Below are 72,089 nucleotides of genomic sequence, written 5' to 3'. Positions count from 1 at the left end.
CAGAAGGTTGCATCATACGCCGCAAAATAATGAAGTTAAGGATAATATTGAATTGAAAGAAACACGACAAATCTGCAAAGATTGTTGGTGGGTGAGAAGATTGGACAGATTTTAAGAACCAGCAATCAATGATAAAAAAGAGGGAAAGGTAGAGTGTGGGAGAAAGCCAACTAGTAATCTAAAAATAGAGGATAAGAGTTTATACAAGTATTTAAATAGGAAAATAGAAACTAAAATTAGTGTTAATCCTCTAGAAAGTGAGTTTGCAGAATTAATAATGAGAAACAAGGACATGGTGGAGGTGTTGAACAGCTATTTTCTGTCTGTTTTCATTGTAGAAGACATAGCAAACCTTCCAAATATACCTAAATCAAGAGGCAAAAGGAAGTGAGGAACTTAAAACAATCACTATGACCAGAGAAAAGAGGATACTGGGAAAACTATCACACCTAAAGGCTGATAGGACCCACCATCCGTGGATAACGAAAACAGCTAAAGATAGTATCAAACTTAAAGATAAAGCATTTAGCGGTGCAAAGATGGGTGGCAGGGCAGAAGATTAGACAGAATATAAAAATCAGCAAAGAACAACTAAAGATTAATAAGGAAGGAAACATTAGACTACGAGGGAAAGCTGGCTAGAAATATAAAGACAGATAGGAAGAGTCTCTATAGATATTTAAAGAAGAAAAGAGTTAACAAAGTGAGCATTAGTCGGACAGAAAGTGAGTCGGCGAAATTAATAATGGAAAATAAGGAGATAGCAGATGAATTGAGCAGATATTTTGCATTAATCGTCACTATTGAGGATGCAAGTAACATCCCAGTATTAGCTGTAATTCAGGAAATGGAAGGGAGGGAGGGAGAAACCCAAGAAAATTACAATCACCAGGGAAGTGATACTGAACAAATTGTTGGAGCTGTGGAATGACAGTCCCCTGATCCTGAAGAGTGACTAGTGAGATAGTCGATGCGCTGGTTTTGATTTTTCAAAAATCCCTAGATTCAGAGAAGGTTTAATTCGATTGGTAAATAACGAACTCCTTTATTCAAAAAGGGAGAGAGACAGAAAGCAGGAAACTACAGGCCAGTTAGCTTAACATCTCTCTTAGGAACAATGTTAGAAGCTATTATTAAATATGTAATAGAGCATTTAGAAAAAGTCAAGGTAATCAGGCAGAATCAACATGGTTTTCTGAAAGGGGAAATCATGTTTAACCAATTTATTGGAGTTCTTTGAAGAAGTAACATGTGCTGTGGATAATGGGGAACTGGTGGATGTACTGTACTTAGATTTCCAGAAGGAATTTGATAGAGTGCCACATCAAAGGTTATTGTGAAAAAGAAAATATCATGGTGTAGGGAGTAGTATATTGTCATAGATAGAAGATTGGCTAGCTAACAGGAAATAGAGAGTAGGCATAAATGGGTCATTTTCTGGTTGGTAAGATGTAATGAGTGGTGTGCCACAGGGATCAATGCTGGTGACACAACGTTTTATAATTTATATAAATGACTTGGATGAAGGGACTGAAGGTATGGTTGCTAAATTTGCTGATGAAACAAAGAGAGGTCGGAAGGTAAGTTGTGAAGAGGATATAAGGAGGCTACAAAGGGATATAGATAGGTTATGTGAGTGGGCAAAGATCTGGAAAACGGAGTATCATGTGGGAATCGTGAAATTTCCCATTTTGGCAGGAAGAATAAAAAGGAAGTGTATTATATAAATGGTGAGATTGCAGAGCTCTGAGATGCACAGGGATCTGGGTGTCCTAGTGCATAAATCAAAAAAGGTTAGTATGCAGGTACAGCACGTAATTAGGAAAGCTAATAGAATGTTACCATTTATTGCAAGGGGAATTGAATACAAAAGTAAGGAGGTCTTGCTACAGTTATACAGGTAATTGGTGAGACCACATCTGGAGGACCGACTATTGTATTGATCTCCTTAGTTAGGGAAGGATGTAAATGCGTTGGAAGCAGTTCAGGGAAGGTTTGCGAGACTAATACCTGGCATGGGCGAGTTGTCATATGAAGAAATGGTGGGCAGGCCAGGGTTGTACCTGCTGGAGTTTAGAAGAGTAAGAGGCGACTTGATTGACACAGAAAAGATCCTGAGGGGTCTTGACAGGGTGGATGTGGAAATGATGTTTCTTCTTGTTGGAGAATCTGGAACTCGGGGTCACTGTTTAAAAATAAGGGTTGCCCATTTAAGACAGAGATGAGGAGATTTTTTTTCTGAGGGTCATGAATCTTTGGAACACTTTTCCTCAAAAGGCGGTGGAAGCAGAGTCTTTGAATATTTTTAAATCAGAGGTAGATAGATTGTTGATAAGCAAGGAGATGGAAGGTTAGTGGGAGAAGCTGGGATTGTGCAGCCGAGGTTACAATCAGATCAACCATGATCTTATTTAATGGCGTAGCAGGCTCGAGGGCCCGTGTGACCTACTCCAGCTCCTACCTTGCATATTTGTCTGTCCAGTCCAGTCCCCAGGACCAGAAGGCCTGCGTCCAAGGGTCCTAAGGTAAGTATGGTAGATAAATGTGCTGACGACATCAAGATGGGACGGAAAGTACGTGGTCAAGATGAGGTAAAGTGTTTGCAAAGGGATACAAATAGGTTAAGTGAGGTCGCAAAACTTTGGCGGATGGAGTACAATGTGGTAAGATGTGAACTTGTTCACTTTGGCCGGAAGAATAGAAAAGCAGTATACTATTTAAATGTAGAGAGATTGAAGAACTCGGTGGTACAGAGGGATCTGGGTGTCTGGGTACATGAATCTGAAAGAGTTAGTGTACAGGGACAGCAAGTGATTCGGAAGGCAAACGGAATGTTAACGTTTATTGCAAAGGGAATCGAGTATCAAAGTGGGGAAGTTTTACTGCAGCTGTGCAGGGTCTTGGTGAGACCACATCTGGAATATTGTGTACAGTTTTGGTCTCCTTATTTGATCAAAATGAAATTATTGCATAAGAAGCAGGTCAGCAAAAGTTAACTTGACTCATTCCCTGAATGAAGGGGTTATATTATGAAGACATTTTTTAACGGTTTGGAGTTTAGAAGAATGAGATGTGTCTTATTGAAGCTTATCAGATCCTGAGGGGACTTGATAGAGTGGATACCGGGAGGATGTTTCCATTGTGGGGGAGACTGGAACAAGGGGATAAAGTTTAAAAATAACAGATCAGTCATGTCCTTATTCGAATGGTGGAGCAGGCTCAACGGGTCTAATGGACTCCTCCTGCTCCTCAGTTCTATCTTCATATGTCCAAAAACACCTCAATTTTAATATTCTCACTCTTGTGATCAAATCCCTCCATGTCCTCACCCCTCTGATTATCCCAATCCCCTGTCCATTTCCAATATTCCTGAAACTTGTTCATCTTAAAGTCTTTTTATAATTCCCTTTTTAAACAGAGTTTCTTTCCCTCTGTCTCTCTCCCTGACCACACATTTCATCTCTCCAGCTCTACTGGTGCTGTGGAAGTTTGGATCCATAAAATAGTGTGGGCTGCAGTGCCGGTCACATCCAGTACATTGCACAGGACACCCATGCTGTCCGGGGTGATAGCGTGGGTGTAACGTGTGTGTGTCTGTAGTATGAGGAGGGTATGAATATGGTGTTCATCAGCCATTCCCACAACTGTGACGTACGTCTTTGAAACTTGACCTGGACATGTCCACTGACCGCCTGTGTTAGTCACTCTCAGCTGAACATGCATTCAGCAGCACGAGGAAATCCCTATAATGTTATTTCAAAGGACCAGGCATCCAACTTACAGGTGAGGGGCTTTTGACTTACTTCTGCTAGTATAAAGTTGGTGGAGGTGCTGTGGATGATTTTCTGGAGGTTGTGTTGTGAGCTGCTGCAGGCATTCAGGGAGGACAGAGGATTTGGTGACCCAACACTGGACCAGGTATGGGGACTGTAGTTACTGTGTCTCTGGGTCTACTGTAGCTACTGTGTCTCTGCAACAAATGGAGCAGAGGCTGCAGAGAGGGGAAGCTCTGTAAAGAGGGAGGAGGAGGGGTCTCTTCCCTACCCAGCCCGGGTTCTCCAAGCACTAAAGAGCAGTGGTCCTAATACCGAGCCCTGGGGAACACCACTGCATACTCCCATCGAGTCTGAACAACAACCTTTCACCACTTCTCTCTGTTTACTGTGCATTAGACAATGTTATATCCAAACTGTCACTGTCCCTTTAATCCATAGGGTTCAATTTTCCTAACATGTCTATTGAATGTGACTTCATGAAACACCTTTTGAAAGTCCATATCTATAACTTCAATGACAGGCAGATTGGTGAGGACGAGGTCAAATACATTTTTCACTCTGGTTGGTTACCTCACCGCCTGCTCCAGACTCAGTCTGGCAGCCACGTCCTTTCGGACTCTGCCAGCTCAGTCAGTACTGATGCTACCGAGTCACTCTTGGTGATGGATATTAAATTCCCTTACCCAGGGTACATTCAGTGTCCCTGCTACCCTTAGTACTTCCTCCAAATGGTGTTCAACATGGAGGAGTACTGACACATCAGCTGAGGGAGGGCGGTAGTTGGAAATCAGCAGGAGGTTTCCTTCCCCATGTTTGACCTGATGCCATGAGACTTCATGGGGTCCTGAATCAAGGGTCTGTCCTGTTTCTGGGGTGTAGACATACCTTGGAATGGGAATGCTTGTGTCTGGGACATTATAAGATATAATTCGGTGAGGATGAATTTGTTTTCTGCAACTTGACTAGTCTATGCGACAGTTCTGCCAATTTTTGCACAAGCCTCCAGTTGTTACCAAGGAAGACTTTGCAGGGTCGACAGGGCTGAGTTTGCCTTTGTCGTTTTTGGTGCCCAGGTCGATACCAGGTGGTCCATCCAGTTTCATTGCTTTATTTGGCTTTTCTACAACCGAGAAGCTTACTCCTCCATTTCATAAACAACCACATTGCTGTGGGTCTTGAGTCACATGTAGGCCAGACCAGATTAGGATGGCAGATTTTCTTCCATAAGGGACATGAGTGAACCAGATGAATTTTTACAACAATTGACAATGGTTTCATGGTCACCATTAGAATAGATATTTTAATTTCAGAATTTTACTAATTGAATTCAAATTTCACCATCTGCCGTGGTGGGACTTGAACCCATGTCCCCAGAGCATTAGCCTGGGCGTCTGGGCCACTAGTCCAGTGGCATTGCTACTCCACCGTCACCTCCCTGTGGTTCAGTTTCGGGGGTGGGGCAGAGCTTTAACACTGGTATAATTCCCTCAAAGCCCCTCTTCACAGCTTCTAACCCTTCACTAATTCTGGTATTTCCTGACGGTAACTCGTTTTGGTCCAGGATTTGTTCTAATTTTCTCTACATCTAATGTACAGTGTCAATGCCTCCTGTTCCCAGAGTAACTGATTGTACAGGATGCAACTATTCTCCTGACAAACTTCAATTTCCTTCTGTAACCTATCTATCTGTTCCTTCAATTGGTTGTGTTTGTTTTATTTAACTGTGATGTGCACAGATGATCCCCATTGTCCAACTTATCCCAGCACTTTATTTTATTTCAGCATTTCTGGATGTTCTCATAAATTCTCCTGAGGATGAAATCGTAAACCACACTGGACTTCTCCAAAATTCTTAGGAAGTCAGTTATTCCAGGTGCGACTGTTTTTCTCTGTCATGAAACTGATCAACTATTCCCTGTGATATACCAACAACATTATGCATCTGACTTTATTTCTTCCAAGTTCTCTCAAGGTTCCATCCTCGCTGTTCGCAATGATCACACACATTTCACCGAGTATAAACTCTCTCCCTCTCTCTCTGTCTCAAAGTTTCCTACTCGGTCCCAGTGATGATCACTCATGCCCAACTGAGATTATAATTTCTCACAAACCCAAGTAAACCAGGCCTCTGAACCCAATCTCTGTGATCCCTCTCCTAGACCTCTGTAAGATCAGATCAAGTGTCACAGATTATCCAAAAGTAGGTCGAGGAGACACAAGCAGTTTATTGCGGATTGACAGTTCAAATACAAAACAAAATCAGAACAGATAGTGTAGGCATCTGACCTGTGACAGGTGAGAATGGTTTGTTATCCTCGATTGGATAGATGGAATGGCATGATCTCTGCTGTCTGACCTGTGACAGGTGAGAATGATTTTTTATCCTGGATTGGATGGGTGGAACGTATATTATCATATTATTGTATTCTATTCAGGGGATGTGAGTATCACTGAGAAGGCCAGCATTCGGTCCCCATCCCAAATTGCCCTTGAGTTGCCCTTTGCTTTTTTACAGGTGTACCGAAAACTGACTGGACCTGACCAGCATGCATTGTGCAGGCCAAAAGGGTGTATCTGAGATAAAGTAACCTGTTAACAGCTACAAGCTGCTTTACAGATTAACAGAGTTACTCGTGGAAGAAAACACTTTTAGTCTGAGGGATGTTTGAACAATAAACAGAACGGTCATACATATCACATCAAAACTAATTAAGAGACCTACTTCAAAGTTCTATTTCACTTTGATGCCAATTTAGAACTTCACAGAGGTTTTGCATGCACAAAACACTGCAAACATGTGTTTTATTTTTTTATTTTATTGTTATGTAGAGATACAGCACTGAAACAGGCCCTTCGGCCCAACGCGTCTGTGCCAACCAACAACCAACCATTTATAATAACCCTACAGTAATCCCATATTCCCTATCACCTCCCTACACTAGGGGCAATTTACAATGCCCAATTTACCTATCACCTGCAAGTCTTTGGATGTGGGAGGAAACCAGAGCACCCAGCGAAAGTCCACGCAGACACAGGGAGAACTTGTAAACTCCGCACAGGCAGTACCCAGAATCTAACCCGAGCCCCAGGAGCTGTGAGGCTGCGGTGCTAACCACTGCGCCACCCCATGTTGGACATGTTGTCTGGAAACACAAAGAAAAGAGATTGGCGTGACTGAATATGTTTTAAAATGCTAATTCAGCTGGTCTAAGTTTTACAAACTGTCTTGAAAGACTACGAGAGTGACACAAACTGTCATTGATTGATGATGCCAGTGTCTGTCTTCTTAGAAATGAGAATAAACTAGAAATCCTCTAGGAAACAGTTTGTAAGACATCAGGAATGCAAGGGATTTGGATTCTTTCATTGTCCTGTAGTTTAAAATATGTATGTAACCAGGAAGGAAAGCTGCTATTGGTTTTACTGATATCAGTCCCGGGGCATCTGTAACATCCACAAGTGGTAATGAAATTACTGAAGGAAATGTAAACACGTGCTCACCATCAAGGCAGTCTCTTGTATCACAGTTTGAACAAAGAATTAGACATCTCATTGGACAACTGTAGCTTACGGTGGATTTTAATAGGGCAGTGTGATCTTATCAATTTAACATCCAGCCCACCTTGGTATGAAAGGTGTAAAGATTATTGTAAATGGTGATTCAGTGATAAGGTCGAGGAGCTTGGTCAGTTACTGAACGAATAGCACAAATCCTTGTAACATGTTTGTGACTAATGAGTGTATTGCTAACAGTTGCATTGCGAATGGATATTTTGTATAATTGTTAACTAGTAGTATTCCTACTCAATCTCGTAGAGTCATTGGTGCTCAATTTGAGCTTTGAGTGCTGTACCGTTACTTCCTGTCATTATCATGTTCGAACCACAGAGTAACCAATCAAAAAAATCACAATTTATAAACAACAATTGTTTAGATATGTGGATATGAGGCTTCACATTTTCATTCCCAGGAATATCGACACAAAGACCTGTGTCCAGAGTTATGTCCTTGACTAGTTAACGACCCCTATGAAAAACTCTGGAATACAATTCCTGCCTCTTTGTTGTCCATTCATAATTATCCTTAACAACTGAGTGACTTGCTAGGCTATAGCAGAGGACAGTTAGCAGTGAATCACATTGAGTTACATGTAGACCAGATTAGGTAAGGATGGCAGATCTCCTTCCCTAAAAGACATTAGTGAATCAGATAGATTGTTATAAAAATCAATTATAGTTTCATGCAACATTACTGAGTTCAGCTTTCAATTCCAGATTTTATTTTATTTATTAATTGAATGTATTAATTAAATTCCACCAGCTGTCACTGCCTCTCCACCTCACGTTCCTCCCAGAAGACACTACTGAAAACCTTCCTCTATGACCAATCTGTTCGTCATCTGACCTCATAATCTCCTGTTGTTTCACGTGTCATACTTTCCTTTATAATGCTCCTGCAAAGCACCTTGTGATGTTCTATTACATTAAAGGCATTATGTAAATATAGGTTGTTGTTGACATTTACGAGACATGGCTTGTCTTACTATATCCTTGCTGCTTGTCGTTTTTTGTCCATTCGAATCCTATATCCACTTGAGATAATTCAATATATTTACGTCTACAACCTCGCTATTGTTGGTGCCCTGGTAAGTCACTCTATAAAGATTTAATTCTCTAATCCATTTTTACCTATACTACTGTTCTTGCCATTGACTCTTCCCTCCTTGCTGCTGTTGTTATTCCTGGTGAATCTCTATCTCCAGCTATTAACTGTCAAACCATTGCTAATGTTATTACAGTTCTTGTAATTAACTCTCTCATCTTTGCTGTTGCTGCTGTCTCTATTTTCCACTCGGAGATCTGTAAACACTGATTCACTGAAATACTGTGATAGAGTCAGACAGTCGTACAGCATAGAAACAGGCCCTTCGGCCCACCGCGTCCATGCCGACCATAATGCCTATGCATACTAATCCCACCTGCCTGAGTTAATGCCATATCCCTCTATGCCTTGCTCGTTCAAGTACCTGTCCAAATGCCTCTTAAATGTTGCTACTGGTCCTGCCTCCACCACGTCCTCAGGCAGCTCATTCGAGATATTCTTTGTGTGAAAAATTTACCCCTTTGCGCCCCTTTAAACCTCCTCCCTCTCACCTTAAATATATGTAATTTTAGTCACCCCTACCATGGGAAACAGACTATGGCTATCTACCCTATCTATGCCTCTCATAATTTTATATACCTCGACCATTTCCCCTCTCAGCCTTCTTCGTTCCAGGGAAAACAGACCCAGCCTATCCAATCTCTATCATTAACTCAAGCCCTCCAAACAAGGCAACATCCTTGTGAATCATTTCTGAACCCTCTCTAGCTTAATCACATCTTTCCAGTAGTGCGGCGACCAGAACTGCGCACAGTACTCCAAGTGCGGCCTAACCAACGTAATGGACAACTGTAACGTGACGTCCCAACTCTTGTACTCAATGCCTCGGCCGATGAAGGCAAGCATGCCATACACCTTCTTCACCACCCTGTCTACCTGTGTTGCCACTTTCAGGGAACTATGTCCTTGCACCCCAAGGTCTCTCTGCTCAGTAACACTCCCCAGGGCCCTGCCATTCACTGTATATATCCTGCCCTTGTTTGACCTCCCAAAATGCATCACTTCACACTTGTCTGCATTATATTCCATTTTCAAATCCCTTGACCACCTCCCCAGTTGACCTTTCTCCTGTTGTAACCTTAGACAACCTTCTTCACTGTCCACTATACCACCAATTTTGGTGTCATCTGCAAACTTACTAATCATGCCCCTTACTATCACATCCAAGTCATTAATATATATGACAAACAACGGAGTGCTCAGCACCGATCCCTGCGGCACACCACTGGTCACCGGCCTCCAATCTGAAAAACAACACTCCACTACCAGTCTCTTCCTTCTGTCACTAAGTCAATTTTGTATCCAGTTGGCCAGCTCACTCTGGATCCCATGTGTTCTAACCTTATGGACCAACCAACCATGCGGGACCTTGTCAAAGGTGGTGCTAAAGTTCATGTCGACAACATCCATCGGCCTGCCCTCGTCAATCATCTTTGTCACCTCCTCAAAAAACTCAATCAAATTCGAGACATGATTTCCCACACACGAAGCCATGCTGACTATCCCTAATCATACCTTGCCTTTCCAAATGAATATAAATCCTGTCTCTCAGAATCCCTTCCAATAACTTTCCCACCACTGATGTAAGGCTTGTAGTTCCCTGGTTTATCCCTGCTGCCCTTCTTAAATAAAGGCACAACATTAGCTATCCTTCAGTCTTCTGGTACGTCACCCGCGGCTAACGATGAATCAAAATGTTCTGTAAATTAATTTTTTGGAAGACTGAAGCCAGTGCCATTGGTATCCATCACAAACTCCATCTCCTATCTGTGAAACACATACCCCTCCCTGGACAATTTAGGAGGCTGAAACAGACTGTTTACAGCCTCTGTGTTCTATTTAAACCTAAGCTGAGTTCATCTCCATATTCTCTCCATCAACAACCCTGCCTACTACCACCTCTGAAATATCACCAGTCTCCACCTCTGCCTCACTCTATCTGCTGCATAAATCCTCATCTGTGCCTTTGTTAAATCCGCACTTGACTATTGCAATTCTATCCTGGTCACGTTCCCAGGTAAAACCTCCATAAACCACAACCCATCCAGAACCCTGCTGCCTGTGTTTTAACGCACACCAAATCCCGATCACCCATCACCTCTGTGCTCACTGATCTACATTGTCTCCCGGTCTGGCAGCACCTTAATTTTAATCTTCTCATTCTTTTGTTTGAATCCCTCCATGGTCTCACCCTTCCAATTAGTCCCAATTCCCCTCTCAGAGAACAGTACAGCGCAGTACAGGCCCTTCGGCCCTCGATGTTGCGCCGATCTGTAAAACCATCTGACCTACACTATTCCATTTTCATCCATATGTCTATCCAATGACCACTTAAATGCCCTTAATGTTGGCGAGTCTACTACTGTTGCAGGCAGGGCGTTCCACGCCCCTACTACTCTCTGAGTAAAGAAACTACCTCTGACATCTGTCCTATATCTATCACCCCTCAACTTAAAGTTACGTCCCCTCGTGTTTGCCATCACCATCCGAGGAAAAAGACTCTCACTATCCACCCTATCTAACCCTCTGATTATCTTATATGTCTCTATTAAGTCATCTCTCCTCCTCCTTCTCTCCAACGAAAACAACCTCAAGTCCCTCAGCCTTTCCTCGTAAGACCTTCCCTCCATACCAGGCAACATCCTAGTAAATCTCCTCTGCACCCTTTCCAAAGCTTCCACATCCTTCCTATAACGCGGTGACCAGAACTGCACGCAATACTCCAGGGGCGGCCGCACCAGAGTTTTGTACAGCTGCAGCATGACCTCTTGGCTCCGAAACTCGATCCCCCTACTAATAAAAGCTAACACACCATATGCCTTCTTAACAGCCCTATTAACCTGGGTGGCAACTTTCAGGGATTTATGTACCTGGACACCAAGATCTCTCTGCTCATCTACACTACCAAGAATCTTCCCATTAGCCCAGTACTCTTCATTCCTGTTACTCCTTGCAAAGTGAATCACCTCACAAGTTTCCGCATTAAACTCCATTTGCCATCTCTCAGCCCAGCTCTGCAGCCTATCTATGTCCCTCTGTAACCTACAACATCCTTCGGCACTATCCACAACTCCACCGACCTTCGTGTCATCCGCAAATTTACTAACCCACCCTTCTACACCCTCATCCAGGTCATTTATAAAAATGACAAACAGCAGTGGCCCCAAAACAGATCCTTGCGGTACACCACTAGAAACTAAGCTCCAGGATGAATATTTGCCATCAACCACCACCCTCTGTCTTCTTTCAGCTAGCCAATTTCTGATCCAAAGTACTAAATCACCTTCAATCCCATACTTCCATATTTCTGCAATAGCCTACCGTGGGGAACCTTATCAAACGCCTTACTGAAATCCATATACACCACATCCACGGCTTTACCTTCATCCACCTGTTTGGTCACCTTCTCAAAAAACTCAATAAGGTTTGTGAGGCACGACCTACCCTTCACAAAACCGTGCTGACTATCGCGAATGAACTTATTCTTTTCAAGATGATTATAAATCCTATCTCTTATAACCTTTTCCAACATTTTACCCACAACCGAAGTAAGGCTCGCAGGTCTATTATTACCAGGGCTGTCTCTACTCCCCTTCTTGAACAAGGGGACACCATTTGCTATCCTCCAGTCTTCCGGCACTATTCCTGTCTACAATGACGACATAAAGATCAAGGGCAAAGGCTCTGCAATCTCCTCCCTGGCTTCCCAGAGAATCCTAAAATAAATCCCATCTGTCCCAGGGGACTTATCTATTTTCACACTTTCTAAAATTGCTAACACCTCCTCCTTGTGAACCTCAATCCCATCTAGCATAGTAGTCTGTATCTCAGTATTCTCCTCGACAACATTTTCTTTCTCTACTGTAAATACTGATGAAAACTATTCATTTAACACTTCCCCTATCTCCTCTGATTCCACACACAACTTCCCACTACTATCCTTGATTGGCCCTAATCTAACTCGAGTCATTCTTTTATTCCTGATATACCTATAGAATGCCTTAGGGTTTTCCTTGATCCTATCGCCAATGACTTCTCGTGTCCTCTCCTCGCTCTTCTGAGCCATCCCTTTAGATCATTCCTGGCTAGCCTTCACGTCTCATCCTAACATAAGCCTTCTTCTTCCTCTTGACAAGCGCTTCAACTTCTTTAGTAAACCACGGCTCCCTCGCTCGACAACTTCCTCCCTGCCTGACAGGTGCATACTTATCAAGGACACGCAGTAGCTGCTCCTTGAATAAGCTCCACATTTCGATTGTTCCCATCCCCTGCAGTTTTCTTCCCCATCCTACGCAGACTAAATCTTGCCTAATCGCATCATAATTTCCTTTCCCCCAGCTATAATTCTTGCCCTGCTGTATATCCCTGTCCCTGCCCATTGCTAAGGTAAACCTAACCGAATTGTGATCACTATCACCAAAGTGCTCACCTACATCTAAATCTAACACCTGGCCGGGTTCATTACCCAGTACCAAATGCAATGTGGCATCGCCCCTGGTTGGCCTGTCTACATACTGTGTCAGAAAACCCTCCTGCACACACTGGACAAAAACTGACCCATCTAAAGTACTCGAACTATAGTATTTCCAGTCAATATTTGGAAAGTTAAAGTCCCCCATAACAACTACCCTGTTACTCTCGCTCGTGTCGAGAATCATCTTCGCTATCCTTTCCTCTACATCTCTGAAACTATTCGGAGGTCTATAGAAAACTCCCAACAGGTTGACCTCTCCTCTCCTGTTTCTAAACTCGGCCCATACTACCTCAGTAGACGAGTCCTCAAACGTCCTTTCTGCCGCCGTAATACTCTCCTTGATTAAAAATGCCACCCCCCCCCCCACTTTTACCATCTTCTCTGTTCTTTCTGAAACATCGAAATCCCGGAACCTGCAACATTCACTTCCTGTCCCTGCTCTACCCATGTCTCCGAAATGGCCACTACATCGAGATCCCATATTCCCATATTCCTGCAAATCTTTTACAATCAAGTCTAATTCCATGTCTCCTTTCAAAGTGAATTTCCTTCCCTCTCTATCACTCCGTGGTGTTGATTTTCAGCTCTTACAACACCACTGTTGCCCACACTAAGAAAGTTTAGATCCATAAAATGTATGAGCTGAGCTATCAGCCACTTCCGGCATGGCCAGCACACTGCCTCATGCTGTGCAGAGCTCTAGCCCGAGTGTACATTGCATGCATTAATACCAGGAGGAGTTGTCGAATGTCACGCCAAACTGCTAAAGATTGTTGCAGCAAGGTTAATATCTTGCTTGTCTCCAAGGGGGCGGAGCAAAGCATTCTCCGCTGCGCCGCTTAACGTAACCCTTTTGTTTTAATGGAAAGGAACTAAACTCCCTTTTCAATGTTTTTTGGTATCCTTAGGATTTTCAAACAACAAAATCTTTAGTAACATTATCAACTTCGAAGGAAACCATCTCCATCAGGAAAGACAGCATTTTAGATCAAACTCGAATTGTTTCCAAACTTTTAGCATCTTTTGTAAGAGGTTTCTAATCCAAGGATTTTTTAAATAAAACAAAGATGATTCCAAATTCCAATTGACTGCAATAAATATTTAAAAATCAAAACTGCCCATGTTATATGAGTGAGTCCTATGTCCGGAAATTAAGACTCCCCCAAAACTCTACATGCTAAACTTGAAAGTTCATTGTGGTTGCAAATGACATTTCCAGTTTTTTGTTTTCAATTTAACAGGTTAATTACCCTTAACAGTATTAATTTAATTCAGACTTATTAACTTATAATACTTATTAACTACACACAGAACAGAATAGCACGTGCTTTTTAAAAAAATTACGTCCTTTTTCTTGTTCTTCAGGCGCCTTTTCAAATGTCTGTAATAAAACCAAAAACTAAAGAAAAAGCTATTTAACATTCTTACAACAAAAGATTTAACACCAGCTCCTTACACAAACTTTAATCTTTCCCAATCTCTCCTTTGCTTATCCTTCTCTCCCTTAAAACCAATATCCAATTCCTGACATTTGCTACTTAAAACAGTCAGTAAAACGTGTCTTTAATTTAAACTCCAAAAAAAAAACTGGAACAGATTTTAAACTGGAACTCCAATTCAAGCAGGAGTTGTAAACTTCATATCGGATTTCTGCCAAACATCTTCAGACCTTCAAGGCTGAAGCTTATCTTTTAGAAAATTGTTCATTGCATTTTCACAGTTGCAAAACTAACTTTTAAAATCAAAATAAAATAATTTTAACCTAAAATATAATTCAAGTTTATATCCCATTCCTGGGTGCACAATCTTAAATCGGAATGAACACCCTCAACAATCACTTTTCACACTCGTTCAATTCCAAACAACTTAATAGACTCATGCTTTCAACATTAAAGTCAGACAACAAAGAGTTAACGACAGTCAGTTCTACAGAATACAGGTTTCACAGAACACAAGCTGCACATCCCAGATATTCAATTCATTCATGGACGCTTCCAACAATCACACATTCGAATCAAAGATACAGTAACTTGTTTTAACTCTAAAACATAGTCCTCTGCCATAAACTTAGTGAATACCTTTTTTCCTTTTTTTTTCACTGCCAGCTGGCAGCTAATGGACCCGTCCGGTCCCCACTCGAGCGTCATCTTTTTTCACTGGCCATCCTTATGTAGAACCGTTAGAATCTACTCTCAGAGGTCCGCTTTTAACCTAGCACAACTTGTAGTAAACCGTCTCCTGGCTATCTGTCGGGTCACAAGTCATACAACAAGCTTATGATATATATACGCATACATATATTCCAAACCCTCCTTGACAGTGCCTACGTCTCTTAACGAACTACCTACCACCGTTTGACCATTGTTCAGATCCTGTTCACAAACTTGGCATTCGTTGGTCACGAAACACCACCCGGCCCCGGGATACTCACCCGGTATTCCTGATGGCATCAAGCGACCGCCGAATCCTGTTCTCAAGTTCGGGATCAGGTTTCTGCCAACCCCCCCTTGGGCCCTTCGGGGTTATAGAAGAGCTGACTTACACCTGATCCTGCCGACTACGCCAATTGCTAGTGGGAATGAATCTAGAAGAATCACTCGGCACTCAGGTCTGCACCAATGTCAAACAGTTTATTACACCGGCAGGGAGAAGGTCACTGGGCTGTCCAGATGCCTCTCCACTGGAAAAAGGAAAATCCACAACAGATATACAGTTACTCAGCCCATCCCGGCTGGACATGGTCCAATCATAACGGTTATTGATTCCATACATTACACATATTACCAATTAGATTACTCATTAGGCATCATGTGGCTACATGATCAGCTCGTGCAAGCCCCCTGATCACCATTGATGATCTCAGGCCCCATCAATTATCCTTGAGACTTCCAATTGTCACTTGTAATTGGGCCTGCATTCCTGAGGGTGCTGTGCAGTCTGCAGTTACATTGATAAGAGGGGCTCCCTCGGTGTCTGTGCTGTGCTGTACCAGGCTCAAACTGCAAGCTAAGTAACTTGTCCCACAATGCCTCGGGTCAATACTCCATATTGTTACACAATATGTAGCTATACTTTCAACTTATATATGAGAGTATATATATATATATATATATATATTCTCCAGGATTATATTAATCTACTTACTCAAATAACATTTGAACAGTATGATATTTACTGCAGATGCCTCTGTGCTTGGGAATACCCTACAACAGTAGAATGAAGGGTAGGTAGTTAGTTTGATCTTAGAGTAGGTTAAAACTTCGGCACAGCATCGTGGGCTGAAGGGCCTGTACTGTGCTGTACTGTTCTATGTTCTATGTTCTCTAAAATCTGCATAGACATAGTAGACATACGACCCGTGACAGGTGAGAAAGGCTTTCTGGCTATGGATCGGATGTTAGAAGTTATTATTAAATATGTTATAGGCGGGCACGTGGAAAAAATCAAAGTGATCAGACAGAGTCAACATGGTTTTGTGAAAGGGAAATCATGTTCAACCAATTTACTGAAGTTCTCTGAAGAAGTAACATATGAGGTGGATAACGGGGAACCGGTGGATGCACTGTACATAGATTACCAGAATACATTCGATATGGTGCCACATCAAGAGTTATTGCGGAAAATAAAAGCTCATGTTATACAGGGTAACATGTTGACATGGATAGAAAATTGGCTAGCTAAAAGGAAAATAGAGAGTAGGCGTCAATGGGTCATTTTCTGGTTGACAGGTTGTAACGAGTGGTGTGCCACAGGAATCAGTGCAGGGGCCTTAAGGTTTTGCAATTTTCATAAATGACTTGGATGAAGGGACCGAAAGTCTGGTTAATAAATCTGTTAATGACACAAAGTTGTGAAGAGGACATAAGGAGGCGACAAAGGGACATAGATAGGTTGAGTGAGAGGGCAAAGATCTGGCAAATGGAGTATAATGTGGGAAAATATGAAATTGTCCATATGGCAGGAATAATAAAAAAAGCATATTGTCTGAATGATGAGCGATTGCAGAGCTCTGAGATGCAGAGGGATCTGGGTCTCCTGGTGCATGAATTACATAAGGTTACTCTGCAGGTTCAACAAGTAATTAGGAATGTTAATATAATGTTATCACTTATTGTGAGCGGAATTGAATACAGAAGTAGGGAGGGCATTGTTGAAACCATATCTGGCATGCTGTGTGCACCATTGGTCTTCTTATTTAAGGAAGGATGTAAATGCGTTGGAAGCAGTGTAGAGAATGTTTACTGGACTAATATGGGCGGGCCGTCATATTAGGAAAGGTCGGACAGGCTAGGCTTATATTCATTGGCGTTTGGAAGAGTAAGAGGCGGCCTGATCGAAACATATAAGATTCTGAGTGCGGGACAGAGCAAGTGAGGGCGACAAAGAGAGAAGAAGAGGGAGAGAAATAGAGAGATAGAGATAGAGCTCAGCTCATCTGCTGCTGAAACCCTCATCCATACCTTTTTTAACATGAGACTTGACTATTCTAACACACTCCTGGCTGGTCTCCCACATTCTACTAACTGCAACCTTGTGGTCATCCAAAATACTGCTGCCATCTTCTAATTTACACAAGATTCTGTTCACCCAACATCCCTGTGCTCACTGACCTACATTGGCTCTTGGTCCAGTAACGCCTCATTTTTATTATTCTCCCTCCTGTGATCAAATCCCTCCATGGCCTCATCCATCTGATTATCCCAATACTCTGTCAATTTCCAATATTCCTGGTGCTGTGGAAGTTTGTATTCATAAAATGGTGTGAGCTGCACTGTCGGTCACATCCAGCACATTGTACAGGACACCCAGGCTGACCGGGGTGCTAGTGTGGGTGTAACGTGTGTGTGTCTGTAGTGTGAGGAGGGTCTGAATCTGGTGTCAATCAGCCATTCCAGCAGCTTTGATGTACGTCTTTGAACCTTGGTCTGTGCATGTCCACTGACCGCCTATGTTAGTCTCTCTCAGCTGAACATATATTCAGCAGCACACGGAACCCATTCTAGTGTTATTTAAAAGAACCAGGCATCCAACTTGCAGGTGTGGAGTTTTGACTTACTTCTGCTATTGTAAAGTTAGTGGAGGTGCTGCAGATGGTTTTCTGGAGGTTGAGTTGTGAGCTGCTGCAGACATTCAGGGACGACAGAGGATTTGGTGACCCAACTCTGGACGAGGTATGGGGACGGTAGTTACAGTGTCTCTGTGTCTGTAACATGATCAACAAATGGAGCAGAGTCTGCAAATCGGGAAAGCTTTGTACAGAAGGAGGAGGAAGGGGCACTGCCCTACCCACCCTGGGTTTTCCAAGAGCAAAAAGAGCATTGGGCCTAATACCGAGCCCTGGGGAAAACCACTGTATACTCACATCTAGTCTGAACAGCAACCTTTCACCACTTCTCTCTGTTTACTGTTCCTTAGCGAATGCTATATTCACACAGTCACTGTCCCTTTAATCCATAGGGTTCAGTTTTCCTAACCTGTCTATTGAATGTCAATTGATCAAACACCTTTTGAAAGTCCATATATATAACTTCAATCACACCACCCTCATCAACCCTCTACATTGTTTTATCAAAGAACTCCATCAAGTTTACCTCACCACCACCTCTCTCCACTCCTTCACCGTTGTTAAATTATCAGACTGCTTCTCCGACATCCATTACTGGATGAGCAGAGATTTCCTCCAATTAAGTATTGGGAAGACTGAAGCCATTGTTTTGACTCCCCGCTCCAAGTCTGTTCCCTTGCTATTGATCCCATCCCTCTCCCTGGTAACAGTCTGAGATTCAGACAGTTTGTTTGCCAGCTTGGTGTCATATTTGACCACTAAATGAGTTTTAACCTCATTTTCAGGATATCATTACAACCACATATTTTCACCTCAGTGACATCGCCCGACTTCACCCCTGTCTCAGCCCATCTGCTGCTGAAACCTCATTCATGCCTCATCACATCTCAATGTGACTATTCCAACTCACTCCTGGCTGATCTCCCACATCTACTCTCTGTAAACTTGAGGTGCTCCACAAATTCTGCTGCCATGTCCTAACTCCCTGTTCACCTATCACTGACAGACATTGACTGCTGATTAAGCAATGTCTTTATTTTAAAATTCTCCACCTTGTTTTCCCTCCATGGCATCGCACTCCATCCTATATATGTAACATCCTCCAACCCCACAACCCTTAAAGATATCTGCATTCCTCTCTTTCTGGCCTCTTGTGTGTACCTGATTTGAATTACTCCACCATTGGAGGCTGCACCTTCAGTTGTTTAGGTGCCAAGCTCTGGAATACTCTCCCTACAGAGCTCCACCTCTCTCCCTTTCTGCCTCGCCACTCACTTTCCTTATTTAAGATACTCCTTAAACCTACCTCTTTCACCAAACTGTTGGTCATCTGACCCAATATCTCCATATATGGCTCAGTATGATACATACAACCCTCCAGTCCCTTGTCGCCAGTCCCATATCCAAGGAGGATTGGAAGATTCTGGCCAGTGCCTCTGCTGTTTCGACCATTCCTTCTCTCAGCAAGTCTTATGCATCCCATCCAGACCGGGTAAATACTCTACTTTATTGTGGTACAAAAGCTGTTGGATTGAAAGGGGTTAATTGAACCTGTTTGTTCAGTGACTGTAATTAATGTCGTTCTTTATGGACCTTAATTGTGTCACTGGAGGGCTTCCCGCTTCTATTGATAAGAGGCTGCTTTCAATGTGTTATCCCAGAGTGTCAGCAGCAGCATCACCGCCGGCAGTAACAGGGAAAAGCAGCTCCAGCGAGAGTGAGGGAGAGGATAGATGAGAATCTGAGAACAATAGATTGGAATGTTAGAGCAATGGGTCAGAATCTGAGAACAATAGATTGGAATGTTACAACAATGGGTCAGAATCTCAGAACAATAGATTGGAATGTTGCAACAATGGGCAGGAGTTTATCCTTTTGGTTTGTCTATGTTACTGTGGATTATTCTTGGATGACATTAGCGGATCGGATCTATTACGCACTGAAGATGACTCAATGCTTTTATTATCCCATCCTCGCCGCTATTGGTGTCCCTGGTAAGTCTCTCTATCCAGCTATTACTTCTATGATTAACTGTTTTACTGTTCTTAAGAACGAACATCTCCATAATATCGTCCTCCATGTAAGCCCATTTGCTGCATAAACTCTGATCTATGCCTTTGTCAAATCTACTATACCAATGCTGTCCTGGTTACCATCCCTGTTACAAACTGCCATAAACAACAGTCTATCCAAAACTCTGCTATCCATATCCAAACTCGCACAAAGTCTCATTCACCCAACATCCCTGTGCTCAGTGACCTACATTGGTTTCTGTAGAACAGAGTATACTGGAAGAAATAAATGGGGTGTGTAAGAAAGGTGCCACAATAATCATGGGTCACGTTAATCTACACGTAGATTGGGCAAATCAGATTGGCAAAGTTAGCCTGGAAAATTAGCTCATAGAGTTTATTCGTGAAAATTCCTCAGAGCAACACGTTCTGGAGCCAACCAGGAGCAGACTGTTCTGGAACTGGTAATGTGCAGTGAGACAGTATTAATCAAGAACCTCATGGTAAAGGAGCTTCTAGGCGACAATGATCATAACATGATAGAATTTCAACGTTCAGATTGAAGGGAAAACTGTGGTCTAAGACTGTGTTTCTTTACCCAAATAAAGGTAATTATAAGGATATGAAGGCATATTCAACTAAAGTAAACTGGGAAACTAGATTAAAAGTTAGAACAGTCGAGATGCAGTGGCTGACTTTTAAGGAGATGCTTAAAAACTCTCAGCAAAGATATATCTCAGTGAGAAAGAAAGCCTCTTGGAGAAGGTTGCATCATGCGTGATTAAATAGGGAAGTTAAAGGACAATATTAAATTGAAAGAAACACTGTACAATTCTGCAAATATTAGTGGTAGGTGAGAAGATTGGACAGATTTTAAGAACCAGCAACGAATGACAAAAGAAAATAAGAGTGTAAAAGTATAGTGTGGGAGAAAGCTACCTTGCAATATAAACAGAGAGTAAGAGTTTCTACAAGTATTTAAAAAGGAAAAGAGTAACTAAAGTTAGTGTTAGTCTTCTAGAGAGTGAGTTTGGGGAATTAATCATAAGAAACAAGGACATGGAGGAGTGGTTGAACAGATATTTTGAGTCTGTTTTCACTTTAGAAAACTTAGAAAACCTTCCAAAGATGCTAAATCAAGAGGCAAAAAGGTAGATAGGAACTTCAAATAATCACCCTCACCAGGGAAAAGGTACTGGGAAAGCTATTACACCTAAAGTCTGACAGGACCCGCCATCCTTGGTGAACTGAAATTGTTAAAGTTCGTATTAAACTTAAAGAAAAAGCATATAATTATGCAAAAATCAGTGGCAGGTCAGAAGATTGGGCAGATTATAAACAGCAGCAAAGAACAGTTAAAGATTAATAGGAGGTAAAAATTAGAATACGAGAGAAAACTGGCAAGAAATAAAAAAGACAGATAGTAAGAGGTTCCAAATATTTAAAGAGTTAACAACGTGAGCGTTGGTCCTATAGAATGTGAGTCTGGGGAATTAATAATGAATAATAAGGAGATAACAGGTGAATTGAACATGAAGTTTGCTTCAGTCTTCACTATAGAGAATACAAGTAACATCCCAGTATTAGCAGTAAGCCAGGAAATGGAAGGGATGGAGGAACTCAAGAAAATTCCAATAACCAGGGAAGTGGTACTGAGCAAGTAGATGGAGCTGCGGGCTGTCAAGTTCCCAGGTCCTGATGGGCTTCATTCTAGGGTGTTAAAAGATAGTGGCGAGTGAGATAGTTGATGCATTAGTTTTAATTTTCCAAAATTCTCTAGATTCGGGGAAGGTTCTGTTAGATTGAATATAGTGAATGTAACTGCTTTATTCAAAAAGTAAGGGAGACAGAAAGCAGGAAACTACAGGCCAGTTAGTTTAATATCTCTCTTAGGTAAAATGTTAGAAGCTATTATTAAAGATGATGTAGCAGGGCATTTAAAAAGATCAAGGTAATCCGGCAGAATCAACATGAGTTTGTGAAAGGAAAATCATGTTTAAACAATTTATTGCAGTTCTTTGAAGAAGTAACAAGTGCTGTGGATAAAGGGGAACTGATGGATGTAATGTACTTAGATTTTCAGAAGGCCATTAATAAGGTGCCACGTCAAAGGTTATTGCGCAAAATAAAAGCTCATGCTGTAGGGGTAAAATATTGGCATGGATAGAGGATTGACTAGCTAACAGGAAACGGAGAGTAGGCATAAATGGGCCATTTTCTGCTTGGCAAGAAGAGACGAGTGGTCTGCCATAGTAATATGTGCTGGGGTCTCAACTTTTTACAATTTATATAAATGACTTGGATGAAGGGATTGAAGGTATGGTTGCTAAATTTGCTGATGACACAACGATAGACAGGAAGGTAACTTGTGAATAAGACATAAGGAGGCTGCAAAGGGATATAGATCGGTTAAGTAAGTGGGAAAAGATCTGATAAATGGAGTATAATGTGGGAAAATGTGAAATTGTCCGTTTTGGCAGGTAGAAAAGAAGCATATTTCTATCGTGAGAGATTGCAGAGCTCTGAGATGCAGAGCGATCAGGGTGTCCTAGTGCATGAATAACAAAAGGTTAGTATGCAGTTTCAGCAAGTAATTAGGAAAGCTAATAGAATGATATCATTTATTGGAATGGGAATTGAACATAAAAGTAGGGAGGTTATGCTACAGTTATACAGGACATTGGTGAGACAATATATGTAGTACTGTGTAAAGTATTGGTTTCCTTATTTAAGGAAGGATGTAAATGTATTGGAAGCATTCAGAGAAGGTTGTCCAGACCAATTCCTTGAATGGGCAGGTTGTCTTATGAGAAAAGGTCGGAAGGGCTAGGCTTGTATCTACTGGAGTTTAGAAGAGCAAGAGGCGACTTGATTGAAACATATATGATACTGAGGGTTCTTGACAGGGTGGATGTGGAAAGGATGTTTTCCCTTGTGGGAGAATCCAGAACTAGGGGTCACTGTTGAAAAGTAAGGGGTCGCCCATTTAAGACAGAAATGAGGAGAACTTTTTTTCAGTGGGTCGTGAGTCTTTGAAACTCTTTTCCTCAAAAGGCAGTGGAAACAGAGTCTCTGAATATTTTTAAAGCAGAGGTAGATAGATTCTTGATAAGCAAGTGGGTGATTGGTTATTTGGGGAAGGCGGGAATGTGGATTGAGGTTACAATCAGTTCAGCCATGAAGTTATTGAATGGCGGAGCAGGCTCGAGGGGCCAAGTGGCTTACTCCTGCTCCTAATTCGTATGTTTGTATGCTCGTATGACAAGTCCCCAGGATCAGATGGCCTGCATCCAAGGGCCTTAAAGTATGTGGCTGCAGAGATAGTGGAGGCATTGATTATAATCTTCCAAAATTCCTTAGATTCTGGATGGATCCCAGCGGATTGGAAAATAGAAAATGTAACACATTTATTCAACAAAGGAGGGAGACAGAAAACAGGAACATATAGGGCAGTTAGCCTAATATTTGTCAGAGGGAGTTGCTGGAATCCATGAATAAGGAGGTTATAACAGCATACCTAGAAAATCATTATGGGACCAGACAGAATCAACATGGTTTTGTGAAAGGGAAATCATATGTAAATTATTTATTAGAGCTCTTTGAGGAAGTTACAAGCAAGGTGGATAAAGGGGCACCTGTAGATGTGGTGTACTTGGATTTCCAAAAGGCACGTATAGGGGGTGACATATTGGCATGAGTAAAGGATCGGATAGCTAAAAGGAAACAGAGACTAGGGATAAATGGGTCTTTTTTGCGTGGGAAATCAGTAACTACAGGAATCAGTGCTGGGGCATCAACTATTTACAATCCATATCAATGACCTGGGTGCAGGGACAGGATGTGTGGTAGCTCAATGTGCCGATGACAGCAAGATGGGAAGGAAAATAAGTCGTCAAGAGGAGGCAAAGAGTTTACAAAGGCATATAAATAGGTTAAGTGAGATTGGCAAAAATTTGGCCGATGGGGTATAATGTGATAAAATGTGACCGTGTCTACTTTGGCAGGAAGACTAGAAAAGCAATATACTATTTAAATGTAGAGAGAATGCAGAACTCGACGGTACAGAGGGATCTGAGTGTCCTGGTACATGAATCAGAAAGAGTTAGTATACATGGACAGCAAGTGATTAGGAAGGCAAATGGAATGTTAGTGTTTATTGCAAAGGGAATTATGTATAAAAGTGAGGACGTTTTACTGCAGCTGTGCAGGGCTATAGTGAGAACTCATCAGGTGTACTGTGTACAGTTTTGGGTCTTCTTATTTGATGAACATGATACAATTGCGTTAGAAGCCGGTAAGACAAAGTTCACTTGATTCATTGAGCGATTGAAGGGTTTATTTTATGAAAAAAGGTTGAACAGGTTGTGCTATTGGATTATGAAATAATAAGAGGTGATCTGAGTGAAACATGGAGTATCCTGAGCGGACTTGATAGTGGACTTGTTTCCTCTTGTGGAGGAGACTGGAACTATGGGATACAGTACAACAATAAGAGTTCAGCCATATTAAGCCATGATCTTATCGAATGGTGGAGCAGGCTCAAAGGGCCGAATGGCCTAAACGTGCTCCTGAGTCCCATGTTCCTATGTCCAGTAAAACCTCAATTTGAATATTCTCACTCGTATGATCAAATCCCTCATGCCCTCACCCCTCTGAGTATCTCAATCCCCTGTCCATTTCCAATATTCCTGAAACTTGTTCATCTTAAAGTCTCCTTCTAATTCCCTTTTTAAAGTGACTTGCTTTCCTTCTGTCTCTCTCCCTGACCACACATTTCATCTCTCCAGCTCCACTTGTGCTGTGGAAGTTAGGATCCATAAAATGGTGTGAGCTGCACAGCCGGTCACATCCAGCACATTGTACAGGACACCCAGGCTGACCGTGGTGCTAGTTTGGGTGCAACGTTTGTGTCTCTGTAGTGTGAGGAGGGGTCTGAATATGGTGCCAATCAGCCATTCCGGTAGCTTTGATGTACGTCTTTGAAACTTGGTCTGTGCATGTCCACATGTGTTAGTCACTCTGAGCTGCACGTACATTCAGCAACCCTCCACTGTTATTGAAAAAGACCAGGCATCCAACTTACTGGTGAGGGGCTTTTGACTTACTTCTGCTATTGTAAAGTTAGTGGATGTGCTGTTAATCGTTTTCTGGAGGTTGTGTTGTGAGCTGCTGCACACATTCAGGGAGGACAGAGGATTTGGTGACCCAACTCTGGATGAGGTATGGGGACTGTAGTTACAGTGTCTCTGGGCCTGTAACACGACCAACAAATGGAGCAGAGGCTGCAGAGAGGGGAAGCTCTGTAAAGAGGGAGGAGGAGAAGGCTCTGTCCTACCCAACCCGGGTTTTCCAAGAGCAAAAAGAGCAGTGGTCCTAATACCAAGCCCTGGGGAATACCACTGTATACTCCCATCCAGTCTGAACAACAACCATTCACCACTTCTCTCTGTTTACTGTTCATTAGCTAATGTTATATCCACACAGTCATTGTCCCATTAATCCATGGGTTCAGTTTTCCTAATCTGTCTATTGAATTCCACTTGAACAAACACCTTGTGAAAGTCCATATATATAACCTCAATCACACCACCCTCATCAACCATCTCCATTGTTTTATCAAAGAACTCCATCAAGTTTACCTCACCACCTTCTCGCTCCACTCCTCTACTGTTGTTAAATTATCAGACTGCTTATCTGATATCCAGTACTGGATGAGCAGAAATTTCCTCCAATTAAATATTAGGAAGACTGAAACTATTGTTTTTACGGCCCCACTCCAACTCTGTTCCCTTGCTTTTACTTCCATCTCTCTCCCTGGTAACAGTCTGAGATTCAGACAGTCTGTTTACAACCTTAGTGTCATGTTTGGGACAACATTAATAGGCAGATGCACAAATGTGGGTTAATTAAGGCAAATCAGCATGGATTTGTTCAGTGAAAATGGTGTTTAACAAACTTGCTGGAGTTATTTGAAGAGGTATAAAGGAAGCTTGATGAGGGCAATGTTGTTAATGCGGTGTAAATGGAATTCCAAAAGACATTTGATAAAGTGTCACACAACAGACTTGTGAGCAAAGTTATGGCTCATCAAATAGAAAGGACAGTAGCAACATGAAACTACATTGATTGACTGACAGGGAACAGAGAGAAGTGATTAATGGATGCTTTTCGGGCTGGAGAAGTGTTTGTAGTGGAATCAAAGCAAAATACTGCCGATGCTGGAAATCTGAAATAAAAACAAAAAGTGCTGGAAATACTCAGCAAGTCTGGCAGCATCTGTGGAGAGAGAAGCAGAGTTAATAAAAACAGCACGTGCTGGAAATACTCAGCAGGTCAGGAAGTATGTATGGAGAGAGAAGCAGAGTTAATGTTCCAGGTTTGTGATTTTTCATCAGAACTGGCAAAGGTTAGAAATGTAATAGGTTTTAAGCAAGTAAAGCAGGTGTGGGGCTGTAAACACGAGGACATAAATGTGGGCATTAGAGCAGTGGTGGGGATGGAGGGTGTTGAAATGACAAGCGAGTGGAAGCTCGGGATCATGCTTTGGGACTGAGCGGAGGTGTTCCACAAAGCGCTCACCCAATCTGTGTTTGACCTGCTGTGGTGTTCCAGTGAACATCAACGCCAGCTCGAGGAACAGCACCTCGTTGTCCGATTAGGCATTCTACAGACTTCCGGACTGAATATTGAGTTCGATAATTTCAGAGCATGACTGGCCCATTTTATTGTTAAATGTTTGATCAGTTTTTTTACCATGTCCCAGTCTTAAACTGGGATTTTTTATGTTGGTGCTTTTAGCTAGGGCTGTTCATTATTCTATCATTTAACACCCTCTCTGCACTAACGCTTTGTCTTTCACCACACCACAAGCACACTCTCTTTGCCTTTGCTCCATGACCTCCACGTCAGTAAATCTCTCAGACCCTCTGTTCCATCAACACCCCTTTAGTTCTCTTTTTCCCCACCCCTGCTTTATTTAATTAAAAACTATTACATTTCTAACCTTGGCAGTTCTGATGAACCGTCACAGACGTAAAACATTACCTCTGCTTTTCTCTCTCCCCAGATGCTGCCAGACCTGCAGAGTATTTCCAGCACTTTTTGTTTTTATTTAAGATTTGCAGTGGAGTTCCCCAGGAATCAGTGTTGGGACTCTTTCTCTTCCTGATATATATTAATGACCTAGACCTTGGTGTACAGGGAACATTTTTAAATTTTGCAAATAATACGAAACTTGGAAGCATTGTGAACTGAGAGGAGGATAGTGTATAACTTCAAAAAGACATAGACAAGCTGGTTGAATGGGCAGACAGGTGGCAGATGAAGTTCAATGTGGAGAAATGTGAAGTGATTCATCTTGGTAGGAAGAACATGGAGAGACAATACAGAATAAAGGGTACAATTCTAAAGGCGGTGCAGGAGCAGAGGGACCTGGGTGCATATGTGCGTAGGTCATTGAAGGTAGCAGAACAGGTTCAGAGAGAGCGGTTAATAAAGTATACAGAATCCTGGGCTTTATTAACAGCGGCATGGAATACAAGAGCAAGGAGGTTATTTTGAACTTGTATAAGACACTAGTTCAGCCTCAGCTGCAGTATTACGTCTAGTTCTGGGCGCCACACTTCAGAGAACGTGAAGACATTGGAGAGTGTGAAAAGACATTCAGAAGAATGGTTCCAGGGATGAAGAATATCAGTTATGAAGATAGACTGGAGAAGTTGGAACATTTTCCTTAGAGAAGAGAAGGCTGAGAGGAGATTTGGAAAAACTATTCAAAATTATGAGCTGTCTGGACAGAGTGGATAGGGAAAACTGTTCCCATTCCTGAAAGGATCGACAACGAGAAGGCAAAGAATGAAGGTAATTGATAAAAGAAGCAGAAGTTGACATGAGGAAAACTTTTTCACACAGCGAGTGGTTAAGGTCTGGAATGCACTGCCTGAGAGTGTGGTGGAGGCAGATTCAATCGAGGCATTCAGGAAGAAATTGGATAGCTGTCTGAAAAGGAAGATTGTACAGAGTTACAGGGAGAAGGCAAGGGAGCGACACTAGATGAATTGCTCTTTTAGAGAGATAGTGCAGACACGATGGACTGAATGGCCACCTTCTGTGCTGTAACAATTCTGTGATTCTGTGACATTCGACCACAAAATGAGCTTCCAACCTTATATTCGTGCCATCACTATGACCACCTACTTCCACCTCAATAACATTTCCCGACTTCACCCCTGTCTCAACTCATCTGCTGCTGAAGCTCTCACACATTCTTTCATTACCTGTAGACTAGACTGTTCCTATTCATTCTACCACATTCTACTATCTGTAAACTTGAGGTCATTTAAATCTCTGCTGCCTGTGTTTTAACTCAAAACAAGTCCCATTCCCCAATCACTGACCTACATCAGTTCACAGTCAAGCAGTCAGTCTTGATTTTAAAATTCTCAACCATGTTTTCAAATCCCTTCATGGCCTTGCTCCCTACTATCTCTGAAGTCTCCTCCAGCCCCACAGTCCTGCGAGATATCTCTGCTCCTCTAATTCTGGCCTCTTGTGCATCCCTGATTTTAATTACTCCACCATTGGTGGCCACACCTTCAGTTGCCTCGGCCCCAGCTCTGGAATATCCTCCCTTTACAGCTCCACCTCTCCACCTCGCTTTTATCCTTTAAGAAACTCCTTTCAGCCCTGCCTTTTTGCCACGCTGGCAGCACCTTAAGTTTAATATTCTCATTCTTGTGTTTGAATCTCTCCATGGCCTCACCCTTCCAATTAGTCCCATTCCCCTACACATTCCTACATTCCTACAAGTCTTTTGCCTGAAAGTCATTTCTCCATTTCCCCTTTTAAATAACTGCTTGAAAAGGCACGGTTTGAAAATTAAGGGTCGCACTTTTTGGGCAGAGATGAGGAGATTTATTTTTCTCTCTCAGAGGGTCAGGTGACTTTGGAACATTCTGCCTCTGAAGGTGGTGAAGGCGGGTTCATTGAATAATTTTAAGGTTGTGGTAGATGGATTCTTGTTAGGCAAGAGAATCAAAGGTTATCAGGGGTAGATGGAAACACAAACATATCAGCCATGATCTTAATAAATGGGCTGAATGGCCTACTTCTGCTCCTAATACATACAATCCTTTGGTCGTTCTCGCTGTATCTACCCCTAGCCATGCTTTTCAGCTGTCGAGCACCACTAGGCCCAACGCCATAAAAGCTTGGATCCATAAAATGGTAACAGCAGAGCTGCCAGTCACTTCCAGTGCTCCATGCTGGGCAGGGGTCTAGCCCCGGTTCACCAAGCATGTGCAGGTAGTGTGAAGAGGGGCCTGAGTATGGTGTCTATCAGCCATTCCAGCAGCTTTGATATACATCTTTGAAACTTGGTCTGTGCATGTCCACTGACCGTCTGTATTAGTCACTCACAGCTGAACATACATTCAGCAGCACGAGGAACCCCCTCCAGTGTTATTTAAAAGGACCAGGCATCCAGGGGAAGCTCTGTAAAGAGGGAGGAGGAGGGGGCTCTACGCTACCCACCCCGGGTTTTCCAAGAGCACTATTCCTACCGGAACCTAACCCAGGAGCAGTGTGTGAAGTGACTCTGATTCAATAAGGAGATGGTCACAGAGCTGTGTCACCTCCTGTAACACGACCTGGAGCCTCACAGCAGGGTGAGGACGGAGTTGTCAGTGGCTGTTAAGGTCACAGTTTCATTGAAATTGTATGTATCTGGATCTTTCCAGGCAGGAGGATGAGACATATCAAACATAGATTCACAGAGAGTGATAGAGTCATTTATGAAACAGAAGGAGGCCATTTGTCCCATCGAGTCCATACTGGCTCTCCATGGAGCAATCCAGTCAGTCCCACTCCCCCTCTCAATCACTGTAGTAAATTCATTTAGTTTAGTTTAGAGATACAGCACTGAAACAGGCCCTTCGGCCCACCGAGTCTGTGCCGACCATCAACCACCCATTTATACTAATCCTGCACTAATCCCATATTCCTACCACATCCCCACCTGTCCCTATATTTCCCTACCACCTACCTATACTAGGGGCAATTTATAATGGTCAATTTACCTACCAACCTGCAAGTCTTTGGCATGTGGGAGGAAACCGGAGCACCCGGAGGAAACCCACGCAGACACAGGGAGAACTTGCAAACTCCACACAGGCAGTACCCAGAATTGAACCCGGGTCGCTGGAGCTGTGAGGCTGCGGTGCTAACCACTGCGTCACTGTGTCAAGTGTCCATGAACTCTCTCTTGAAATCAATGATTGTCTCTGCTTCCACCACACTTGTGATCAGTGAGTTCCAGATCATTAACACCTGCTGTGTAAAAGAAGTTTCCACATATTCCTCCTGCATCTCTTGTCCAAAACAAACAACAAAGAACTGTACAGCACAGAAACGGGCCATTCGGCCTTCCAAGCCTGCGCCGATCTTGATCTCTGTTTAAACTAAAACCTTCTTCGCTTCCGTGGACCGTATCCCTCTATTCCCATCCTATTCATGTATTTGTCAAGATGCCTCTTAAACGTCGCTATCGTATCTGCTTCCTCCTCCTCCCCTGGCAGCAAGTTCCAGGCACTCACCACCCTCTGTGGAAAGAACTTGCCTCGCACATCCCCTCTAAACTTTGCCCTCACATCTTAAACCTATGTTCCCTAGTAACTGACTCTTCCACCCTGGGAAAAAGCTTCTGTCTATCCACTCTGTCCATGCCGCTCATAACTTTGTAAACCTCTATCATGTCGCCCCTCCACCTCCGTCGTTCCAGTGAAAACAATCCGAGTTTATCCAACCTCTCCTCGTAGCTAATACCCGCCATACCATAAACATCCTGGTAACCCTTTTCTGGACCCTCTCCAAAGCTTCAACATCCTTCTGGTAGTGTGGCGACCAGAATTGCACACAATATTCCAAGTGTGGCCTAACTAAAGTTTTGTACAGCTGCAGCAAGACTTGCCAATTCTTATACTCTACGCCCCGATTGATGAAGATAAGCATGCCGTATGCCTTCTTGACTACCTTATCCACCTGCGTTGCCACTTTCAGTGACCTGAGGAGCTGTACACCCAGATCTCTCTGCCTGTCAATACTCCTAAGGGTTCTGTAATTTACTGTAAACTTCCCACCTGTATTAGATCTTCCAAAATGCATTACCTCACATTGCTCCGGATTAAACTCCATCTGCCATTTCTCTGCCCTAGTCTCCAACTGATCGATATCCTGCTGTATCCTCTGAGAATCCTCATCATTTTCCGCAACTCCACCAATCTTTGTGTCATCCGCAAACTTACTAATCAGACCGGCTACATTTTCCTCCAAATCATTTATATATACTACAAACAGCAAAGGTCCCAGCACTAATCCCTGCAGAACACCGCTAGTCACAGCACTCCATTCAGAAAGGCACCCTTCCAATGCTACCCTCTGTCTTCTATGACCGAGTCAGTTCTGCATCCATCTTGCCAACTCACCTCTGATCCCGTGTGACTTCACCTTTTGTATCAGTCTGCCATGAGGGACCTTTTCAAAGGCTTTACAGAAGTCCATATAGACAACATCCACTGCCCTTCCTTCATCAATCATCTTCGTCACTGCCTCAAAAAACTCAGTCAAGTTAGTGAGACACGACCTTCCCTTCACAAAACCATGCTGCCTCTCGCTAATAAAGTCCATTTGTTTCCAAATGGGAGTAAATCCTGTCCCGAAGAATCCCCTCGAGTAATTTCCCTACCACTGACCTAAGGCTCACCGGCCTATAATTTCCTGGATTATCCTTGCTACCCTTCTTAAACAAAGCAATATCATTGGCTATTCTCCAGTCCTCTGGGACCTCATCTGCAGCCAATGAGGATACAAAGATTTCTGTCAAGGCCCCAGCAATTTCCTCCATTGCCTCCCTCAGTATTCTAGGGTAGATCCCATCAGGCCCTGGGGACTTATCTACCTTAATCTTTTCCAAGACGCCCAACACCTCCTCCTTTAAGATATCGACATAATCCAGACTATGTACACTCCCTTCCCTATACTCATCATCTATCCAGTCCTTCTCTTGGGTGAATACTGAGGCAAAGTATTCATTTCGCACCGCGCCCATTTCCTCTGGCTCCACGCATAGATTCCCTCCTCTGTCCTTGAGTGGGCCAACCCTTTCCCTGGCTACCCTCTTGTTCTTTATATACGGATAAAAAGCCTTGGGATTTGCCTTCATCCTGTTTGCCAATGACTTTTCAGAACCTCTTTTAGCCCTCCTGACTCCTTGCTTAAGTTCCTTCCGACTTTCTTTATATTCCTCAAGGGCTTTGTCTGTTCCCAGCCTTTTAGCCCTTACGAATGCTTCCTTTTTTTTGACTAGGCTCACAATATCCCACGTTATCCAAGGTTCCCGAAACTTGCCAAGCTTGTCTTTCTTCCTCACAGGAACATGCCAGTCCTGGATTCTAATCAACTGACGTTTGAAAGACTCCCACATGTCAGATGTTGATTTACCCTCAAACAGCCGCCCGCAATCTAATTCCTCAGATCCTCCCTAATATTGTTATAATTAGCCTTCCCGCAATTTAGCACCTTCACACGAGGACTGCTCTTATCCTTATCTACAAGTACCTTAAACCTTATGGAATTATGATCACTGATCCCGAAATACACCCCGACGGAGACTTCGATCACCTGGCCAGGCTCTTTCCCCAATACCAGGTCCAGTACGGTCCCAATCTCGTTGGACGATCTACATATTGTTTGAGGAAGCGCTCCTGGATGCCCCTTACAAATTCTGCCCCATCCAAGCCCCTAGCACTAAGTGAGTCCCAGTCAACGTAGGGAAAGTTAAAATCATCCACCACAACGACCCTGTTGCCTTTACGCCCTTACAAAATCTGTCTACCTATCTGCTCCTCTATCGCCTGCTGGCTGTTGGGAGGCCTGTAGTAAACCGCCAACATCGTGAATGCACCCTTCCTATTCCTGAGCTCTACCCATATTGCCTCGCTGCATGACCCCTCCGAGGTGTCCTCCCGCAGTACAGCTTATTCACCACACTCCATGCTTTCACATACATGCACATTAACCTTCACGTAAATGTTATTACTTTCTCCCATTCTCTGATCCCACCTAATAACATTCTGAACCCTTCTATAGTGCTATCCAACTCTGCCCGTATTCTGTGCACCTTGGAATTCCTCTCTGATGCTTACTGCTGGTTCCCACACCCCTGCCAATTTAGATTAAACCCTCCCCAATAGCACTAACAAATATTCCCCACAAGGGAATTAGTTCCAGCTCTGTTCAGGTGTATATCGTCCAGCCTGTACAGATCCCACATTCTCCATAACTGGTCCCAGTGTCCAGGAATCTAAACCGCCCCGCTTCTGCAGCATCCTTCCAGCCACACATCCATCTGTACTATCCACCTATGTCTCTACTCACTCGCATAGTGTACTGAGAGTAATCCGGAGATTACGACTTTGAAGTCCTGCTTGCTAACTACTTTCCCAGCTCCCTGAATTCTGACTGCAGGACAACCTCCCTCTTTCTGCCTCTGTCGTTGCTTCTGATGTGGACCACGACTGCTGGCTGTTCACCCTCCACCTTCAGGATGCTCTGCAGCCGCTGGAGTGATACCCTTGACCCTGACACCACGGAGGGAACACACAATCCTGGATACACATCTGCGGTTTCAGAAAACATTGTCTATCGAATTTCCTATCACTATCAACATTCCAGTCTTCCCTGTACCCCCCCACCCCCCCCCACCCCTCCCGCCCCCAACCAGTACAGCTGAGACAGCCCTGGTACCATGGCCTTGCCTGTGGCTGCAGTCCCCAGATGATCCATCAGTATTGAATACTGGTTGGAGAATGAGATGCAGTCAGGAGTCTCCTGTGCTACCTGCTGATTCTTCTTGACGTGCTCTCCACAAATTACTCAACCTCACATATACACGACAGTGACATCCATGGTCCCACCATCTGCAGCTTGTACATCATCCAAGACAGCAGGATGAGGGGGAGGTGAGAGTTAAGTAGGGACATAAGGCAGTAACATAACATCATCCTGAATGCTCTCGCTGATGCCGGATGCTACGGGTACTGTCACAGCCGGTCCCATGATGTGGAGAACCATCTCCTCCCTCAGGCTCAGGGGTGAAGGAATGCCTGGTCCTCGCTGGATCACTGCTGCTCCCTGTGATTATGGGCCACCTTGTCCTGTAAGAGGGAGGTCAAAATGCCAGTGATTGTGTTGCACTGTGTTTGTGTGATGTGCCTGCCATAGTTGAATAGCTGGAGGTATGTAGAGGTACTGAGAGGTGGGTGCGAATCTGGTATCAGTGGAAGGTGTGGAGGGTGAGGTGGAGTATGTGAATGTTAGGTGTGTGCCCTGAGTGTTAGGGACTGCTGATGGGTGAGTGATGGGGGTGTGGTACATTGAGCAGTGTGAGAGATTGGTGATGTTGGGGGTAGGAGATGCCTTTCGGAGATGAATTCACTGACATTGACCACCAGTGTGAGCTCATTAAACTTCTTCTGGATCTTCTGCCAGGTCGTCGGGGCCATGCTTCTTGCATTGACCTCCCTGACCACCTGCTCCCATTCCCTTCGGAGGGCGTTCCTTGAGGGTCTCCACCCCACCCCACAGAAGCATGGCCTCTCTCCTCCTGTCACCCACCATGACTAAGGACTCCAGCACTACATTCGTGAGCTGCAGAGCCCTCTCTCTGTCCTAGTATCCCATTTACCTTGTCTACAATTGCAGCATTCACAGTCAGCAGCAGCAGGCTCCTGTGATTCAGTGCTACCTCCCTTTAGAGGGACAGACTACCTTTAAGAGCGGAATCCTGGCAAACATCTGCCAGACCCACACACAGTCAGGTCCCTCTTCAGCGTGCAGACGGACAGCAGCGCAGTCATGCTCAGGGGCATGTAGAATTCGTGGAAATGTGGAGGAAGAAGGACGTTTGTATGTCACCTGTCAGAATAGGAACGGGTACGGGAAGATCATAACCCCTCTGCACAAAAGTGATGCAAACCCGATTTTCTTGCTCTTTCTATTTCCCTTTCCCTCTTTCACACTTTTTCTCTCTCTCTCTCTATCTTTCTCCCTCTCTCTTCACTCTCTGTCACTTGTTTATAGAATCAGAGATTGATGCAGCATAGAAGGAGGTTATTCGGCCCTTTGTATCAGTGCTGTCTCTTTGAAACAGCTGTTTAATTCGTTCCTCTCTCCTCCTCTTCCCCCAGATTCCTGTTTATTTTCTTTTTCCTTTTCAAGTATTTGTTAAATTCCCTTTTGAAATATATTATTGAATCTGCTTCCACCATGTTTTCAGGCAGTGAATTCCAGATCCCAACAACTTGCTGTGTAAGGAAAATCTTCGCATTTCACCTCTGGTTCTTTGTCAATTATCTTCAATCTGTGTCTTATTAATACGAAACTTTCATACACTGGGAACAGTTTCACATTAATTACCCTATCAAAACCCTTCATGATTTTGAATTCTATTTGAAATCTCCCCTTACCTTTCACAGCTCTAAAGAGAACAATCCCAGCTTTTCCAATCTCTCCACGTAGCTAAATTCCCAGATCCATGGTACCATTCTAGTAAATCATCTCCGTATCTTCACTAAGTCCTTGACGTCCTTATCAAAGTGTGGTGATCAGAATTGGACACAATTCTCCAGCTGGGACCATACCAATGATCTATAAAAATCAGCGTTTCCTCCTGAATTTTATTACTCTGTGCTGTGTGTATAATGCCAAGGACAAGATATGTTACCTTCAAAGATCTGTGTGTGTACAGCCCAGTTATCTCCAACTTTGCACCTACTTTATAACGGTACCATTTAGTTTATATTGTTCCTCCTCATACGTCAGACCCAAATGTTTCATTTCACACTTCGCTGTGTTAAATTACATCTGCCATGTTCCTGCCCATTTCAACAGCCAGTCTCTGGCTTCCAGAAGTCTGTTACTATCCTTCTCACTGTTTGTTAACATTTCTGAGTTTCCTGCCATTTAAAAACTTTGACACAAGCCCATTGAATTAACATACAGCAACTGTGATCCCAACAGTGACCCTGGGTAAACCCCACTGTACTTCCCTCCAGATGAACAGCACCATTCTCCACTACTCTCTGCTTTCTGTCACTTAGCTAATTTCCTGCATGCTGTTATTGTAAATTAAACAAAAACTTCCATTTATGGAGCGCCTTCATGATCACTGCGTGTCCCAAATCGATTTACAATCAATGAGTACTTATTAAACCCTCGTCACTATTGTAATGTAGGAAAGATGGCAGAAAATTTCCGCACAGCAAGATCCCACAAACAGCAATGTGATAATGATCAGATCTTTAACATCCACCTGGGAGGGCAGATGTTGGTTTAATGTTTCATTCGATAGATGGCACATCTGGCAGAGCAATACTCCCTCAGTCATGTCACTGCAGTGTCAGCCTTGAATCTTGTGATCAAGTCCTGTTACTTGATTCTTGTGATCAAATGACACTTGATCCTAGAAGCTTGTGACTGAAAGGGGAAGAGATACAAACTGAGCCACTGCTGACATTGGTCCTTTAATCCCATGTGTTTCTAATTTGGTAACATGGCTGTGATGTGGTACTTTAACAAACGCCTGTTTAAAGGATAGGAATATTGGTCAAGGAGAGGCAAGAACAATCATAGAAACATAGAATAGCATTGCACTGAAGAAGGCCATTTGGTCCAACATGTCAGTGCTGGCCCTTTTGAAGATATTCCAGTTAGTCCCACACCCTGGCTCTTTTTTATATTCATTCATGGGATTTGGGCGTCACTGGCTTGGCCAGCATTTAATGCCCTTGTTACCCTTGAGAAGGTGATGGTGAGCTGCCTTCTTCAACCGCTGCAGTCCATCTGGAGTAGGGAGACCCACAGTGCTGTTAGGAAGGGATTTTGACCCAGCGATAGTGAAGGAACGGCGATATAGTTCCAAGTCAGGATGGTGTGTGACTTGAACGGGAACTTGAAGGTGGTGATGTTCCCATGTATTTGCTGCGCTTGTCCTTCTAGTTGGTTGAGGTCGTGGATTTGGAAGGTTCTGTCTAAGGAGCCTTGGTGCATTGCTGCAGTGCATCTTGTAGATGGTACACACTGCTGCTACAGTGCGTCTGTGGTGGAGGGAGTGAATGTTTGTAGATGGGGTGGCAATCAAGCGGGCTGCTTTGTCCTGGATGGTGTCGAGCTTCTTGAGTGTTGTTGGAACTGCACCCATCCAGGCAATCGGATAGTATTCCATCACACTCCTGACGTGTGCCTTGTAGATGGTGGACAGGCTTTGGGGAGTCAGGAGGTGAGTTACCCGCCTCTGGATTCCTAGCCTCTGACCTGCTCTTGTAGCCACGTTATTTATATGGCTACTCCAGTTCAGTTTCTGGTCAATGGTAGCCTCTAGGATGTTGATAGTGGGAGCTTCAGCGGTGGTGATGCCGTTGAATATCAAGGGGAGATGGTTAGATTCTCTCTTGTTGGAGATGGTTATTGCCTGGCACTTGTGTGGTGCGAATGTTACTTGCCACTTATCAGCCCAAGCCTGGATATTGTCCAGGCCTTGCTGCATTTCTACACAGACTGCTTCAGTATCTGAGGAGTCACGAATGGTGCTGAACATTGTGCAATCATGAGTGAACATCACCACTTCTGACCTTATTATTGAAGGTAAGTCATTGATGAAGCAGCGGTAGATGGTTGGGCCTGGGACACTACCCTGAGGTACTCCTGCAGTGTTGCCCTGGAGCTCAGATGATTGACCTCCATAAACCACAACCATCTTCCTTTGCGCTAGTTATGACACCAGCCAGCGGAGGGTTTGAGATAATGAGGTAATGAGATCAGGAGCTGAGTGGCTGTAGCAGAACCTAAACTGAGCGTCACTGAGCAGGTTATTGCTAAGCAAGTGCTGTTTGATAGCACTGTCGGTGACACCTTCCATCACTTTACTGATGATTGAGAGTAGGCTGATGGGGCGGTAATTGGCCGGGTTGGTCCTGTCCTGCTTTTTGTCTGCAGAACATACCTGGGCAAGTTTCCACATGACGGTGCTTCTGATATGACCTCCTTTTTCCTCAACAGAGGATTTCCCCCTACTGTGGTTGACAGGGCCCTCAAGCGTGTCTGACCCATTCCCCGCACCTCTACCCTCACCCCTTCCCCTCCCTCCCAGAACCGTGACAGAGTTCCCCTTGTCCTCACTTTTCATCCCACCAGCCTCCATATCCAAAGGATCATCCTCCGCCATTAGCGCCACCTCCAGCGTGATGCCACTACCAGTCGCATCTTCCCCTCCCTTCCCCTGTCAGCATTCCGAAGGGATCATTCCCTCCGCGACACCCTGGTCCACTCCTCCATTACCCCCACCACCTCGTCCGCATCCCAGGGCACCTTCCCCTGCAATCGCAGGAGGTGTAATACCTGCCCATTTACCTCCTCTCTCCTCACTATCCCAGGCCCCAAACACTCCTTTCAGGTGAAGCAGCGATTTACTTGTACTTCTTTCAATGTAGTATACTGTATTCGCTGCTCACAGTGTGGTCTCCTCTACATTGGGGAGACCAAGCGCAGACTGGGTGACCGCTTTGCGGAACATCTCCACTCAGTCCGCAATCAGGACCCTGAGCTTCCAGTTGCTTGCCATTTCAACACTCCCCCCTGCTCTCATGCTCACATCCCTGTCCTGGGATTGCTGCAGTGTTCCAGTGAACATCAACGCAAGCTCGAGGAACAGCATCTCATCCACCGATTAGGCACACTACAGCCTGCCGGACTGAACATTGAGTTCAACAATTTCAGAGCATGACAGCTCCCCATTTTACTTTCATTTTTAGTTAGTTTTTCTTCCTTTTTTCTTTTCTTTCTCTTTTTTTATTACATCCTTTTTTACATTTTTGCAATCCTTTTTTTTTGCATTTATTTCATTTCATCTTAGTTTGTTCAGTTTGCTTACCCACTGTTTTTTTCAGGTTTGCACTTGCTGCTGTTCAATAATCAGTGTATGTACACCTAATCTGTACTAATGCTTTGTCTTTCAACACACCATTAACATATTGTTTGCCTTTGCTCCGTGACCTTTTGGTCAGCTATGTGGCCTGGTCCAATCTGCACCTTCTCCTTTGTTATCTCTTGCCCCACCCCCACCTCACTTGCTTATAATCTGTGACTTTTCTAATATTTGTCAGTTCCAAAGAAGGGTCACTGACCCGAAACGTTAACTCTGCTTCTCTTTCCACAGATGCTGCCAGACCTGCTGAGTGATTCCAGCATTTCTTGTTTTTGTTTCAAGTTTCCACATTGTCGGCTTGATGCCAGTGTTGTAGCTGTACTGGAACAGCTTGGCTGGGGGCGTGGCAAGTTCTGGAGCACAGGTCTTCAGTACTATTGCCGGAATATTGGCAGGGCCCATAGACTTTGCAGTATCCAATGCCTTCAGTCGTTTCTTGATATCACGTGGAGTGAATCGATCTCTGAGAAACAGTACTGTATACTCCCCTCCACCTCCAGTCTGAACAATGACTGTTCACCACTTCTCTCTGCTTTCTGTCCCTGAGTCACTGTCATATCCACACTATCACTGTCACATTCATCCATGTCTTCCATTTCTGAGAACAAGTCTATGAAATCTCATTTGATCACAGGCCTTTTGAAAGTCTATATACCCAAATTGATATACACGAGTAGGGGCGGAACATGTTGGTATGGTCCTTAATGAATACTTTGTATCTGTCTTAACAAAATGGGGGGACGATGCAGATATTGTGGTTAAGGAGGAGGAGTGTGAATTATTGGATGTGATATACATAGGGAGAGAGGAACTATTAATGGGATTAGCATCCTTGACAGTTGATCCATCACCAGGGCCAGGTGAAATGTATCCTAGGCTGTCAAAAGAGGTGAGAGAGGAAATAGCAGAAGGTCTGACCATCATTTTCCAGTCCTCGCTGGATACAGGTGTAGTGCCAGAGGATTGGTGAACTGTTAAAATGTTACCTCTTTAAATATGGAGCAAGGGATAGACCGAATAATTGCAGGCCAGTCAGTCAAACCTCAGTAGTGGGCACATTATTGGAATCTATTCTGAGAGACAGGAAGAAGTGTCACTTAGAAAGGCACACGTTAATCACGGATAGTGAGCATGGAATTGATAAGGGAAGATATTGTTTGACCAAATTGATTGAATTTTTCGAAGAAGTAGCAAGGGTGATAGATGAGGGTAGTGCAGTTGATATGGTCTACATGGATTTTGGCAAGGCTTTTGCCAAGGTCCCATGTGGCGTACGAGTTAAAAAAATAAAATCCCATGGGATCCAGGGAAATTCAGCAAGCTGGATGCAAAATTGGCTCACTGACGGGAAACAAAGGATGATTGTTGACGGGTGTTTTACTGACTTGAGGCCTGTTTCCAGTGACGTTCCACAGGGCTCAGTACTGGACTTCCTGCTTTTTTGTAGTATATATTAACGATTTGAACGTAAATGTAGGGGGCATGCTCAGGATGTGTGCAGATGGTACACAGATTGGTCGTGCGGTAGATAGCGAGGAGGATAGCTGTAGGCTGCAGGAAGATATTGATGGCAGAAAAGTGACAAATGGAATTCAACCTGGATAAGTGTAAGGTGATGCAATTGAGGAGGTCAAACAAGGCAAAGGGATAGACGATTAATAGGAAAATACTGAGAAGTGTAGAGGAAGTGAGGGACCTTGGAGTCAATGTCCACTGATCCCTGAAGGTAGCAGGTCAGGTCGATAAGGTGGTTGAGAATGCATACGGAATCCTTTCCCTTATTAGCAGAGGTATAGAATACAAGAGCAGGAAGGTTATGCTGGAACTGTATAAATCAATGGTTAGGTCGCAACCTGAGTACTGTGTGCAGTTTTTGTCACCTCATTACACAAAGGATGTAATTTCACGAGAGAGGGTACAGAGGAGATTTACGAGGTTGTTGCCAGGACTGGAAAAATGCAGCGATGAAGAAAGATTAAATCGGCTGGGGTTGTTCTTCTTGGAACAGAGAAGGCTGAAGGGAGATCTGATTGAAATGGACATAATTTTGTGGGGCCTGGATAGAGTGGAGGTGAAGAGTCTATTCACCTTAGCAGAGAGATCAGTGACTAGGGGGCAGTGACTTAAAGTGCTTGGTAGAAGGACCAGCGGGGAATTGAGGAGAAGCTTGTTCACCCAAAAATACAGAATTGGCTCAGTGGCAGGAAACAAAGGGCAATTGTTATAATAAAAGCAAAATACTGCAGATGCTGGAAATCTGAAGTAAAAACAAGAAATGCTGGAAATACTCAGCAGGTCTGTCAGCATCTGTGGAGGGAGAAGCAGAGATAATGTTTCACGTCAGTGAAGAAGGGTCACTGACCTGTAACGCTAACTCTGCTTCTCTGTCCACAGATGCTGCCAGACCTGCTGAGTATTTCCAGAATTACTTGTTTTTATGAAAGTGTAATTCTTGAGGGGTATTTTAGTGACTGGAGGACTGCTTCCATTGGCATTCCACAGGGTTCAGCCCTGGGTCCCCTGTTTTTAGTGAGGGTCTAGAACTTACTGCCTGAAAGGATCGTTGAGGCAGAATCCCTGCACACATTCAAAAGGAGTCTGGATGTTCAACTCAAGTGCCATAATCCGCAGGGCTATGGATCAAATGCTGGAAGGTGGGATTAGAATAGGTGGCTCATTTATCGGCCGGCACAGACACAATGGGCCAAGCGGCCTCTTTCTGTGTCTTAAACTTTTTATGATTATATTACATGAAACACGCTATCCTCATTAACACTCACAGCTACATCCTCAACGAACTCGATCAAGATTATCAGAAATGATTTTCCATTAACCTATCCATGCTACTTGTCATTGATTAACCCATGTTTTTACAAGCAAGATATATTTTTGTGCTGGGTTATGACCTCCAGAATTTTCCAACCACCAACGTTAGACTGATAGTTACAGGGTTTATCCAACCTCTACTTTTTTAAACAGTGTAACATTTACCCTGCAGTCCTCTGGCATCAATCCCATATCCAAGGAGGATTGAAATATTCTGTCCAGTGCCTCTGTTATTTTCACCATTCCTTCCCTCAGTAACTATCATACATCCCATCCAGACTGGATAAATGTTCTACTTTACTGTGATACAAAATATGTTGGACTGAAATGTGTTAACTGAACCTGTTTGTTCAGTGACTGTAATTAATATCAGTCTCCATGGACCCTAATGGTGTCACTGGAGGGTTTCCCTCTTCTATTAAGAAGGGACTCCTTTCAATGTGTTATCCGTTAGTGTCAATGGGAGCATCAACCCAGGCACTAACAGGATTCAGCGGCTGCAGAGAGAGGGAGAGGATAGATCATAATCTGAACAATAGATTGGAATGTTACAACAATGGGTCAGAATCTGAGAACAATAGATTGGAATGTTACAACAATGGACAGGAGTTTATCCGATTGGTTTGGCCTGGTTACTGCAGATTATTATTGGATAACATTAGAATGGCGGATCTTTTATGCTCTGAAGACGATTCAATTTATTTACTATCCCATCCTCGCTATTATTGGGGTCCCTGGTAAGTCTCTGTATCCAACTATTAGATTCATAAACCATATTTCACTGATTTAGTGTTCTTGTCATTTAAATCGTGAGAAGACTGAAACCGTTATCTTCAGTTTCTGTCACAAATTCCATTCCCTGTCCATGATCTGCATCCCCCTCGCTAGCCATTGTCTGAGGTGGAACCAAAAAGTTTACAACCTCTGGTATCTATTTAATGCTGAGCTGAGTTCTTCCCCATATTCTCTCCATCCCCAACCCTGCCAATTGTTATGGCCAGCTGATGAGGGGTCAAAGTCGCTCCTCTTTATTTGACCACAACAGTGTTTGTCCTTTATAAACAGTGAATATGTTAACGTCTCAGTGAGTTTTTACATTTTACCTTTGGACTGATGGTGAAGGAACCGATTGGACTGGTTCTCTTGAGTTTAAACATGAAAGAGGTGAGTTTATTATACTTAAAAATATAAACCCGATCTAAATAAAATCATTAAAATAAATAGAACATATTTATGCACACACTCACACGAGAATCACACAGAAATAGATTACAGAGTGACAAGTAAATTTGTGATTGGATTGGAGTCCAGAATAAATATTAAAAAAAAAACTCATTCTGTGAGGTTTGACCATTCTGTGGTCTTCCTGCTGAAGTTGTATCCTTGAAGTCATTTTGTGGTCAAAGTACAGGTTGTGGCTGATCCACATAGCTCAGGGATTTCTTTGAGGCAGACTTGTAGCTGGCTTTCTTCCCCTGGTTACTCTGTCTGTAGCAATCTGTAGGCTTGGAGGGCCCACAGTCGCATGTGGTTTTCAAATTTGTGATGTTATCTGGAGAGAGAGACGGAGAGAGATGGAGGGATGTGGGGGGAACACAGCCCTTCTGCTTCTGCACAGTTTGAATCACTGACTTGTCTGTTTTTGTCCAGGGAAAACTCTCAGCTTTCACAGTGATAGACAGTCTCCTGACTGCCTCAGTGTATTCGCTGGACCCTTACAATGAGATTCAAGGTTAGGAACTTCTATCTCCCCAGGGCTCAGGATACCAGTATTTACTGTTGGAGAAGTTTGCTCTTTCAAAGTCAATGTGTCAGGATGACCTTGTATGCCGTGTTAATGAATGTAATCTTAGGTAATTCAATCACTGGAGCAAGCCAATGATTTGGGTCCAGGCTCATCAGACATGTGTCTCCTATTGTAGGCCTTCGAATGTGAAAAGGTGTGTCAGATGCCAATTGCAGTGGGCATCTTGGCTGCCAGGTATTTCAAGGTTAACTGCAAGATTTATTTTCTATTAAAAGTTTACTGTAAGTTTCCAAACGATGAATTAAATTTCATAATTTGGCATATTGTGTTATCTTGACACCGCCACAGCACACGGGGAAAAATGTGATAACAAGAACATTTCATTGCAGAATTGTGGGAGTCAAAAGAAGAAAGCACACATTCATTCTCAATCATCGCTTCCCAAACTGACATATTAATCTTAGAATTACTGCAGCTGACAATGTCTGTTACAGTTGGACTGATTTAATGTTTTGATGTTTTGTCTGGGATGGTTCTGTGTCGGAATCGACCCTGGACATTGCATCAGCGATTACATTACTTTTTTTCTCTCCTGCAATGAATCTTTAACCATTCAGGTTCCTTCACCTTGATAATCTTCCTCCCTGAACCGACAGTGTGTAATAAATTGTTTATTTAGACCCTGTGAGGTGTCTGAGATTTTCTCTGGGCCTTTGTTCTTGCTGACTTTGGCTTTGAAATTGTTGGGTTTGATTAGCTTTGTATTTGGGACCTGATCATTGTGTTCTTCAGTGGGTGGATCCACACTGACCTTATATTAGCTTTCTGGTGAGGTACACAAGTGCTTTTTACTTTAGAGTATTTTACCTTCCCTTTTCCCTCTACTATGGGGTGCATCATTTTTCTAACCAGCCCCATGTCCTCTGGGAGTTTATGGCTCTCAGGTGGCTGTCCATCTTTCACTGCACTCTCCTGCGGCACCTCGACTCGGTGAAGCATCTCCCTCACTATTGGCTTGCCTTTTGGGGAATTTTCCTTTGTCGTTGCATATTTCTGTAAATGCTGTTCGTTGCCTCATTGACCTGAATTTAAGAAGGAGAATGTGGGATCTAATTTATCTAACATTTCAGGGTTGGCAAATCGGAGAGTAGGGGGTTCTATTTGGGAATCCTCCTGGCCCTCCTCGAACCTGTCCTCACTGTCCTTTTCAATCCTTCCCTCCTGACAGTCTGACAGATCTGTACTTGTCAGTCCTCTCCACAGCCTTTGCTTTTTTCCGTTGGTCTGGGTGTCAATTAAATAATTGACCCGCTATTCCTTTTGCCACTCGACATGGACCACTGACCCGGGATTTCAGGGGTTCACCCTGCATTGGGAATAGTAACAATACATGGTCTCTGTCCTGAAATGTTTTGGCCTTGGCATTTTTGCCTGCTTACCTTTTCATAACTGCCTGGGAGATCTTTAGGTGTTCTTGAGCAATTTCACAGGCTGTCGTGAGCCACTCCCGGAGCATGGGAATGTAGTCTAACATGGAAGACTCATCCCTGTGTCCCAAAAACTTCTCCTTGATTAGTTTAAGAGGACCTCGTGTCCATAAACTAATTCAAAGAGTCTAAAGCCAGTAGACTCACTGGATCAGTTCCTGGTAACCAACAGGTGAAATCCCATCCCTTTGTCCCAGTCATGGGGTTACTCATAGCAGTATGGCCTGATCATTGTCTTTAGGGTCTGGTGGTACTGCTCCAAAGCTCCTTGTGACTGTGGGTGGTAGACTTTAGCTGTGTTATGTCTAGAATACCCATGACCTTTTCAAAATACTGGACGTAAAATGTGTGCCCTGATCCATCTGAATCTCAGCAGGCAGCCCATAACGGGTTAGCCCCTTCACAACTACCTTGGAAGAGATAGTTCTTCGGGGGAATGGCCTCTGGGAATCGGGTCACCACATTCATAATGGTGAGAAGATACTGGCAGTCCCGTTTTTTCTTCAGCAGGTGTCCCACACAATCCACCAGCATTCTGCTGAAGGGTTCCACAAAATCTGGTATGGGAATTGGGGGTGAAGGTTTTATTGCAGGTTGGAGCTTCCCCACAACATGGCAGGTGTGACCAGTTTTACAGAACTCCACCACATCTTTGTGGAGTTGTGGTCAGTCAAAATGCTGTCTTATGTGGGCATTAAATTTTCATGCATGAACATGTCCAGTCATTGGAGGTTCGTGGGCCATTGATATTTCTTTAAGGGACCTCAGCGGCACCACTATCTGGTGAAGCACTGTCCAATCTTCATCCGCAGTTCTGTGATGAGGTATCCACTTCCTCACCAGCACCTCATTCTTTAAATAGTAGCACTCTGCAACTCCCTCTGCTTGAGTTTTGGTTTGGACAGTCTGTGCTATATTTTAACACTGGGTCGAGTTGTTGAGCCTCAACTAAGGAAGATCTGTTTAACACATCCTTTGTGTTCTCTACCTTCCCAAAGAACGTTTCAGACAACCAGACAGTAGGGTCATCCATCTCCAGTGTCAGTTCAGCCACCTCTCATGGGGATTGTTTAGCCATGGACCCAGTCAATACAGAATCAGGGAGAATGCTGGGGACCTTCTCCTGCAACTGCTCTGTGTCCCTGATCTCTTGTGGTCTCTCCAGAACCTTTGCGGAAGCTGCAACCTTTTCCCTGCCAAATCAATACCCAGGAGCAGGTCCCCATGACTACTGGTCCTGAAAATAGGTCGCACTGCACGTGCACCCAATATAAAGGTATGGACATATACTGTCTTCCAATACCATTCTCTAACACTCTAGCATTCACTGCACTCTCGGAGAAAGGTCATGCCTATTCCCATCAGAAGGGATTAGGTGGCCCCTTTATCATTGAGTGTTATCAGGGCTTACATACCTCACTAAAGGGGTATAGGGTCTCTTTTCCCTGGGATTCAAAATCCTAGTAACGCTCAAGGATTTTGTTAAGTTTTCCCCAACTCTCTGTGGTATTGTTACTGTGTCGGACTGTTACAGTTAAAGGCACAGCCTGACCTGCTGTGAATTCCATCAGGGCCCGTTTTCCTGCACTGATCTGGTGGACCCTGAGTAATCCTACAGGTCTTCCCCATCACTTACAGCATTCAACTCGATGGTGACCTGCCTTACTGCAGTGGAAACACACAGATCATTGGCCATTACTCCTGCTATCAGTCCTATTTGGCCTGAGCGTGGGCCCCTGGGTGTCCAGATTTTCCTCCTTGCCCTTGGCTGTTCAGGCTCTTATCACCCTCCCACCTTTTATTCCCGGGTCTTTGGGGTGACGAGGGAATGCATTCCCTTTGGGGTTAAGGCCTTGTGTACATGGAAAAAAATCATCATCCAGAATTGCAACCTTCCTGGCTCTTAGAACCTTTTTTCCTCTATGTGGGTTTTAGTGGGAGCGGGAATGAGTTTTCGAACTCCTCGACAAGGATCACCACTCTGAGGTTTACATATGTGGGCTGTATCCTGATTTTCCGTATCTGCGAGTCAGAGGCAAACATAAAAACGGACTGCAAAAACTTCTATAGGTACGGAAAAAGGAAACATTTGGGTAAGACGTGTATGTGTCCATTACAGGCAGAGTCAGGGGAATTTATAATGGGGAATCGAGAAATCGCAGAGAAGCTAAATGATCACTTTGTGTCTGTCTTCACTGAGAAAGATACAAGAAATCTCCCAGAATTAGAGATCCAAGGGATGAGGGGGAATGTGGAAGTGAAGGAAATTAATATTAGTAAGAAGTTTGTGTTGGAGAAATTAATGGGGTTGAAGGTTGATAAATCCCCAGGACTTGACATTCTAAATTCCAGAGTGTTGACAGAGGTAGCTATGGAGACAGTGGGTTCATGGGTGATCACCTTCTGGAACGGTTCCAGCACATTGGAAGGTCGCAAATGTCACCCCACGATTTAAGAAAGGAGGGAGAGAGAAAACGGGGAATTACTGACCTGTTAGCCTTACATCAATAGTAGGGAAAATGGCAGAATCTATCATAAAGGATATGATAAATGGATGTAGTATATTTGGATTTTCAGATGAATTTTTGATAAAGTCCCCCACAAGAGTTTGGTTAGTAAAATTGAAGCACATGGGATAGGACGTAATATACTGGCATGGATTAAGGATTGGTTAACAAGCATAAAACAGAGAGTAGGAATAAATGTGTTATTCTGGCTTTGGCAGGCTGTGACTAGTGGGGTAAGCAAAAAGGAAACATTTGGGTAAGTACTTGGGCCCCATCTGTTCACAATATGTATCATTGATCTAGAGGTGGGGACCAGAGTAATATTCCCAAGTTTGCAGATGATACAAAAAGATGTGGGAATGTATGTGTTGTGAGGAAGGTGCAAAGTGGCTTCAAGGGAATTTGGACAGACTACGTGCGAGGGCAAGAACGTGGCAGATGGAATATAATGTGGAAAATATGAGGTTATCCACTTTGGAAGGTGGAATAGATGTGCAGGGTATTTCTTGAATGGTAAGAAATTAGAAAGTGTAGATGTAAAAAGGGAAATTGCTGTCCTTGTCAATAAGTCACTGAAAACCGACAAGCAGGGACAGCAAGCACTTAAGAAGGCTAATGGTATGTTCGCCTTTAGCTCAAGAGAATTTGAGTACAGGAGTGGTGAAGTCTTGCTTCAATTGTATGGAACCTTGTGAGACCACAACAGGAGTACTGTGTGCAGCTTTGCTCCCCTTACTTTAGGAAGTATAATATTGCAATCGGGGGAATGCAACGAAGATTCACTAGACGTGTTCCTGGGATGGCAGGACTGTCCTATGAAGAGATTGGGAAAACTGGGCCTATATTCTCTAGAATTTTGAATTGAAAATGTGAATCTTTGGAATTCTCTACCCCAGAGGGCTGTAGAAGCGTAATCATTCAGTATGTTTGAAGCAGAGATTGACAGATTTCTAAATACAAATGACATAAAGGGATATGTAGATAGCGTGGTAAAAAGGAATTGAAATGGATGATAACCCATGATCGTTTTGAATGGTGGGGCAGACTACATGGGCTGAATGGCCTACTCCTGCTCCGATGTTCCTAAGCTGCTTAACTCTTTCAAACTGGAGGTAAGTTCGCTCAGGCTACATTCGGAGTGTTCCGAATTTTTGGTGGGACGCTTCTGATACTATCTCGTATGCACCCTGGATAGCATTTTTATTCATCTCAGAATCTGATGAACTTTCATCTGGGAACAGTGAATAAACCTCATGGACTTTTCCTGTTACTTTGCTTTATAAAAACAGTGTCCAGCTCTCTGCTGCCATTTCAGCTGCTTTGCAAGTTTTTCAAAAGTGACGAAAAATCTGCCACATCCTCCTCATTGACCTTTGGAATGAACTGGGATAACTTTAAGAGTTGAGCACATGGTCCTGAGCTATGGGCAGCTCCCTCACGAGCTGTGCCTTCACTGGGTGTACTGGGTCTTCCTCTAGTTGTTTGAGCCGCCTTAACTCCCTTTCCTCCTTCTCCTTCTGTTACACTCTTATTTTGTCCCTTTCTCTCACTCTGCTCTTTCTCGATCTCTCTGGATTTCTAATTCTAATCTCTTCTGTTCCAGCTTTACCTTACTCTATCTGTTAGTGATTCTAACTCTGTTTGAGTCTCAGCTTCAAGTGAAAAATGATTAGCCAAAGGGCGTAGAATATTGGATTTCCTCGCTTTTGGACGGAGAGTAATCCCTAACTGTCCAGCTACATTACTCAAATTTTCAACAAAGAGGGATTTTAACCTGTACCGAGTTACTTCACTCTGTATGTAACTCTTTTATGCCAATGTAACTCCTTTATTCAAAAAGGGAGGGAGACAGAAAGCAGGAATATTATGAGGCCCATAGATAGGGCAGAGAAGAAGAAACTTTTCCCTTAGCAGAGGTGTCAATAACCGGGGGCCATTGATTTAAGGTCAGGCGCAAGTGGTTTCGAGGAGATTTGAGGAAGAAAAAATATTTCACTCAGAGGGTGGCTGGAATCTGGAACACACTACCTGTAAAGATGGTAGAGGCAAGAACGCTCACAACACTTAAGAAGTATTTAGATGAGCACTTGAAATGCCATAGCATACAAGGTTATGGGCCAAGTGCTGTAAAAGGGGATTAGAATGGACAGGCTTGATGGCCGGCAGAGACAGAGTGGGGTGAAGGGACTGTTTCTGTGCTGTAGGACTCTGTGCATCTATGACACATCCAATTTCTGATTTGTTGTTGCGTTATGATCACTAGAACCTCCAGATTTCTGTTAAAGCCAGGTGAGTAGGGGTCCCAGGCTCTCCTCTTGTCCTATCTTTTATTTCACTGCAGCGGGGCGTATTCCTTTTTAGCAGTGGACATTCTGACAATCTCAGTGAGCATTTTACCTTTTACCTTTGTTGTGATCGTGAAAGAACCAATCGGACAGGTTTTCTTGAGTTTAAACAAGAGGTGAGTTTATTATACTTAACAATCTAAACTGAATATAAATAAAATAGTAAAAATACACACATTCATGCACACACACAGACATGCAAATCACACAGAAATAAATTATAGAGTGAGAACAAAGAACAAAGAAAATTACAGCACAGGAACAGGCCCTTCGGCCCTCCAAGCCTGCGCAGATCCAGATCCTCTATCTCAACATGTCGCCTATTTTCTAAGGGTCTGTATCTCTTTGCTTCCTGCCCATTCATGTATCTGTCTCGATACATCTTAAAAGATGCTGTCGTGCCCACGTCTACCACCTCAGCTGGCAATGCGTTCCAGGCACCCACCACCCGCTGCGTAAAGAACTTTCCACGCATATCCCCCCTAAACCTTTCCCCTCTCACTTTGAACTCGTGGCCCTTGGTATTTGAATCCCCCACTCTGGGAAAAAGCTTCTTGCTATCCACCCTGTCTCTACCTCACATGATTTTGTACACCACAATCAGGTCCCCCCTCAACCTCCGTCTTCCTAATGAAAATAATCCTAATCTACTCAACCTCTCTTCTTAGCTAGCGCCCTCCATACCAGGCAACATCCTGGTGAACCTCCTCTGCAACCTTTCCAAAGCATCCACATCCTTTTGGTAATGTGGCGACCAGAACTGCATGCAGTATTCCAAATGTGGCCGAACTAAAGTCTTATACAACTGTAACATGACCTGCCAACTCTTGTACTCAATACACCGTCCGATGAAGGAAAGCATGCCGTATGCCTTCTTGACCACTCTATTGAACTGCGTTGCCACCTTCAGGGAACAATGGACCTGAGCACCCAAATCTCTCTGTACATCAATTTTCCCCAGGACTTTTCTATTTACTGTGTAGTTCACGTTTGAATTGGACCTTCCAAAATGCATCACCTCGCATTTGCCCTGATTGAACTCCATCTGCCATTTCTCTGCCCAACTCTCCAATCTATCCATATTCTGCTGTATTCTCTGACAGTCCCCTTCACTATCTGCTCCTCCATCAATCTTAGTGTCGCCTGCAAACTTGCTAATCAGACCACCTATGCTTTCCTCCAAATCATTTATGTATATCACAAACAACAGTGGTCCCAGCACGGATCCCTGTGGAACACCACTGGTCACACGTCTCCATTTTGAGAAACTCCCTTCCTCTGCTACTCTCTGTCTCCTGTTGCCCAGCCAATTCTTTATCCATCTAGCTAGTACACCCTGGAACCCATGCGACTTCACTTTCTCCATCAGCCTACCATGGGGAACCTTATCAAACGCCTTACTGAAGTCCATGTATATGACATCTACAGCCCTTCCATCATCAATCAACTTTGTCACTTCCTCAAAGAATTCTGTTAAGTTGGTAAGACATGACCTTCCCTGCACAAAACCATGTTGCCTATCACTGATAAGCCCATTTTCTTCCAAATGGGAATAGATCCTATCCCTCAGTATCTTCTCCAGCAGCTTCACTACCACTGACGTCAGGCTCACCGGTCTATAATTACCTGGATTATCCCTGCTACCCTTCTTAAACAAGGGGACAACATTAGCAATTCTCCAGTCCTCCGGGACCTCACCCGTGTTTAAGGATGCTGCAAAGATATCTGTTAAGACCCCAGCTATTTCCTCTCTCGCTTCCCTCAGTAACCTGGGATAGATCCCATCCGGACCTGGGGACATGTCCACCTTAATGCCTTTTAGAATACCCAACACTTCCTCCCTCCTTATGCCGACTTGACCTAGAGTAACCAAACATCTGTCCCGAACCTCAACATCCGTCATGTCCCTCTCCTCGGTGAATATCGATGCAAAGTACTCGTTTAGAATCTCACCCATTTTCTCTGACTCCACGCATAACTTTCCTCCTTTGTCCTTGAGTGGGCCAATCCTTTCTCTAGTTACCCTCTTGCTCATTATATATGAATAACTGGCTTTGGGACTTTCCTTAACCCTGTTTGCTAAAGATATTTCATGACCCCTTTGAGCCCTCTTAATTCCTCGTTTCAGATTGGTCCTATATTCCCGATATTCTTTCAAAGCTTCGTCTTTCTTCAGCCTCCTAGACCTTATGTATGCTTCCTTTTTCCTCTCAGCTAGTCTCACCATTTCACCTGTCATCCATGGTTCCCTAATCTTGCCATTTCTATTCCTAATTTTCACAGGAACATGTCTCTCCTGCACGCTAATCAACCTCTCTTTAAAAGCCTCCCACATATCAAATGTGTATTTACCTTCAAACAGCTGCTCCCAATCTACATTTCCCAGCTCCTGCCGAATACTGGTATAGTTGGCCTTCCTCCAATTTGGCACTCTTCCTTTCGGACCACTCTCGTCTTTGTCCATGAGTATTCTAAAACTTATGGAATTATGACCACTATCCCCAAAGTAGTCCCCTACTGAAACTTCAACCATCTGGCCGGGCTCATTCCCCAACACCAGGTCCAGTATGGCCCCTTCCCGAGTTGGACTATTTACATACTGCTCTAGAAAACCCTCCTGGATGCTGCTTATACATTCTGCTCCATCCAGACCTCTAACACTAAGTGAGTCCCAGTCAATATTGGGAAAATTAAAATCTCCTATCACCACCACCCTGTTGCTCCTACATCTTTCCATAATCTGTTTACATATTTGTACCTCTATCTCACGCTCGCTGTTGGGAGGCCTGTAGTACAGCCACAACATTGTTACCGCATCCTTCCTATTTCTGAGTTCTGCCCATATTGCCTCACTGCTCGAGTCCTCCATAGTGCCCTCCTTCAGCACAGCTGTGATATCCTCTTTGACCAGTAATGCAACTCCTCCACCCCTTTTACCTCCCTCTCTATCCCGCCTGAAGCATCGATATCCTGGGATATTTAGTTGCCAATCATGCCCTTCCCTCAACCAAGTCTCAGTAATAGCAATAACATCATACTCCCAGGTACTAATCCAAGCCCTAAGTTCATCTGCCTTACCTATTACACTTCTTGCATTAAAACAAATGCACCTCAGACCACCAGTCCCTTTCCGTTCATCATCTGCTCCCTGCCTACTCTTTCCCTTAGTCACGCTGACCTCATTATCCCGTTCCCTACAGGCTTTAGTTACTACCTCCTTACTGTCCACTGACCTCCTCATTTGGTTCCCATCCCCCTGCCACATTAGTTTAAACCCTCCCCAACAGCGTTAGCAAAAGCACCCCCAAGGACATTGGTTCCAGTCCGGCTCGGGTGTAGACCGTCCAATTTGTAATTTCGTACTAAATTTCGATTCGGATTAGAGTCCAGAATAAATAAAAAATAAACAAAATCTGTGTGATTTTGTAATTCTGTGGTCTGCACCTTTGCCTCCCTTATTTATGAGTGTCATATCATCTGCAAGAGTATTAATTATTTTGTTTTACATATAAGTTTATGTCACTAGTATGTTTATCTATATGTCAGGAAGAGCACTGGTTTTAATACTGACCCCTGAAAAACAGCACTGTATACTCCCTCTCCCCCAGTCTGAACAATGTCTGTTCACCACTTCTCTCTGCTTTCTGTCCCTGAGTCAGTGTCATATCCACATTATCACTGTCACAATAATCCATGCCTTCCATTTTTCATAACAAGTCTATGAAATGTCTTTTGATCACAGGCCTTTTAATAGTCCAGATACATAACAGGAAACACACAATCCTCATCAACACTCACAGTTAGATCATCAACAAACTTGATCAAAATTATCAGACATGATTTTCCATTAATCTACGCATACTGTTTGTCATTTAATATCACATGTTTTTCCAAGAATCATATATTTTTGTACTGGGTCACGGCCTCTAGAAATTTCCAACCACCGACTTTAGACTGACTGGTCAGTAGTTATAGGGTTTATCTAATGTCTCCTTATTTAAACAGCTTGTAACATTTACAACCCTCCAGTCCTTTGTCATCACTCCCAGATCCAAGGAGGATTGAAAGCTTCTGGCCAGTGCGTCTGCTATTTCCACATTCCTTCCCTTAACAAACCTCATATATCCCATCTAGACTGGGTAAATCTTTGACACTACTGTGGTATAAAAAGTGTTGGATTGAAAGGTGTTAACTGAACCTGTTTGTTCATTGACTGTAATTAACGTCAGTCTCCAAGGACCCTAATGATGTCACTGGAGGGCTTCCCTCTTCTATTAATAACGATCTCCTTCCAATGTGCTGGCTCATAGTGTCCAGAGATCAGCGGCTCCAGAGAGCGAGAGAGGAGAGATCAGAATCTGAGAACAATAGATTGGAATGTTACAACAATGGGTCACAATCTGAGAACAATAGATTGGAATGTTACAGCAATTGGTCAGAATCTGAGAACAATAGATTGGAATGTTACAACAATTGGTCAGAATCTGAGAACAAAGGATTGGAATGTTACAACAATGGGTCAGAATCTGAGAACAATGGATTGGAATGTTACAACAATGGGTCAGAATCTGAGAACAATGGATTGGAATGCTATAACAATGAACAGCAGGATTTTCTCCTATTGGTTTAGCCTCGTTACTGCAGATTATTTTTGGATAACATTAGAGTTGCGGATCTATTATGCTCTGAAGATGATTCAAACGATTTACTATTCCATCCTCGCTATTATTGGTGTCCCTGGTAAGTCTCTGTATCCAACTATTAGATCTATAAATCATATTTCACTGATGTAGTGTTCTTGTCGTGTAAATCTTGCAAAAACATAAGCCACAGTCTTCAGTCTCTGTCTCACATTCCACTCTGCATCCACTTTCCGCATTCCCCTCACTACCCAATGTCTGTGGCTGAGACAGACTGTTTGGAACCTCTATGATATATTTATATCTGAGCTGAGTTCATTGCCATATTCCACCTATCACCAACCCTACCTGCAACTACCTCTGTAATATCACCCGTCATCACCTCTACCCATCTGCTAATAAACCCTCATCTGTGCCATTGTTAAATCCACACTTAACTATTCCAATTCTATCCTGGTCACCCTCCCAGTTATCAACCTGATAAACAACAGCCCATCCAGAACTCTGCTGCCGATATCCCAACTCAGACCAAATCCCGATCGCCCATTACTTCTGTGCTTACTGATCTACATTGGCTCCGTGCCTGGCAGCACCTAAATTTTAATATTCTCATTCTTGTGTTTGAATCCCTCCATGGCCTCACCCCTCCAATTAGTCCCATTTCCCTTCCATGTCACATATTCTTGTAAATCTAATGCCTTCAAGTCTTTTTCCAATTCTCCTTTTAGAAGTGAGCTGTTTTCACTCTATTTCTTCCCCTGCTGTGATTTTCACTCTATGACGGCACTCATGCCAATGCTATGGAAACCTGGATCTATAAAATGATGTGAACTGTACAGCCGGCCACTTCTAGTGTAGCCAGCACAGTGCCCATTGCTGGGCAGGGAACTAGCCTGGGTATACTGTGCATGAGCTGTTAGTGTGACGAAGGGTTTTAATTGACGGCAATCTGCCATTCCGACAGCTTTGATGCATGTCTTTGAAACTTGGTCTGTGCATGTCCATTGAGCGCCTGTGCAGTCACGCTCAGCTGAACATACATTCAGCAGCACGAGGAACCCCCTCCAGTGTTATTTAAAAGGACCAGGCATCCAACTTACAGGTGAGGGGTTTTTGACTTCCTTCTGCTTTTGTAAAGTTAGTAGAGGTGCTGTGGATGGTTTTCTGGAGGTTGTGTTGTGAGCTGCTGCAGATATTCAGGGAGGACAGAGGATTTGGTGACCCAACTTTGGACGAGGTATGGGGACTGTAGTTACAGTGTCTCTGGGTCTGTAGCATGACCAACAAATGGAGTAGAGGCTGCAGAGAGGGGAATCTCTGTAAAGAGAAAGGAGGAGGGGGCTCTGCCCTACCCACCCCGGTTTTCTAAGAGCACTTTGCCTACCTACACCTAACCCGGGAGAGTGTTTGAGCTGACTCTGATTCAATAAGGATGTGGTCACAGAGCTGTGTAACCTCCCGCAACACGACCTGGAGCCTGACACCAGGGTGAGGACGGAGCTGTCAGTGGCTGTTAGGGTCACAGTTTCATTGAACGTCTATGTATCTGGATCTTTCCAGGTGGGAGACAGAGACATATCCAACAGAGTGTCATAGAAATTGATGGAAACATAGAGTCACGTACGACACAGAAGGAGGCCATTCGGTCCTTCTGTGCCGGCTCATTCTGGAACAATCCAGTCAGTCCCACTCCTCCTCAAAGTCCCCATATCCCTACAAGTTCATTTCCTCAGGTGTCCATCCTGTTTCCTTTTGAAATCATTGATTATCTCGGCTTCCAACACCCTCATGGGCAGTGAGTTCCAGCTCATTACCATCCACTGTGTAAAAAAGTTCTTCTTCATATTCCCCCTGCATCTCTTACCGAAAACTCCCATCTGTGTCCGCTAGTCCGTGTTTCATCAGTTAATGGGAGCAGTTTTTCCTTGTCTATCTTATCTAAGCCTATCATAATCTTGTACACCTCTATCAAATCTCTCTCAATACCCCTTACTCCAGGTAGAACAACTCCAGCTTCTCCAAACGAACCTTGTAACATAGATAGCATAGATAGATGGACATTTGCTCTGTTCGTAACGCCGTGCCATTCCTGCACTGTATGTGTTTGATGGGGCAGTGCAGCTTTACTCTGTATCTAACCCCTTTTTTTTTTACCAGTTGGATTTTATAACAATCAGCAATTTCATGGCCACTTTTACTTATTCCAGTTGCTGTTTTTTTTTATTTAAGAGATAAATAAAACAAAACTCAAATGAAGAAACCCATTTTTTTTTCTTTTTTTAAGGTGACCTTTCTACCCCAGGCCCATTTTATATTTTCATGTTGAGGGGCCCTTATTCCTCAGGCCCCCTTTATACTCATATTTACATTTTTTTAAAAAATAACTTTATTTAAGACCAGATAAATCAACAAAAAGACAAATTAAAATGCCATTTTCGGCGTCAATGATGCACTCCAGTCCCTGCGGTGCCCACCGGGCGCGGCAGGCCTCAGGCGTACCGGCGGACACCGCATGCTCCTTCTCCAGGGACACCCGGGCGCGAACGTAACCGCGGAAGAGGGGCAGGCAATCGGGAAGCACGGAACCCCCGACGGCCCGCAACCTGGACCTGTGAATTGCCACCTTGGCCAGGCCCAGGAGCAGACCGACGAGGAGATCCTCCTCCCGGCCCATGCCCCTCCGCTGCGGGTGCCCAATGATCAGGAGCGTGGGACTGAAGTGCAGCCAGAATTTGAGGAGCAGCCCCTTCAGATACTCAAAGAGGGGCTGCAACCTCGCACACTCCGTGTAAACGTGGAACACGGACTCGTCTAGGCCGCAGAAACTGCAGGAGGCATGGGAGTCCGTGAACCAACTTAAAAGTCTATTGCACGGGACTGCTCTGTGCAGCACCCTCCATCCCAAGTCCCCGATGTAAAGGTGGAAGACTCCCGCGTAGAGAGACCTCCATCGGGGTTTCCCCTCGCCGCCAGATGGCAACGCGGACCGCCAGGGCGTGTCCGGCCGGCTGACGAGGGCGTGGAAGTGGAGAGTGTGCAGGAGCAGCCCGTACAGGAAACAGTTCCGCGCCGATTGGAATGGCACAGAGGGCAGTCCCGAGAGGCGGCTCGGGTTGTGCGGGACCGGCTCCCGAGGAGGGTTTCGGGGCCTGGGTCCGATGAGCAGTTCCGGCCGAGCGGGGTTCAGCTCGGCCGGGATCGCTGCGCACTCCCGAGCCCCCTCGCCACCCGCAGTGAGGGACGTCCCGGGGGTTTCGGTTACTCCTCCGCCCGCCGGACCGTCCCCGGAGTCGGCCGCCCGGACAGCCGAGGCGCTCTCCTCCGCCGGCGGGGGAGCGCCCTGACTGGAGATGACCATGTTCCAGACTCAAAATAGATCCCGGTAAAAGACAGGCAACTCCCTCAGAGAGGCGCAGCTAACGGACTCCACCGGGAGCTGCGTGTCGTCTTGAAGGCAGTGACACTGGCGGAAAAAATACGTCGCCAGCGCACACCATCTGGGAGGACGCTCGATGTACAGGTATCTCTGCAGGGTCCAAAGGCGGAGAGTCGCAGCCTGGGTGCGGACGCACACCAGCGACTGACCGCCCTCCTCAATCGGGAGACTCAGGACCGCGGCAGATACCCAGTGTTTCCTCTTGACCCAGAAGAAATCGACGAGTTTCTTCTGGATCTTGGTGGCAAATACAGGGGGCGGGGCCAAAGTGACCAACCGGTACCACAACATGGAGGCCACCAGTTGGTTTATGACCAACGCTCGGCCCCTGTAGGAAAGCATTCGGAGCAGTACTGTCCAGCGCCCCAGCCGAGCGGTGACTTTCGCCTCCAACTCCTGCCAGTTTGCCGGTCAGGCTTCCTCAGCGGGGCTAAGGTGGACTCCCAGATAGAGGAGGTGCGTGGTGCTCCACGCAAAAGATGTCATCTCCTCCGGCAGGGAGTCCACCCGCCACTGACCAACCAGGAGTCCGGAACATTTCTCCCAATTGATCCTCGCGGAGGACGCGGCAGAAAAGGTCTGCTGGCAGTCGCGCATCCTCCGCAAGTCAATGGGATCTGTGATTGCGAGGAGCACGTCGTCGGCGTAAGCCGAGAGGACGACCAGCTTGGCCGGCTCGCGCAGAGCCAATCCCGTCAACCTCCTGCGAAGCAGGCACAGGAAGGGCTCCACGCAGATGGTATACAATTGGCCGGACGTGGGGCAACCCTGACGCACTCCTCTCCCAAAGCGAAGGGGCACCGTCAAGGACTCGTTAACTTTGACTAGACACTCTGCGGCGGCGTATAAAAGTCGGACCCGGGCCACAAAATGCGGCCCGAGTCCGAAAGCGCGCAGAGTCCCGAAAAGGTAATCGTGAACCACCCTGTCGAACGCCTTCTCCTGATCGAGGGAGAGAAAGGCGACCGACTGACCAGTCCTCTGGGAAAGATGGATCAGGACCCGGACCAGGTGGATATTACCCTGGATGGACCATCCCGGGACCGTGTAGGACTGGTCGGGGTGGATCATGTGGGCCAGCACGGAGCACAGGCGGGTAGACATAGCCCGGGCAAAGATGTTATAATCCGTGCTGAGGAGGGAGACCGGACGCCAGTTTTTAAGCAGGCGGAGATCGCCCCTCTTCGGCAGCAGGACGATGACCGCCCTGCACCACGAGAGGGGCATCTCCCCGGTCGCCAGGCTTTCCCCCAGGACCCGCGCGTAGTCGTCCCCCAGGACGTCCCAGAGCGCACTGAGGAACTCCACGGTCAACCCATCCAGCAATGGGGATTTGTCCCTCGAGAGCTGGTGGAGGGCGCCAGTCAGCTCCGCCAACGTGAGCGGAGCTTCCAATCCTTCGGCGCCCTCCGGGCTGACCTGCGGCAGGTGCTCCCACAAAACTCTGCGTGCATCCTCGCTGGACGGATCCGGAGAGAACAACGCACTGTAATAAGTACGGACCAGGTGGCCCATTCCCTCCGGATCCGTGATGGAGGATCCATCGTCGGCCAGCAGCTCGACGAGCTGCTTACGGACCCCCCGCCATTTTTCCAGCGAGTAGAAGAAGGGTGAGGCGCGGTTCAAATCTTCCAGGATCTGGATCCGCGACCTCACGTACGCGCCTCGGGACCCTATGAGCTGCAGGTCCCTCAGCGCGCCCTTCTTCTCTTTGTACGCCTGTCACAGGGCCGGGTCCACGACGGCATGACCGAGGCAGGACTCCAAGTCGAGCACCTCCCTCTCAAGGCGCCCGATCTCGGCTTCCCGGCTCCTGGTCGACCCCTTCGCCTTCTCCTGACAGAAGACGCGGATGTGACTCTTGCCCACGTCCCACCATAGCCTCAAGGAGGGGAATTCCCCCTGCTTCCTTCTCCAGTCGGCCCAGAATCGACAGAATGAGTCCCGAAATCGCTCGTCCTCCAGCAGCCGGTTGTTAATGTGCCAGTACGCGGACCCCGCCCGCGTGCGGAGCGGAGTGAACTCCGCCCACACCAGGCGGTGGTCCGAGCACGGCACCAGCCGCATGGAGGCCGCCGAGACGCGGGAGACGTACGCCTGTGAAATGTAGAGGCGGTCGATTCGGGACCCCCCTCCTCCAGACCTCCACGTGAAGGCGCTGGAGTCGGGATGGAGATTCCACCAGACGTCCACCAAGTTAAGGGAGCTGATCAGTCCCCTCAACCTCTCCACCGACGCTTGATCGCGCTGGGGACTGAAGCGATCCCCCACCTCGAGGGTGCAGTTAAAATCCCCCCGTGAACGTGCACTCGCCGCTATCGATGGAGCTCTAGAGAGCCGACACTTCTTCAAAGAAGCGCGCTTGCAATGCGCCGGGCCTGGGCGCGTACACATTCACGAAGTGGAGCGGCACACTACCCAGGCGAACGGCGAGGTGGAGCAAGCAGCCCAGCACTACCTCCTTGACCCCCAAGATCTCCGGCTGAAAAGTCGGGGTCAACAAGATAGCCACCCCACTAGAAATTGGCGTAAGGTGACTCATGTGGACCCCACCCTGCCACAACAGGAGCCAGGTGGCTTCGTCTCCCAGAACGGTGTGGGTTTCCTGCAGAAGGGTCACCGCGTATCTCCCTTCCCTGAGGACTGAGAGATTGTGAAATCTGCGGTGAGACCCCCTGCTGCCGTTGATGTTGAGGCTGGCTGTGGTTATCTTCATGTCAAAGGTATTAAAACCCGTCACCAACACCTCACTGTGAGGAGGGAGTGGAAGTGCACCTGGCCTTCCACGCCCCTGGCAACCCATTGAGGAACACATTAAAATGGTGCCTCTCAACCAGCTTCACGCCCGTGCGCTTGCCTGCTTTCTTGAGGGCGGCACGGATGGACTGGATGATCAGCGCCAGATTCGACCAACATCCGAGGGCCAGCTGAACTTTATTGCAGCAACCCCTGCAAGCCACGAGGAAATCCCAGAGTTCCGCCATGGGGATGAGAGGAGATTCGGTGGAAGGCAGGAGGGACTCCACCACCTCACTGGCGATGGAATCAAGGTCATCCTCAGTGCCCCACATAGAATCCCCATCCTCTTCTGGGTTGCCACCGCCAGCGGCCGACACATCCACCACACACTGTGGGGTGGACGTCCCGGCCGTGCCAGCAGGCCCCGCCTCCGTCACGATCCCACTCCCAGGATCGATGGCGGAGGAGTCCTCTCTAGGTTCTACAGTGAAACTGGAGCCTGTGGGCGCCAGCAGTCCAGGACCCCCCCTCTACCTCCGCCACCAGGACAATGGGCGGTCCAGGGGACACAGAAGTTCCCGACTCCGGAAATCCAGCTGCAGGCGAGACCGGAGGCGGAGAGAGGAGGTCATCTCCCGCTCCGCCAGCACCCACCGGCCCAGCAGATGGGGCAGCATTCTCTGTTATAACCGGGTCGGGTGTCTCCTGGTTGGTGGTGGACTCTGGCTCAGACGGCCGACCCTTTGGGGTCCCGCCCTCCCCTCCACTCAGGGCACCCGACCCAGTGCAGTGGCAAATCGGCGGCGTCCACTGGCTTCCCCACCACTAGCAGGTCGACTCTTACTCCTTCAGGAGAGCCTCATGTACCGGGGCCTTCCCCTCTCCTCCTTCCTGCGGAATAGGGAGCTCCTGCCCGGACTTTGTAGACTTGATGGTGGCGGTAGGGGAAACCTGGGGACCCGAAACAGGTGACAGCTCCCCTCCAACAGATGTACCCCACATCTCAAGTCCCCTTGTTACCTCTGTGGAGGGGTGCCTTCTCCTCTTTTTCCCACTAGGGCGCAGTGTCTCAGAGACCTCCATGTCATCAGAGGCCTCCGCCTCGCCACCCTCCTATTTTCAGTCACCCTGGGCCTGAGCCCAGCCCTGGGACAGGTGGGGTCCGTGAGAACGGGCTTTGGGCTGAGCTCAGGCTCGGGTTGTTTCAATGTGTCCAGGGGACGTACCTCTTGATGTTTCATTTTCCTCTGCGTCGTCCTTCCACTTTCAGTGCAGCAGCTTTTTCGGGAGCAGCGTGTGAGCGAGTGAGCAGCTGGGAAAGTCCGTTTGAAAGTAAATTTAATTTCCTTTTGTTTTTCGGCGGAGGCCAGGGGGCTGCTGGGTAAGTAAAACATTATATATTTGGGCGGTTTCTGAACCCGAGACACCACACTTGTAGTGTCTCCCACCCGCCCTCCTCCTCTAACCAAAAAAAAAGGACTCGGTGGGGTGTTTATAAGGTAAGGCTTTTTCGATTTCTCTGGTTTTATTGTGATTGGTAAAAACTTTTCGTTCCTTTTTCATTTAACTAAGTTTAAACTTAAGATTAAAAATGGCAGGAGATCTCAGACCCGTATCATGCTCCTCTTGCTCAATGTGGGAGCTCAGGGACATGGCTGATGACCCTGGCTCCTTCACGTGCAGGAAGTGTGTCCAGCTGCAGCTCTTGTTAGACCACATGACGGCTCTCGAGCTGCGGATGGACTCACTTTGGAGCATGCGCGATGCTGAGGAGGTCGTGGATAGCACGTTTAGTGAATTGGTCACACCGCAGATTAGGATTGCTGAGGGAGAAAGGGAATGGGTGACCAAAAGGCAGAGAAAGAGCAGGAAGGCAGCGCAGGAGTCCCCTGCGGTCATCTCCCTCCAAAACAAGTATACCGTTTTGGATACTGTTGAGGGAGATGGCTCACCAGGGGAAGGCAGCAGTAGCCAGGTCCATGGCACCGTGGCTGGCTCTGCTGCTCAGAAGGGCGGGAAAAAGAGTGGAAGGGCTATAGTCGTAGGGGATTCGATTGTAAGGGGAGTAGATAGGCGGTTCTGTGGCCGAAAACGAGGCTCCCGAATGGTATGTTGCCTCCCAGGTGCACGGGTCAGGGATGTCTCAGATCGGCTGCAGAACATTCTAAAGGGGGAGGGTGAACAACCAGTTGTCATTGTGCACATAGGCACTAATGATATAGGTAAAAAACGGGATGAGGTCCTACATGCAGAGTTTAGGGAGTTAGGAGCCAAGTTAAAAAGTAGAACCTCAAAGGTAGTAATCTCAGGATTACTACCAGTGCCACGTGATAGTCAGAGTAAAAATGAAAGAATAGTCAGGATGAATGCGTGGCTTGAGAGATGGTGCAGGAAGGAGGGGTTCAGATTTTTGGGACATTGGGACCGGTTCTGGGGGAGGTGGGACTATTACAAATTGGACGGTCTACACCTGGGCCGGACTGGAACCAATGTCCTTGGAGGTGCTTTTGCTAACGCTGTTGGGGAGGGTTTAAACTAATGTGGCAGGGGGATGGGAACCAATTGAGGTCAGTTGACAGTAAGGAGGTAGTAACAAAAGCCTGGAAGGAACTAGATAATGAAGTCAGTGTGACTAAGGGGAAGAGCAGGCAGGGAGCAGATGATGAATATAAAGGGACTGGTGGTCTGAGGTGCATTTGTTTTAATGCAAGAAGTGTAGTCGGTAAGGCAGATGAACTTAGGGCTTGGATTAGTACCTGGGAGTATGATGTTATTGCTATTACTGAGACTTGGTTGAGGGAAGGGCATGATTGGCAACTGAATATCCCAGGATATCGATGCTTCAGGCGGGATAGAGAGGGAGGTAAAAGGGGTGGAGGAGTTGCATTACTGGTCAAAGAGGATATCACAGCTGTGTTGAAGGAGGGCACTATGGAGGACTCGAGCAGTGAGGCAATATGGACAGAACTCAGAAATAGGAAGGGTGCGGTAACAATGTTGGGGCTGTACTACAGGCCTCCCAACAGCGAGCGTGAGATAGAGGTACAAATATGTAAACAGATTATGGAAAGATGTAGGAGCAACAGGGTGGTGGTGATAGGAGATTTTAATTTTCCCAACATTGACTGGGATTCGCTTAGTGTTAGCGGTCCAGATGGAGCAGAATTTGTAAGGAGCATCCAGGAGTGTTTTCTAGAGCAGTATGTAAATAGTCCAACTCGGGAAGGGGCCATACTGGACCTGGTGTTGGGGAATGAGCCCGGCCAGGTTGTTGAAGTTTCAGTAGGGGACTACTTTGGGAATAGTGATCACAATTCCGTAAGCTTTAAAATACTCATGGACAAAGACGAGAGTGGTCCAAAAGGGAGAGTGCTAAATTGGGGGAAGGCCAACTACACCAAAATTCGGCAGGAGCTGGGAAATGTAGATTGGGAGCAGCTGTTTGAAGGTAAATCCACATGTGATATGTGGGAGGCTTTTAAAGAGAGGTTGATTAGCGTGCAGGAGAGACATGTTCCTGTGAAAATGAGGGATAGAAATGGCAAGATTAGGGAACCATGGATGACAGGTGAAATTGTGAGACCAGCTAAGAGGAAAAAGGAAGCATACATAAGGTCTAGGCGGCTGATGAAAGACGAAGCTTTGAAAGAATATCGGGAATGTAGGACCAATCTGAAACGAGGAATTAAGAGGGCTAAAAGGGGTCATGAAATATCTTTAGCAAACAGGGTTAAGGAAAATCCCAAAGCCTTTTACTCATATATAAGGAGAAAGAGGGTAACTAGAGAAAGGATTGGCCCACTAAAGGACAAAGGAGGAATGTTATGCTTGGACTCAGAGAAAATGGGTGAGATTCTAAACGAGTACTTTGCATCGGTATTCACCGAGGAGAGGGACATGACGGATGTTGAGGTTAGGAACAGATGTTTGATTACTCTAGGTCAAGTCGGCATAAGGAGGGAGGAAGTGTTGGGTATTCTAAAGGGCATTAAGGTGGACAAGTCCCCAGGTCCGGATGGGATCTATCCCAGGTTACTGAGGGAAGCGAGAGAGGAAATAGCTGGGGCCTTAACAGATATCTTTGCAGCATCCTTAAACACGGGTGAGGTCCCGGAGGACTGGAGAATTGCTAATGTTGTCCCCTTGTTTAAGAAGGGTAGCAGGGATAATCCAGGTAATTATAGACCGGTGAGCCTGACGTCAGTGGTAGGGAAGCTGCTGGAGAAGATACTGAGGGATCGGATCTATTCCCATTTGGAAGAAAATGGGCTCATCAGTGATAGGCAACATGGTTTTGTGCAGGGAAGGTCATGTCTTACCAACTTAATAGAATTCTTTGAGGAAGTGACAAAGTTGATTGATGAGGGAAGGGCTGTCGATGTCATATACATGGACTTCAGTAAGGCGTTTGATAAAGTTCCCCATGGCAGGCTGATGGAGAAAGTGAAGGCGCTTGGGGTCCAAGGTGTACTAGCTAGATGGATAAAGAACTGGCTGGGCAACAGGAGACAGAGAGTAGCAGTAGAAGGGAGTTTCTCAAAGTGGAGACGTGTGACCAGTGGTGTTCCACAGGGATCCGTGCTGGGACCACTGTTGTTTGTGATATACATTAATGATTTGGAGGAAAGTATAGGTGGACTGATTAGCAAATTTGCAGATGACACTAAGATTGGTGGAGTAGCAGATAGTGAAGGGGACTGTCAGAGAATACAGCAGAATATAGATAGATTGGAGAGTTGGGCAGAGAAATGGCAGATGGAGTTCAATCAGGGCAAATGCGAGGTGATGCATTTTGGAAGATCCAATTCAAGAGTGAACTATACAGTAAATGGAAAAGTCCTGGGGAAAATTGATGTCCAGAGAGATTTGGGTGTTCAGGTCCACTGTTCCCTGAAGGTGGCAACGCAGGTAAATAGAGTGGTCAAGAAGGCATACGGCATGCTTTCCTTCATCGGACGGGGCATTGAGTACAAGAGTTGGCAGGTCATGTTACAGTTGTATAGGACTTTGGTTCGGCCACATTTGGAATACTGCGTACAGTTCTGGTCGCCACATTATCAAAAGGATGTGGATGCTTTGGAGAGGGTGCAGAGGAGGTTCACCAGGATGTTGCCTGGTATGGAGGGCGCTAGCTATGAAGAGAGGTTGAGCAGATTAGGATTATTTTTCATTAGAAAGACGGAGGTTGAGGGGGGACCTGATTGAGGTGTACAAAATCATGAGAGGTATAGACAGGGTGGATAGCAAGAGGCTTTTTCCCAGAGTGGGGGTTTCAATTACTAGAGGACACGAGTTCAAAGTGAAAGGGGAAAAGTTTAGGGGGGATATGCGTGGAAAGTTCTTTACGCAGAGGGTGGTGGGCACCTGGAACGCATTGCCAGCGGAGGTGGTAGATGCGGGCACGATAGCTTCTTTTAAGATGTATCTAGACAGATACATGAATGGGCAGGAAGAAAAGAGATACAGAACCTTAGAAAATAGGCGACATGTTTAGAGAGAGGATGTGGATCGGCGCAGGCTTGGAGGGCCGAAGGGCCTGTTCCTGTGCTGTAATTTTCTTTGTTCTTTGTTGCTCTTTATCCGTGTCCTGTTTCAGTCAATTACTATCATCGTGACTGTCTGTCCATTCTGCTAAACTATCAATGTCCTGTTTCAGTCAATTACTATCATCCTGACTGTCTGTCCATTCTGCTAAACTATCCATGTCCTGTTTCAGTCAATTACTATCATCCTGACTGTCTATCCATTCTGCTAAACTATCAATGTCCTGTTTCAGTCAATTACTATCATCCTGACTGTCTATCCATTCTGCTAAAATATCCATGTCCTGTTTCAGTCAATTACTATCATCCTGACTGTCTGTCCATTCTGCTAAACTATCAATGTCCTGTTTCAGTCAATTACTATCATCCTGACTGTCTGTCCATTCTGCTAAACTATCAGTGTCCTGTTTCAGTCAATTACTATCATCCTGACTGTCTGTCCATTCTGCTAAACTATCCATGTCCTGTTTCAGTCAATTACTATCATCCTGACTGTCTATCCATTCTGCTAAACTATCCATGTCCTGTTTCAGTCAATTACTATCATCCTGACTGTCTGTCCATTCTGCTAAACTATCAATGTCCTGTTTCAGTCAATTACTATCATCCTGACTGTCTGTCCATTCTGCTAAACTATCAGTGTCCTGTTTCAGTCAATTACTATCATCCTGACTGTCTGTCCATTCTGCTAAACTATCAATGTCCTGTTTCAGTCAATTACTATCATCCTGACTGTCTGTCCATTCTGCTAAACTATCAGTGTCCTGTTTCAGTCAATTACTATCATCCTGACTGTCTGTCCATTCTGCTAAACTATCAGTGTCCTGTTTCAGTCAATTACTATCATCCTGACTGTCTGTCCATTCTGCTAAACTATCCATGTCCTGTTTCAGTCAATTACTATCATCCTGACTGTCTGTCCATTCTGCTAAACTATCAGTGTCCTGTTTCAGTCAATTACTACCATCCTGACTGTCTGTCCATTCTGCTAAACTATCAATGTCCTGTTTCAGTCAATTACTATCATCATGACTGTCTGTCCATTCTGCTAAACTATCCATGTCCTGTTTCAGTCAATTACTATCATCCTGAATGTCTGTCCATTCTGCTAAACTATCAATGTCCTGTTTCAGTCAATTACTATCATCCTGACTGTCTGTCCCTTCTGCTAATCTATCCATGTCCTGTTTCAGTCAACTACTAACATCCTGACTGTCTGTCCATTCTGCTAAACTATCAATGTCCTGTTTCAGTCAATTACTATCATCCTGACTGTCTATCCATTCTGCTAAACTATCAATGTCCTGTTTCATTCAATTACTATCATCCTGACTGTCTGTCCATTCTGCTAAACTATCAATGTCCTGTTTCAGTCAATTACTATCATCCTGACTCTCTGTCCATTCTGCTAAACTATCCATGTCCTGTTTCAGTCAATTACTATCATCCTGACTGTCTGTCCATTCTGCTAAACTATCCATGTCCTGTTGCAGTCAATTACTATCATCCTGACTGTCTGTCCATTCTGCTAAACTATGCATGTCCTGTTTCAGTCAATTACTATCATCCTGACTGTCTGTCCATTCTGCTAAACTATCCATGTCCTGTTTCAGTCATTTACTATCATCCTGACTCTCTGTACATTCTGCTAAACTATCAATGTCCTGTTTCAGTCAATTACTATCATCCTGACTGTCTGTCCATTCTGCTAAACTATCAATGTCCTGTTTCAGTCAATTACTGTCATCCTGACTGTCTGTCCATTCTGCTAAACTATCAATCTCCTGTTTCAGTCAATTACTATCATCCTGACTGTCTGTCCATTCTGCTAAACTATCAATGTCCTGTTTCAGTCAATTACTATCATCCTGACTGTCTGTCCATTCTGCTAAACTATCAATGTCCTGTTTCATTCAATTACTATCATCCTGACTGTCTGTCCATTCTGCTAAACTATCAATGTCCTGTTTCAGTCAATTACTATCATCCTGACTGTCTGTCCATTCTGCTAAACTATCAATGTCCTGTTTCAGTCAATTACTATCATCCTGACTGTCTGTCCATTCTGCTAAACTATCCATGTACTGTTTCAGTCAATTACTATCATCCTGACTGTCTGTCCATTCTGCTAAACTATCCATGTCCTGTTTCAGTCAATTACTATCATCCTGACTGTCTGTCCATTCTGCTAAACTATCAATCTCCTGTTTCAGTCAATTACTATCATCCTGACTGTCTGTCCATTCTGCTAAACTATCCATGTCCTGTTTCAGTCAATTACTATCATCCTGACTGTCTATCCGTTCTGCTAAACTATCCATGTCCTGTTTCAGTCAATTACTATCATCCTGACTGTCTGTCCATTCTGCTAAACTATCCATGTCCTGTTTCAGTCAATTACTATCATCCTGACTGTCTGTCCATTCTGCTAAACTATCAATGTCCTGTTTCAGTCAATTACTATCATCCTGACTGTCTGTCCATTCTGCTAAACTATCAATGTCCTGTTTCAGTCAACTACTATCATCCTGACTGTCTGTCCATTCTGCTAAACTATCAATGTCCTGTTTCAGTCAATTACTATCATCCTGACTGTCTGTCCATTCTGCTAAACTATCAATGTCCTGTTTCAGTCAATTACTATCATCCTGACTGTCTGTCCATTCTGCTAAACTATCCATGTCCTGTTTCAGTCAATTACTATCATCCTGACTGTCTGTCCATTCTGCTAAACTATCAGTGTCCTGTTTCAGTCAATTACTATCATCCTGACTGTCTGTCCATTCTGCTAAACTATCAATGTCCTGTTTCAGTCAATTACTATCATCCTGAATGTCTGTCCATTCTGCTAAACTATCAATGTCCTGTTTCAGTCAATTACTATCATCCTGAATGTCTGTCCATTCTGCTAAACTATCAATGTCCTGTTTCAGTCAATTACTATCATCCTGAATGTCTGTCCATTCTGCTAAACTATCAATGTCCTGTTTCAGTCAATTACTATCATCCTGAATGTCTGTCCATTCTGCTAAACTATCAATGTCCTGTTTCAGTCAATTACTATCATCCTGAATGTCCGTCCATTCTGCTAAACTATCAATGTCCTGTTTCAGTCAATTACTATCATCCTGACTGTCTGTCCATTCTGCTAAACTATCCATGTCCTGTTTCAGTCAACTACTAACATCCTGCCTGTATGTCCAGTCTGCTAAACTATCAATGTCCTGTTTCAGTCAATTACTATCATCCTGAATGTCTGTCCATTCTGCTAAATTATCAATGTCCTGGTTCAGTCAATTACTATCATCCTGACTGTCTGTCCATTCTGCTAAACTATCAGTGTCCTGTTTCAGTCAATTACTATCATCCTGACTGTCTGTCCATTCTGCTAAACTATCAGTGTCCTGTTTCAGTCAATTACTATCATACTGACTGTCTGTCCATTCTGCTAAACTATCAGTGTCCTGTTTCAGTCAATTACTATCATCCTGACTGTCTGTCCATTCTGCTAAACTATCCATGTCCTGTTTCAGTCAATTACTATCATCCTGACTGTCTATCCATTCTGCTAAACTATCAATGTCCTGTTTCAGTCAATTACTATCATCCTGACTGTCTGTCCATTCTGCTAAACTATCAATGTCCTGTTTCAGTCAATTACTATCATCCTGAATGTCTGTCCATTCTGCTAAACTATCAATGTCCTGTTTCAGTCAATTACTATCATCCTGACTGTCTGTCCATTCTGCTAAACTATCAGTGTCCTGTTTCAGTCAATTACTATCATCCTGACTGTCTGTCCATTCTGCTAAACTATCCATGTCCTGTTTCAGTCAATTACTATCATCCTGACTGTCTATCCATTCTGCTAAACTATCCATGTCCTGTTTCAGTCAATTACTATCATCCTGACTGTCTGTCCATTCTGCTAAACTATCAATGTCCTGTTTCAGTCAATTACTATCATCCTGACTGTCTGTCCATTCTGCTAAACTATCAGTGTCCTGTTTCAGTCAATTACTATCATCCTGACTGTCTGTCCATTCTGCTAAACTATCAATGTCCTGTTTCAGTCAATTACTATCATCCTGACTGTCTGTCCATTCTGCTAAACTATCAGTGTCCTGTTTCAGTCAATTACTATCATCCTGACTGTCTGTCCATTCTGCTAAACTATCAGTGTCCTGTTTCAGTCAATTACTATCATCCTGACTGTCTGTCCATTCTGCTAAACTATCCATGTCCTGTTTCAGTCAATTACTATCATCCTGACTGTCTGTCCATTCTGCTAAACTATCAGTGTCCTGTTTCAGTCAATTACTACCATCCTGACTGTCTGTCCATTCTGCTAAACTATCAATGTCCTGTTTCAGTCAATTACTATCATCATGACTGTCTGTCCATTCTGCTAAACTATCCATGTCCTGTTTCAGTCAATTACTATCATCCTGAATGTCTGTCCATTCTGCTAAACTATCAATGTCCTGTTTCAGTCAATTACTATCATCCTGACTGTCTGTCCCTTCTGCTAATCTATCCATGTCCTGTTTCAGTCAACTACTAACATCCTGACTGTCTGTCCATTCTGCTAAACTATCAATGTCCTGTTTCAGTCAATTACTATCATCCTGACTGTCTATCCATTCTGCTAAACTATCAATGTCCTGTTTCATTCAATTACTATCATCCTGACTGTCTGTCCATTCTGCTAAACTATCAATGTCCTGTTTCAGTCAATTACTATCATCCTGACTCTCTGTCCATTCTGCTAAACTATCCATGTCCTGTTTCAGTCAATTACTATCATCCTGACTGTCTGTCCATTCTGCTAAACTATCCATGTCCTGTTGCAGTCAATTACTATCATCCTGACTGTCTGTCCATTCTGCTAAACTATGCATGTCCTGTTTCAGTCAATTACTATCATCCTGACTGTCTGTCCATTCTGCTAAACTATCCATGTCCTGTTTCAGTCATTTACTATCATCCTGACTCTCTGTACATTCTGCTAAACTATCAATGTCCTGTTTCAGTCAATTACTATCATCCTGACTGTCTGTCCATTCTGCTAAACTATCAATGTCCTGTTTCAGTCAATTACTGTCATCCTGACTGTCTGTCCATTCTGCTAAACTATCAATCTCCTGTTTCAGTCAATTACTATCATCCTGACTGTCTGTCCATTCTGCTAAACTATCAATGTCCTGTTTCAGTCAATTACTATCATCCTGACTGTCTGTCCATTCTGCTAAACTATCAATGTCCTGTTTCATTCAATTACTATCATCCTGACTGTCTGTCCATTCTGCTAAACTATCAATGTCCTGTTTCAGTCAATTACTATCATCCTGACTGTCTGTCCATTCTGCTAAACTATCAATGTCCTGTTTCAGTCAATTACTATCATCCTGACTGTCTGTCCATTCTGCTAAACTATCCATGTACTGTTTCAGTCAATTACTATCATCCTGACTGTCTGTCCATTCTGCTAAACTATCCATGTCCTGTTTCAGTCAATTACTATCATCCTGACTGTCTGTCCATTCTGCTAAACTATCAATCTCCTGTTTCAGTCAATTACTATCATCCTGACTGTCTGTCCATTCTGCTAAACTATCCATGTCCTGTTTCAGTCAATTACTATCATCCTGACTGTCTATCCGTTCTGCTAAACTATCCATGTCCTGTTTCAGTCAATTACTATCATCCTGACTGTCTGTCCATTCTGCTAAACTATCCATGTCCTGTTTCAGTCAATTACTATCATCCTGACTGTCTGTCCATTCTGCTAAAC

Source organism: Heterodontus francisci, unplaced genomic scaffold (genome assembly GCF_036365525.1).
Source record: "Heterodontus francisci isolate sHetFra1 unplaced genomic scaffold, sHetFra1.hap1 HAP1_SCAFFOLD_359, whole genome shotgun sequence".
Lineage (NCBI taxonomy): Eukaryota > Metazoa > Chordata > Chondrichthyes > Heterodontiformes > Heterodontidae > Heterodontus > Heterodontus francisci.
The sequence above is the reverse complement of the archived record's forward strand: the minus strand, read 5'-3'. Positions refer to the sequence as shown.